Source organism: Pelecanus crispus, chromosome 6, assembly GCF_030463565.1.
Source record: "Pelecanus crispus isolate bPelCri1 chromosome 6, bPelCri1.pri, whole genome shotgun sequence".
Classification (NCBI taxonomy): domain Eukaryota; kingdom Metazoa; phylum Chordata; class Aves; order Pelecaniformes; family Pelecanidae; genus Pelecanus; species Pelecanus crispus.
Genome location: NC_134648.1, coordinates 21,613,130 through 21,683,632, shown reverse-complemented (window position 1 = coordinate 21,683,632; position 70,503 = coordinate 21,613,130). Strand labels below are relative to the sequence as shown.

Here is a 70,503-nt window from a genome sequence, read left to right as displayed (position 1 = left end):
ACCCTTGAGAGGATTCTGGAGGGTCCTGCAGCTGGCTGCCAGGGTGCAGGAAGATGAGGCTGAAGGAGAAGGTGGGAATGGCAATCTGAAGGCAAAGGCTTCTGGTGGGTTTCTAGAACTGTGGCTTGCTGTCCTCTTTATGTTCTCTAACCCTGCAATATTGCTGTGGCAGGGCCTGCGTTAAGCTTTGGTAGGCGGGAAAGATGCTGGTGCAAGGAGGTGGCTGGTATTTCCAGGTATATTAACTCATTCCTGAAATACCCATTTTTTTAAAAAAAGTTTTTTCTAGCGTAGCTGTTTTGGGGGTCTCACTGACCATGCTTTGAGTGGAAATAGGACTGTCTGAGGGCTGCTTTAGGAGGACAGGGACTGGTACATGCATGGCATGCAATGATGCTGATAGCACTGCCATCAGCCCCTGCGTGTTTCCGTACCTCTGTTTTGCATGGTCAGGACCACACCAAGAAGTGCAGTCTCCCAGTGATTTAGCAGATTGCATTTAAATATGCTGAAATTTATTGCTGCAAGATCAGTGATGGCTTGAAAGATGCCCCTGCTGTCTCTCCTGCAACAAGGATTTTTTTAAAGGAGGAATCTATGGAAAAAGGAGATGAAGCAGTAGACACAAATTTTCTTTAAGTAATGGGAGGGTTGGTTAGAGCATGGTGCTAATAACGCCAAGTTCACAGGTTCAATCCCTGCTTACTGCAGGGGGGTTGGGCTCGATGATCTCTCAAGGTCCCTTCCTACCCAAAGCATTCTATGATTCTATGCTTGCTGCTGTTCCCGTCCACAGCCCCATATTGCTTCCACATGTGCGTTGGTCTGTCTTGGGAGGGCCCTCACACTTTATGTGAGGAGGTGTAGCTTGTTTCTGAGACATGGGAGGATGGAGAGGGGCTCACATGGCCGACAAGGTGCCTCCTTCCCTCCACAATCATTCCTTCATTCCTTGTTTTCTGCCTTTGGCACGGTGCTAAACAGAGACAGCCTCGAGGCGTGGTGCCAGCAGCCCAGGCATGGCAGCTGGGCTGGTCCCGCGCCTGGGTGGGAGCCATGGGGGGAGCAGGGTGGGGAGGACCGAGGGTTGCATCCCTGGATGGCACAAGTGCTGGGAGCCACCAAAACCCCCGTGCCGGGTTTCTGCTAAATACACTCCTAGATTAAACCAGGTAAAAACCAGGCTTGTGGGAGCTGGGATAAACAGCTCGACCATGGCGATTTTCTTTTTGGTCTTTATTTCCTAGCATGCAACTGCTGTAATTCCTCTGTGTTAATTTTATCATCCTTGATTTCTGAAAGCATGTTTTTCTTTTTCTTTCTTTCCTCAGGGTTTTAGGCAGTGTTTTCCAACTATTGTGGTGGGCATTTCCCCTTCTCTCCCAGCAGCAGCTTTCATTTTTGAATGAATAGCTCAGCATTGTTCATATTGTCTTCCAAGCTTATGGGCTTTTTTCCCCCCCACCCCTTTTGTCTTTGACTAAAGCAGGCTCCTAAATGCTTATGGAGTCCTTTGGGTCACTTTGCAGAAAGTACTTTTTTCCTGTTACAGAAGGTCTCGTATTCAAAGTTCCAGGCAGGAAAACTGCTTTTGTAGTGCTCACTTTTGAGTTTCTGAAAGTGTGATTCTTGCGGGCTTTTTGCTTGGTTTTTGGCCAGGTTTCAGTTAAGATCGTGCTAAGTTCAGCTTTAAGCAGGGCTTCATACGTTCGATGGAGTTGACTTCTGTTGAAACATTTCTAACAACAAAACAAACCCTGCTACTTCTGGTTTCTGTATAGCATCGCACATGTTAAATCTGTTCTACTCTTCCAGCCCAGTGCCTGTTCCCCCCCCGCCACCAATTCCCTCCAGAAATAACAGATTATTATAGGATACGTATGCATATGTGTTTACCAGGCTTGACGTAGGTTTGCACCGAAGACATTTATCTCTTTACCTATGATGAACTTGGAAGCTGGACCCTATGGTCAGCATGGCATACACCTGCAGACCTCCCTTGGTTTGTTCAGAGTGTGATCTTCTGGCTGTGCAAAGACTTAGGTTTGCTTCCCTAATTTAAAATGAGTTGCAATAATTAATTTCTCCACTCAGATTTTTTTGGAACTAAATATCTTTTAAGTAAGAAGTAGCCTTCATTTGCATTTTTGGGTTTTCCCCCTCCCCTTTGGGCACTGAATACCAATGAAAGGCTTTGGGTTATATCAGCCCAGGTAGATGGTATTTGTGGCATAGCCGCGGTGTCTCCTAGGATGTGTCTGACTTCTCCTCTCTACTAATGGACATTGATCTTGTGGAGGGGGACAAGATCTCCTCTCCCGTTGGGTACCAGGAGCCTGCTGATCTGGCAGTGGGAGGACTACAAAGAGCAAACTGCTCGGGAACAGGATGTGAGCCACCCACAGCAAGTCACTGAGAGCTTCTCAACCAGCAGCTAATTACCATGACCTTGCAGTGTTTGCAGCTTGTGATCTGATGCTCAGGAGATAGGTTTCCTGAGTGTTAACTGTTTGAACAGTGCAATCCCAGTACTTGCCACAGCTGACCAACTGGGTTGGATGTGCTCTAATGAACATGTTCCTCAGCTATTGTGCCCCGTAAGATAGGGGGAAAAAAAAAAATTAGAAAAGGGTAGAGGGGGAGAGTGGGACGCATGTAGAGATTAATAGCCTTTTCTGTAGTCACTGTTCTCATTTGTCCTTTGAATTAGCTTTTTTTCCAGTGTAACACCAGAATTTTGCAATAAAATCCACATGTGAGAAACCAGTGGCATGTCTTCTAGTCAAAACAGCTTCCATGTCATCTGACTACTAAAATGGTCATAGAGAAATGTTTGGATTAAGCAACTAGAGGCCAAATGCATGTTGAATGAATTAGTTTCTCCCCTTTATACTGTAATGACGATGCTGTTAGAGTAACCATATGAGAGGAACATTTGTCAGAGTGTCTCTTCTGAGTTCATGTTTTTAAAACTGCAAACTCGAGTACTTTTAATCGCAGTTAAAACCTTCCTGGGTTTTTTGCGGAGATGCTTTGCCTTGGTTAGGTTTTGTGGCAGGGCAGCTGTAGTACTTGTGCTTGCTGCTGCTGATGGGTTGGTCTTGGAGCAGAGGAGGTTGTGTCCTCCTCTTTCAGCCCTTGACCTCTTTTCAAGTCGTGCCTCTCTGTGTCAGCCCCTCTGAGAAGCTTGGTGATAGGTGTGGAGAGATGTTAATTACTTTTCTTCAAAATTATGCAGTGCTTGCTTATATTGACCTGGAGTAATGCTCCAAGCATGGTAATGACTTTTATTGCCATAGGAAAAGATGCACTTTCTTTCCTTCTTTAACCTTGTTTCAGTTAAGGTTGCTCTAAGCAGCTGTTTCTTTGGCTGTTTTCAGATACCAGCCAAAAATACTGGTGTTCAGCCTTCAGAAGGCTTTATGTGTAGGTTAAATGAAGGACTAATTTATTGAAGGACCTAACCATGTCACTGCAGCATCCCTTAGGTAGGTGTAGTCATGATTACCTAAAAATGCCAAAGTTATAAGGTAAGAAGTTGTTTATGCGCCTCCTTAAAAACCTGGTTAGAATTAGAGGTGAATTTAAAAAATGTAATTTTCAGAAGGGCTTGTAATTGACAGTTGCCTGAATCGTGAATTCAGACAGTTGTCTGAATATTATTTCTGAGTGAAAACGTCATTTCCTTCTCTTTCTGCCACCAAAATTGGAGATGCCCTTCAGGTCTTGAAGACAAGACAAGTAGTAGTCATCTCTGTGCTGCAGCGGTTTTTCTCTTTGACTCTTTTTGCCTGGTGTATTAAAAACCCTCCAGGTAGGCTGGGTTGTGTTTAAATTAGCTGGTCCTCTACCTCAGTTAAGAAGCTCTCTTGGATAAATGTTTAGTGTTAGCATGGAGAGAGAACATTTCTGTAAGTAGCCTGATGCCAAGGCTATTGGTATGTTAACTGGGAAAAAAAAAATTAAAAAGAAAAAGGAAAAAAAAAAAATCCATGGACTATACAGCTTGCTTGAGCTTTCTAACCTTAGAGGTTTGGCAGGCGTGTTGTGAAAGAGACTCCTGCTTTCCTGATGGAAACCCTTTGGATTAAACTTTCTTTGAGTCGAGGGACTTTGTACATCTGGTATGGAAAAGCCTGCAAGCATACCCAGCTCACAGTGTCTGTGGAAAAACCAGCTGCTGTGTCTGCTTGTAAGTGGTTGTCCTGGAGATCTGCCTGAAAGTCTGTTTTCCATTGCTCAAGCACAGTATCAGGCTTGGCATGCTATGTCACACAAAATAATACAGATAGGGTTTGCAGTTGGCACACCTTTTAAAGAGCCTTTTATTACAACCTTGCCATAACGCATTAATTATGCTGCTGAGGTAATGACAGTGGTATACTAATATAGCTAAAATGGCTCCTATACCACCAAGGATCGCTTTGGTTGCCCTTCCAAGTTGGCATGCTGCAGAGGTACAGGGCAGTTCTGTTCTGCTGTACTCGCTCCCTTGTCATGTTTGTATTGGTATCCATGATAAAATAATCCCCTGCTATCCCTAATAGGATTGCAAAACCTGTAAGGATGAGTCGTGAGAAAACAGGCTTGGTGTTAACAATTTAGAAGCTAGATGCCTAATGCTTTCTTAATAGTTGCAGTTGCACACATGAAAATACGATTTATGTATTGATATGATATGAACACCCTGCAAAATGCATACAGTGTGAATTTTTACCTGTGTAAAACCATACTTGTAGACATAACTATTCATATTATACTTAACTCTTAAGATATCTAATGGATTGCCCTGGATTTTGGACTGAACTTGAAAAGTCACAGTGGTTGTGCTTACTGCATACTTTATAAGCTGTATGATCTGCAAATTGGGCAATCATCTCCTTTTTGGTGGGGAATGTGACCCTACCAAAGGCAAGTCTTTGGATTAATTTCAGTTGCACATTATTTTCCTTCTAAATCTAGAATTACAATTTATGAAAGTAGCAGGGAGACAGATGGCTTATTGGATGCTCTTGAGTTCTTGAGAGGATTTTTGGGACACCCTCCACAGCAAAGAGGTGAGAAGCTGTGATAAGATTAGCAAGCAAACCTCCGAACAAAACAGAAACCAAAACTAACAAAGGAAGCATCTGCTATTCAGATGAACTGATACAGGTGAGGGAGGAAAAAACAAGTCATCAGAGACCTCCAAAGGCTTGCTACTTTGGCCAGAAATCTGCAGTTTGGACATGGCAGGCATTTCATAGTCTGACGATGGTGATGCAGATGTTCCTGTGGTGCAATCCTAGGCAAAAGCAGGCTGGGTGATCAAGAGTGGCAGAAGATGCTGAGCTAGGATGTAGGAAAGCCATGTCCAGGTCTTGCTCCATCCATTTAGACGAGTTGACATGCACCTCTCCAGGGCAGCTCTGGTTCTGTTCTCCACCATGGTTTCGATGCGATGAGAAGTACAGTGGGGAGGAAGGGAACCTGGTCCCAGCATTCGCCTCCATTTTTGGCTTGTGTGGCAAGCACCGAGGGACTTGCTTGGCTTCTCTGCACCAGCATCTCCCCATGGCAGTACAGTAAGAACCCTGGTCTGCAGGACACTTAGCTTTGTGCTGAGGTGGGTTGGTTTATTTGAAAGTCTGGACAAGGCAGAGATGCTTAAGTTAGTGGTGGTGTTACTATAGAATTTGTAATGCTGGGTTAAGGATGCATCCCTGCAAACGCAGGCGCAGCAGGGCTGTTTGTTCTGGTTACTCTCCTAGTTGCCAGAAGCCCGGCTGGTACAAGGTGGGAGAACAAACGAGAGGAAGGGTTGTTTTAGCTGGATGCTAAATGTAAAAAGCAGGTATGATATGCCCACAGGCTATATTGTTGGCACATAAATCTAGTGAACAGGAGAGAGGACGGACTGCTTATCTTGCCACTGCTGTCAGCTCTCATTTTCTCACAGCTGGGGGACCATGAATGCAAGACCCCATTGATGGGATGTCCTGGTTTTAACCTTCTCAGTGAAGGGATTTGTCTGCCCCGAAGCATAACACATTTCTGCGTGTGCCTTTCCAATAGCAAAGGGTTTCAGACCCCTTTGCTGAACAGTTGCTGCCAGCCCCGGAGGTGGCTAGTGCCACGTCGCTTATCTTCACCTCTCTGTGGAGCGAGAGATGCCTGGCCCAGAGTTTTTAATTGTGATTATCACTCTCATTATTACTGTCTGTAATGTCTGTAGAGCTCAGAGTCTTTTATTTAACCAGCAACTGGTGAGAGCATCCTCATAAAATTTTAATAACCTATCATTTTAATACCATAAAAGTCTTGACTCCTTGTATTCAGAAGTGAGTAACCTGGTGTGAGAGTGCCTGGTTGCTCGTAGTGTGCACGAACGCTTGAAGCAGCTGCCGAGAGTAGGAAGTACAGGAGGGGCGCAGAGAAACAGGAAGATTTGGTCAGTCTGGTTGGAAAGTAGCTACAGCAGCGAGCAAATGCTTCCTCTTACGCGCACACGTGATTTCTGATGAGGCAAAAGGCTGACAAGGTGCCTTGGCTTGGCGGACAAGTTGAATGATCTGTGTTAAGTCCTTATGATTTCCTTTCTCGAGGCAGAAGTGGCTGAAAACCTTTGTAAGAAGAGACCTCCGCCTGATTTTTTTTTTGCTGCTAATTTGTTCTGGATGGTTGGTTGCTGTAGGGAGAAGGATTGTTGACCTCTGCTCTGTATTACTGGTGTTGCATCTGCTCCTGGTTCAAGGGAGATAGATATGTCCTCTGTGTGAAGCATTGACCTGTTTCCTGGACCTTGCTGCATTCATGCAGCTTCTGACAGAGCAACCCTAAGGTGGGGCTGATCAGCATCCTTCGTCCCATGAATGTTTCTGCTGTTAATGAGACATGTTTTTATTTTGGAGGAAGAACACACCCGAAGCCGCCCTGGCAGGTTTGCTTGTGCCAGGGTTCAACTTTGACACTTACAGAGGAACAGCTTGGAAACAGTGCCCTGGTCCTTCAACTGCCAGAGGACAAGTGCAGGAATAAAGTGGCTTAAAACCCCGTCTATTCAGCAGTATGACACAGCACCATCTTCCTATTCCTTGTGTGTGTACCGGTTTTTACAGCCTTCCAGTGTCATGCACTAATTAATAGTTTTGTAAGTGTTTGCTGTGGAAAAGCTGTGGTGTAGAGAGGCAATCCTGGCATGTCTTCCTGGAAGGTCGTCCTGTCTGGTGGCGCAAGAGTTTTGTAAGCACCATCTGCTTATTGCAGCATTTAAGATTGCAGTGGTCAATGTGGTAGGGATGTCCAGGCAGATGGAGAGGCCTGTTGCCCTCAGATTTCTTCTGTAAAGCTTGTGACCCATCCGTGAGAGCGGATGCCTTTTGTAATGGGCTGATAGTTGTGGATGCTGTATAAATTTTGTGCAACTCATTGGGGATCTCAGTCTTGGAGTCTGAGCTGCCTTTGGGTTGATGAAGGGTTGCTGCACTTGCTCTTGTCCATTTGAACACTTGCAGTTTCTGTTTCAGAGTGACACACTGTGGAGAAGACCACACATGTTGTGTCTCACTGCTTGGGGCTCTGCACCAGAGAAAACAACGTTTCCCCTCCGAATTCTTTGCCCAAGAAAGAGCAGGTGGTGGTTGTTGTCTGCAAGGACAGTTAGAAGTATCTGTGATCTCTCCTTGGTCTGCTCATATTGCAGAGCCCTGTCGGAGATGGTCTCGTAAGATGCCAGGACACAGAGGGCTTAAATGCTGGGGCCCAAACTTCTCCCAGCTTTAATGGCCAATGTACGTTAGCTCATGAGTGGAAGACCTGCCACACTGGCTCCAGCCAAGGTCCAGCTTGGCCAGTATCCCTCCCCCACTGACAACCAGAGTGGATCCTCAGGGAAGGAGAATGAGCACTGGGTTTAACAGCTGCAGATGGTCTTGTTCTCCTGCAGTTTGCATGTTACTTTGCAGACACTTTCTGTAACTTGCTCTGAGTAGCAGAACATGCCACAGCCCAATTGTGGGTCACTTGGAAGAAGTATTTCCTCCTTTTGTTTGACGTTTTTAATCTGCTGTCTCATGGTCTTTCACTGTGAACAATTGTTCTTTGTTCCTAACATGGTTTACATGACACCAGTGGCTCCTGCAGGTTGTTTTGTTTCTTGCCACTGTACACAGATGCCTTTTTTGTGATGCCCACAGCCTAGTATTTCATGACGATATACTGTCTGCCTTGACTGTGCTGCTCTGGAGTCTGCGTTTAGGCAAACGCTTTATGGATGCTTTGAAGAGGATTAGAACTGACCTTCTAATTGGAGAGACAATAGGATAATTGCAAACTTACTTGAAAAAGCATTCTGTGCTTCATTGCATTGACTTTCTTGCTGGAGGAGTTGTTGAACATACTGAAGAGAAGGAATTTGGAAACATGCCCACATGACCCCACATCTATTACTCAGCAGGCATTTTTGTTGCACATCTTGCATGCATTCTCTTGCTGAAACATTAGGCAATTTATCAGTGTTTCCATTCTGTAGCTGGACACCCCTTTGCGTTGTCTGTCTTTCCAGCTAAAAATGAAGTGAGATCAATACTTGCTAACAGCATGATCTCGGCGGTTCATCTAGAGGAAGACAGAAGTTGGCTGCTCTCTCCATTTAATCACTCAGTTAAAAGGACTTGAAAGCTGCAAATGAACTCATTTCAGTTTTCCATATGCTGTGATAAGAAAATAACCAGCCCTGTTTCCTCACAATTGGCAGAGTTGGTGTCCATACACATAAAAATCCAACACATCCAAAGCCCAACTCATAGGTTCCCGTGCAAGAGCACTACTGCTTGAGATGGCTTGATGGAAATGATAATGTATCCAGTGAATTAATTGCTGTGTTCCACAAAAGACCGTATGCTTTCCAGCAGCTTAATTTACTGTGCATGGGGAGGGCAGGTCTGTGTTGGCTGTGGGTTTTTCTGGTCTTCCCTCAGCAAAGATTTTTCTTTGCATGTCTATGGATTTTTGATTTCTGCATATAGAGGTATTACTTGGTATGGACTTTGGAAACAAAGGGGAAGCTGTGCCCACAACCATGAATGGTGAGGGCTCTTGCTCAAGGTGGCTGATGAAGGGACTGGGCTAGAAGTTAAGCCTCCAAATCTTTACTTCTGTGTCAAGCCTTGTGTATTCTCTGTGCTGGTCCATGTTGAGAGGATTGGAGATCCATCAACAGCAACAGAGTAGAAACTGGATGGTGAAACTTGTCCTGTGTGTCTTGGTTTCTCTTTCTAATGGGATTTCTTTAAAACTCTCCCCCTTGCCCATCTTCTGGTGGCTGGTGCTAGATCAGATTGAGAAGGGCCTTTATCCATGGCAAGGGCTCCCAAACAGTAAGATGACTAATTTAATTGATGATGGGTCTGAGCAGAGGAAATAGCTGCCTGCCTGGCTGAGTGCTGATGGCTCAGTGGGACTTCTCCTCTCCTCTTGCTTTTTGGGTCGTCCCGCTGTACTTGTCATGGTTTCCTGTGAGGCTTATATTCGCTCTGTGTGTGGGATTTGTTCTTCACCTGGGACCAGAGTGTGACTGATGTTACTTTAGGAATAGCAGCAGCAAAACCAGGCTGCTGTCATCTGCTCTCCGAAAAGCATTTGGTTGCTGTTTTTCCCCTATGCCACAACAGAGCACTGCAGCCTTCTCCATCTCTTGCTCCAAATGCAAATAGCTTTCTTTGGTCTTTCATGTTCCTGAAGAACCTTGTGGCGACACAACACCAAAATTCTGCTCTTCAGGTTGAGGTATGCCCTGGAGGGAGGAGGAGAACATGGACCAAAGATGGGAGATGTTATGCATTAAACAAGGTGACTTGCCATGGCATAGTTGGCATTAGTGGTCCCGGGAACTAAGCTTCCATGGGGCTTGGTGTGCCCATGTGTCCTTTCCACTGTGAGATGGAACTTGGCACAGCCTGGCTTTGCAAAGCAGAGTCAAATGCTTGGAGAGCTTTCTCCTGACCTGCCTTCCTGCTGGAGCAGAGCCTGCAAAGTGCCAGCCTTTGCCAATCTGAAGTCAAGGGGCTGGTGTCCCTCAAGGTGCATGGCGCAGGAGATGGAGAAGCCTTGCAGCAGGTTGAGAGCAGTGAGCATCTGCTGCTGTGCCGAGCGTGTTACGTACCCACATGCCAGAGAGTGTCTGTCAAGGCTTGGGTTTACAAACAGGGGAGCTCATTAGTTAGGGCAGCCACATGATGTGGCAGGGGGCCCAGGTTTGGGCAGCTGCTTGAAGGAGGAGGCAATTGCCAAAACATTCATAAATTTGACTGTGAGCAGACTCTTCCCAGTTGCCTCGTCTGCAGTGGAGATGGGGGAGCACAGCCAAGAGCTGCCATGCTCATCCCTGGGGAGGTGGCAGGGAGCAGCCTCAGGAGCCTACTGCTCCCTGACGTGCTCCTCTACGTTAATTCTTTTCATTAATTCCCGTAATAAATTTCTGCCTTCAGAAGCGTAAATGAACAGAGGTCTGCCAGAGCAATGCCAGGAGTGGTAGCTTTTTCTATTTTTGCAGGTTTTTTTGTTTTGTTTTGGGTTTTTTTTTCCTTTTGTAAGGTTCATATGAAGGAGAGTGTTCTTATAGTCTCAAGAAAAATAGCAACAAAACAATGCTAAATCCTGTCTATAAAAAAACCTCTTTATTTGCTGCACGTATGTTGCAGTGGCAATGGGGACATCTCATGCAAGCCCCTTGTTATTTTAGCTTTTTTTCTTTGCTGCTTACATAAGTTTAAGACTCTTTTTAATATTATTCCCCTATATTTAGAAATAAGGGTGTTCAGAACTATTGTGCCTTCACTCTTTGCATATCTCACAAGTGGGCTAGGAGCCGTGCTGGTACCTGGTTTTTATATGGCCCCCAACATGAGCTACACTGACCCATCTGGTTTTGAGCATTTCCCCAGATTGTTATTGTCTTGTTTTCCTTTATAAGCTTTCTCCTGTTTTCCTCCTGAAAAATAACAGTGGATGGTGGCAGGAGCAGAGTCAGAGAATTTAGAGTTAACTGCTGAGCTTGTCCTCAGACCCCTCTCATGTGTCTCGCCATGGCAGCCTGCGTTAGCAAAGATGATGTTGTGTTAGCCAGAAGAAATAAATTTTCTGCTGCATGAGGAATTGGCTAATCATTACATGCCTTGGTTTCCCCATTTAAGAATATGTTCTTTAAATCTTTAAAACTGCTTGTCTTCTCCCAAGCTTGCATCTCTGTCAAACAGGCATGAATTTTATTATAAAGTTCTCTGCACCTGTGCTGTCGTGACTCCGATGCTGCTTTCTACAGACAGGTGCAAAGTGTCTTTCTGTGCATCATTTGGGGAATAGCCTCTGTAACAAGATAGGACTTGAAGTTTTCTATTTTTTAAAAACTTTTTTTCCCCGGATATTTTTGCAGATGTTGTGGTTAAAGGCTTCTATTTTTAAAACCTGAAATCTTGGAATGTGGCTCCATAACAGTATAGTGGGATTTGGAAAAAAGATTGCTAGAATTGTGTATAAGGGATAGTGGAACAGTTAGGTCATGTTAAAGTTGTTAGACTTTCTGCTGCTGGTGCATGTGGTGGGTTTTTTTTTGTTTGTTTTGTTTGGGGTTTTTTTTTAATGAATGCAGAGCTATGAATGTTTTTCTTTTTAAAAAAACAAATAATGGGCCTTCCACCTTAGACAAATATCCCTTTTTTACAACTGTTTTTTTTTCCCAGTTAATGGCTTTTTTTTAGTGGGAGCTGCTCTGTTCTTTCCATCTGATCTCTGTGCCCACACCTCTGAATGTTTCCATTTCAGAAAGGAGGAGGATGCCGGTGCCAGCAGACAAACTTCAAAAGCTGCCATGCAGGAAAGTGTCACAGTTCTGAGGCGTTACGAATGAGCAAGGAAAAAAAAAAAAAAAAAAACCACCAAAACCCCTTCAACTTTTACTGCCATGCAAAAATAACAGAAAAACTTGCTTCTTGGTTCCGCCGGTCCTTGCCACGCTAAAATACTGGAACTGAATAATCCTGTCATCCCCTAAAAAGAATTGGAGAGATTTAGGAGCACTCAGTAGTTTTTTAAAGAAAATATGATGTTTTACCTGTCGAATACGGCAGTTTTGCTGTCACGCTCGGTGACTTAAAATGGGACTTTTGGGTGCTGTTTAGCTGCAGGATGCAGGTAAGGGCTCTCTTTCTCCATATGCCATCATATTGCTGGTGTTTTTCACACCACAGACCCAGGTGGTACCCAGTAGTCATGCTCACCCCCATCCCTAGTGCCCAACTCCACCCATCCTGGTGGAACTGAGTTTGAATTAAGCAATGTTTTTCTGTCCAAGCCTCCTAAGAGCCTATTGACAGGGAAGGGGAATGGCTTTTTTTCAAGAGCAGCTGAATGCAATGCCCTAGTTACCATGGTTTTTTAAATGGAGTACTTCAGAGGATGTACAAAAGCATCTTTAGCACTTGCAGTACAAGGAGAATGAAGGGACCTAGATTATGTCAGCACTGCAGCAGAGGCTTAAATGAGTATCATTCATTTATTGTTAGGAGATGACCCAATATGGATTGTATTTATGGAGTGGGAGGGGAGAATGGACCTGTTTCAGATGACTTTTGAGCCTTAAACGTACTTGCAGGCTTTGTGTAGGGATTGTATTGGCTCCCGCTGGGTAAACAGAGCCCTTTAGAGGGTGTTCCTGCGTCCTGCCCTTCCTGGCTAGACATGTGCTGCCAAAACGGGTTGATTCATGCCACGTCTCTCCACACAGTGTTGTATAGGATGGGGAAAAAATGAGTTGTCAGCCAGAACCTGCCCAGCTGATTTTTATTTATTTTATTGCATTTTCTTGCAAGGCTTTTAAAGGTTCCAGTTACTATATAATTTGCAGACCCGTTCCAGCCAAGCAGGTCCTCAGCTGAAGGCTGTGACCCTGCAAAGGACTGGTGAAGGTAATAGGTCATTAAGTCTGCACACAGTGGGATGCTTCTTTGGTTTTTTTCCCACCTTCCTGTAAAACAACAGGTGGTCTGTTTTAAGTGCTACCTGTGTCATGGTCCGCTGTCCCCTTCTTTTCTCCTGGCTGGGATGGCAATGAAGAACTTCCTTTTCATCTTAAAGGGCTTTGAAAGTTGGGCATTAGGGACTGCTGCTGCTGTCTGCATCTCCTTCTGGAAGGCTCTTACCTGTCTTTTAAACAATTTTGGTCCTGCTGGGAGGAATACACCATCGGCTTTGTTTTCTTCCCTTGCAAGGGTTCCTGTAGTCATTACTCAACCTGATGATGCAAACTGCTTTGAGAAGTGTCCAGAGCAGAAGCTGCTGTGGGCTTAAAGCCATCTGCAAATTTGGGAGGGGGAAGGAAGAAAACTCATGAGGAACCGGAGCTCAGAGAAGCTCAGCCTTTCCAGCAAACACTCCTTTCTAGTCCAGATGGGCCTTGGGTGAAGACTAGTGGAAATCTGTTTCATTGTAAATTCATTAGCAGCATTCCCATTCGTTTCAGTGGAGCCAGGGTTGTGTCCTCCAGCCTACCAATGCTGAAGAGGCACATCTGCCTCGCATCCGCCGCAGCCTGCTTTTAAAGGGAGCCCTTTCCCCATGAAGAGGGGGAGAAAGGCATCCATCCCTTCCTGCAGCTGTCCCAGCAAGCCACAGGCTTGTCTGCTCCTGAGGAGCTGCACCCCAGCTCCGGTGGGGTTCAGCAGGGTGGTCACCAGAGCACTCACTGGAGGAGGAGAGGGCTGCAGGCGCTTCAGGGACTGTCTGGATTTGTTCCTTTGGAGACATCATCAGCCACAAAGCCTGGATGCATCCAAGCACAGATGCACCCAAGCCCAGGCTGCGCTGGCACCAGCTGACTTCTGCATTAAGGGAGGTTGTTCTCTGTAGGAATCAGCATCCAATGCTTTTAGGTTTGCAGAGAACCTGCTGACTGGGAAAGCTTTCTTGTTTGTGGGCGAAAGTATCAAAATGATGTTCAGTGCAGGTGTACTGCACAGCTGGAGGCGAGGACAGGTGGATGCTCTCGTGGGGCAGGGTCCCTGGGGTCTGCCAGCACACCAAGGTCAGAGCGGCACCAAGTCGCCTGCAGCAACTGCAGAGCTAGCTGAGCGTGTCAGGACAAGGTGGCATTTCCTCCTTTCCCTGGCCTTCCTGGGGGTACGAATGGCAGTTTTTGATAACAAAAGGCTTCATACAGAGAGGTCTTCTCTCTGGCATGGGAGATGTGAACCTGAGTTCAGGCTTGCATGTGTCCCTTTTCTGTCCGTAGGAGGTTTAGGCTGGTTATTGTGTTCAGTTTATTTTTCTTCCTGATTTTTTTAAAATTAAATTTGATAATGCTGGTCCAACTAACAATAATAATGAAAACTAAGTAACTTGACCTACCTCTTACACAGCCATTGCTGTGCATAGGCAGTTTAATGAGAAATGAGACAAGGCAGAGCTCATTTTGCTTTCCTATGACCAAGCTGGCTCTGCAGGACTTAGGAGTAAGATGGGATAGCAGTCTGGTGTGATGTTGTGGTCTTTAGGGCAAGACCACAGGAAATTCATTGTATTCCTTTGAACAGGATGGAACATTCCACGTGATTATTTTTTGTTAAACTTTAATTCTGTACTCTCAATCCGTTATCTAATAGCAGGAAGATTCGCTAAACTAGGAACTGTATTTCATCTGCTTGGGGAGCAAAAGACTCCATCTTGGACTGTCTGGGGTGCTCTGGCTGTCCCCCCTGGTGTGGGGCATCTTGTTTAGCAGATGGTGGGGGTTGCTGTGCTGAGGGCCATGCATTGGATCACCTCTTAACTTGCATTAGGGCTGGAGGGTTTTTGTCGCAGCAGTCTGCTGCTGTTGAGAGACGTCATCTTTCTGGCTTTTCTCCAAGGTATGTTGTGGGCTGCGTAGTGCTTGCTGACACGGACCTCCCCCACACTTCCCCTCCTCTGTGTCTCTTGTACCTGAGAGGTCATTCCAGAGCAGCTTTGCACTGCATCTTCCCACTTGGTGAAATCTGTCTGTAGGGGCGGTCTGTCATTCATCTGTCCTGACTGGTAAGCTGACTCTTTCCAGAGCTCACTGGGATTTCAGAAGGAAGGAATGAAAAACTATCTTTAATGTCAGTGGCTTTGCATCAGAAGGATTGACTACTAGTTTTTCCTTCATCCTGACAGCTTTTCTCCTAGACTTTTTAGGCACGTATGCATTATAATTTAATTTCCTCTTGAATTTAACAGCTTTAAAAGGACTAAAATCAGCGGCTAGTTGGAGCTGTGATTGGGGATGCAGAAACTTTCATGCCCTTCCCTTCCAGAGCAGATAATGCTTCAGGTGCAAAGGAGAGCAGAGAGCTGTCCTGTAAAGCAATCTGTTGCGTGTTTGCAGTGAGAGTCCTGTTTCAAGCCCTGTGGGGTAATGTTTTGGGATACTCTTTTAATCTCATGTGTGACGCTCAGCTTTTAAAGAGCACAGCTGAGTCTGCTTCATTACCTTGCTGTGTTTGAGTCACATGTGCTGTGGTCCACAAGCCTGGAGAGTGGCTTTTCTGCCACTGCACTCTCCCTGATGCTTTTAACCTGGTTTCAGTGCAATACCCCTGCCTGCTTTTCCCTAATAACCTCTTGCCCTGTTTCAGCTAAATTTTTGTGGGGTAGAAACCCTACAGAGTTAATTTTCTACTTGCTGGAGAGATGCAGTCCTAAGTTAAGGGCTCACCGTGAGGGAAGACAGATGGGACCCTGGCAGCCCTGCCAGTTTCTCATATGTTGGCAGCCCGTCAAGGGTGGAAACAGTATGTCTGGTGGCTTGTCACTGGAGATCATGAAGAGGTTATTAGTGTATTGCCACAGGGTGGTAAGAGTCAGGGGACAGCAGGGAACGACTCCTTAGAAAGTTGGGCTGCAGTACTTAAGGTGTCCACAGAATAGCTCACACCCGCCCCCCGCTCTTACGTCTGGTTCAGAGGTTGTGGGGTGGTGGAGCCACCCAACGAGCCGCGGTGCGGATAGGAAGGAGAGCAAGCGGATGAGCTGTGGCGCTGCCGCGCAGAGCAGGTGACATCCTTGAGCATCCCTGGTGTGGCCAGGCGAGGAAGTCCGTGGAGCCTGGTGTTGGCTTGCTCATCACCTGCGTGGGCTCCTCACTGCTGTGTCCTGAAGTGCTGGGGGAGCATGAGCTCTCTTCTCTGAGGCTCCTGCAAGACAAAAGGCAAAGTGCTACAAACCACAACAGCTTACACTCTAAAAATACCATAAAAGGCTGTGTCCTTAGAAGCTGGGCATGGGAGCAGTTCCCACCCACATTACTGCAGCATGAGTCACTAGGCTGTTGCAACTGCTCTCCATGTGGATGCCCAGCTGAGGATGCAGTGAGGAGCAGAGGGAGGAAGGGAAACTGCTCCGTAGTGCTGTGGAAGTGATGAAGAGTTACGAAGAAGAGGATGACACGCCAGGCACACATGAACTCAACCAAACTGCCAGATGGTTTTGCTTTTGTTAGGTTTTTGCGGGGGGGAGTGGGGGGTGAATGGGATGGGGGTTTTTTGAGAACTTCCAGCAAATGCTGCTTGCTGATGATTTGAGCTTAAGGTGTTTGCAGCCAAGAGTCTTCTGAATATGCAGAAACGCACAGTTTGCTTTTAGGAAGTACGGTAATTGCCACATGAATAATATGAAGCCGGAAAACCCCTCTGACGTGGAAGTATGTTTTATTTACTCTCTTTAAGCAAAGTTTTTCTCTCCCTATCCTCCCTCCTCGTCTTCACCTTCTCTCCTCTACCCTGGAAATAGGCTGCACTTCCTTGTGACAGATGGTGTAAAAACACATCTCCCTTACATTAGGTGCTGCTCTTACCTGTCCTTTTTATCCAACATCCAGATATTAAGGAGTAAATCTGGGTTTGTTTTGGTTTCTTTCCTGAGACGCTGCCCACCTGCCCTGGCCCCAGTGATGGTACAGTTAATGTTTTCCCTTTTCCTTCCCTTCTGCTTGACGAGGTTTTGGCTATCAGGGTTTACCAGATTAAGTTTGTCAGTGGGAAATTCTATAAAAAGCTTCCTTTATTTAGACGCCAACCCAGTAATGACATCATGTGGGCATGTCTTCGAAGTTCCTCCAGGCTGAGCGGATGGAGGGAGGTGGTGGCCGTGAAGCTGAGAGCCCTGCTTCTTTCCCAGTCCGTCTCTGTGGTCCTGCTCAGTGGCTGTCCTTCAAAATAACCCCAATCCTCCTCCTCCAGGGAGAGCACAGGGAGGTCACCCAGCAGGCTGGTGCATCTCCTTTAGCAAACTTTTTAACAGTATAACATAGCTGTGGTTGTCTTCCTGCTCATCACTTTCAGGTTAGTCCTTTGAAGTGCTTTTTTTGGTGGGTATTCACACTGACTTCTCAGGGAAGCAGGAGTCTTGCACATTCAATATCTTTGATGCTACTGAATTTTGCATCGGGCCAGTTTCAAATAACTGACGGGGAGCAGGTGGACTAAAGGTACAAATGCCTGCTTGGATAGGCAGAGAGCAGGGGGAATGGGCACATATGAGATGTGCTGCTTGTTTTATGATGGAGGGAAGGCGGCAGCTGGGGGGGACAGCAGGGTGGGAGCTAGCCACCAAAGTAATGGACTGACAAAATTATTTTTTTTCTGCGTGGTTTCTTAAAAAAGTATTGTTTTGAGCATTTCTGAATGTGGGAAAGGTGTATATTTCTTAAGTGTGAGAAAGTAAAGGGTGTGACCTGGACAAGGTTTCTGGACCTTCTGGAGAAGTTATTCCTGGATTTCATTTACATCTTTGGAGGAAAAAGCATGCTGTGGTGTGCTAACCTTCACCTTGTATGTGCTCAGTCTGTTAAAATGTCAGCACAGGAATTCCCTTACCTGCCTGCAGTAATACCTGGGTGTTTTTCTACATTATCAATAAACAGAGCTTATTTAAGCAATTAAATGGTACAAAACTCTCTGCTGGGGGGCATTTAATTGACCCCCTTTATTCTGCTCATCCTACTGTTGAAGGAAACCATCAGGTTGCCATACATCATGGCTATTTTGCTGTACGCCAAACATTGATTACACCCTTTAGAAGGGGGAGGATTTTGGGCAGCAGACTGAGTAACCAATTCAGTCTGTCCATAATGCAGATTTTTCCAGTCCTGCCCAGGATTTGGGTCAGATGAGAGGCAGTTTCCAGCCCTGCGCCGATACTTGTTCTGCACTGCTGCTCTGCTTGTTGACATTATCTCCTTCCCACGTTCTCCACCTCGATACTCTGAAGTATTAAAAAATAAATGCATATTGCACAAACACTCTGCCACTCAGTATGGGTGGCCAAAATACTTTGTTCTCTTTAGAAAGTTATTTTGCAAAGTTAGGTTGTGCTAGACAGATTTGCAGGTGCCAGTTTCAAACAGTATTTTACCATCAGATGGCACAGAAAAGTGGGATCTTTGAGGCAGCAAACAAGGTCTTTTCCCAAGGTCTCTTGTTGTGTTCCCTGGTAAGAAAATCCAGTGTTCAAAATACCACCATAATTAAAAAACAAACATGTTTTTACCATTGGGAAGTGACATCTGATAATGTTTTCTCTAAAGAAGGGGTGTGGGGATCAGGTATTTTTAGCTGCAGCTATTCGCAAGTTGTTGTTCTTTTATGACCTTCTCTTAATAAAACATTTCTCTAACATTTTCTTTAAAGTTTTTGTAGTTCCAGAAGCATTTTCAGCCAAAGGCGTTTTGCTGAGGGGAGGAGAAGAGGGAGGAGCCGCCCACAGGCAGGAAAAGTACTGAAATCTATTTTCTCGTGGATTTTGGCACCTAAGAAGGCGTGATGTTAGAGTTGGGTGCCTCTCCTGAGGGACCTTTACCACGTCAGAGGCATGGCTTGTGCTTCATCTTTTCCCCCAGCTACAGAAACTCTATAAGATTGCCACTGCCTACTTCTTAAAAGCAGTTGAGAATGAGATCAAAAAACTGAATTTGGACAAGAGGTTGGAAGAGGAAAGCTTGGACAGAGGAATGATGTGCTGATAGAGATGCTGTAGTGCAGGAGTGCCCTCCCCTCAGGGAGGGCAGGTGTGAGGAATGGCAGCTTAAATTTCAGGTCTTTGTGTAGTGGTTTGGGCTGTGGCTGGCTGTCTGGACTCACTTGGGACTTAACGTGCAAATGTTGTCTCTGAGCTGGTAAGAGAGCCAAAAAATTCCCATGTAAAACCTGAAAGTCATCTTCATCAGTCCACAGGCTGCTGGGCTTCTCTTTGCCTGATGTCTACAGACTGAAAAGCCAGCACAGATCCTGGGGGTCAGATGAGCTGGTCCTGGGCCTTTGGAAACATCAAAGTGGCCATGAAAAACCTTCTGAAAGAGCAGTGGTATAAAAAGCAGGAGAGGAGAAGTGTTTTCAGGTTGGGTTGCTGATGCTATCTGTCTCTTGGTAGTTACCAGCAGAGATGGTCGGGCTTTCCAAGGTGAACTGCACAGTTAGGTGTTTCTCCATGCTTGCCTCTGACGTTGGGTGAGGAAAGCAATTAAGCTGAGTGTAAATAATAAACACACGCCATGTTAGTGCAGGCAGGAGGAAGGACAGGCAAGAGGTATCCGTGCTGCATCTGCGTCGTGCCGCTGCATCACGGTGGACAGAGGGGAAGCTGAACCTGGCTGTGGGGCTGGAGAGGTGTCTGGCTTAGAATGAGCCTGAGGAACAGACAAGGAAGGTGTTTAAGTGATTGTTTGCTTGGTTTTTTTTGTTTGTGTTTTTTTTCCCTCAATACCCAAATCAGTGCTGAGGAGTTTCTGCTAATTTGCAATAAATGAAACAAAGGAAACATTCCCTGAGCTGAGACTATTTTGCTTGCCAGCAAGTCCTTTCATGCTGTGATGCCTTTTTAATGACCACAAGCACCATCAGAAATGACAGCCCGGTCTACTGAAGGTGTCAACACTGCACACAGTCACTGCTGCAGCCTTGAGTAAAAAAAAAAAAGAGGGTTGCTCCTCCCAAAACACCAAGACCACATCCTGCAGCTCCCAGTGGGGGAGAGTGGAGCTGTGGGGGTACAGGGGTGCTTGCAAGCCCCATGCTGCTCCAGGTCTGAGCAGGACTTGCCACAGTAAAGAGGATCTTGCTGGGAAGAGGTGGTGGATCATTTAACACCAGAAACTTGCTAAAGTGGTCCCTTTTTTTTTTTTTTTCTTCTTTTTTCTGTGTTCTTGGACCGAGAATTTACTTACTTATTTATTTTGCAGCTCATGCTTTCAAAAGCTGTTCAGTCTTTGGTAGAGGCTCATGCCAAGGTGATTACTGGAGTTAAGACCTGACCTTTCCTCTTCTGGATAAGGCATCCTGGGAGCTTTCACCAGCAGATGGTGCAGGGCTGGTGCTGAGCTCCTGCAGAAGTGTGGTGTTTGCGACTCCAGATTTTCCTTTGCATCAGTTTTGGGGTACAGAGTGGCTGTCTGGGTAATGTTTGCATTGCAGGGAATCGCCACGTGTGTATGAAAGCTGTTTGGGCTTGGCAACAGCCATTGTGGGCAGATTTCAGTTAGGGGTTTGCAAGGTGTCAGCTTGGGTTGCAGTAGTTGCATATTTCATATCCTAAATAATACTTGGACTTTTGGTGCCCTTCTTGGTTTTAGGACCTGACACTTGATACTCTGGTTGCTTAAAAAAAAAAAAAAAAAAAAGAGTGACCAAGTGTGTGCACACATTCAGTGCTTTTTTGGGAACTGTAAGCTTGGCACCATGTTTTCATGTGACACCTGTGTTTAATTCTGCATCACTCATTGACAGGAGCGCTGCGGGCTTAGTGCCTGCCGTGAGAGTGTTTTCTTTGGTCGCTGAATAAAAGAGCGGCATCAGCAAGAGTGGAAGTTTCATCCGGGTGGTTTTGGGGTGAAATGTGGTGATAAGGGATCTGGCAGGAAGGAAGTGCAGTGCGTGGTGAGAGGAGAGAAACAGCAGATATGCAAAGTATGATACTCAATGATACAGCAGACACTCAGAGTGGGCAGAGTATCTTCTGGAGATGGTCTGCAGCTAGAAAACAGGGGCAGCCACTTGAAGCCAGGTCAGTGGTGCAGAGCTGGCCTCATCTCTGAAGACATGGCTGGAGCATAGTCTCCTCCACAGGACCTGTAAGGTGATGGAGGAGGTGCTGGAGTATGCAGTCCCCAGCAGGAATGGGAAGGGCAGGACCGGGCTGAGCCTGGATCCAGGCTGGATTTGCCAGATGGTCTCTGAAGTGCCTCTGTCCCAAATCACCTTCTGCTGCTTTTTATTGGGAGTGAGTGTGTAATTCTACTGAAAACCCTTCCGAAACAAGGAGGAGAGAAACAATCTGGGAAAGCAAGTGTTTTCTGATAATGGTGAGCAACACTACAAGCTTTTGTTTTCTGTCAATGGAAGGAAGTGGGAGAAACAAGTAATAGCTTTAGCGCAGCACAGGTTTTACTGCTGCAAAAGAGATTTAGTGCTCACCCTCCTGTAATGGGTCCTAGGAGAGGATCTGGTGGGGAGATATCCATAAGGAGAGGTTAGGCTGCCTGGAGCAGGTGGGAAGGGCACTGCTTTTGTTTTGCTGCAGCCATGCATCTGTCTGAAGCAGGTGCTAAAGGAAGGTCTGTGACCAGTGAGCTGAGATGAGAATCCAGGTCCGGGCTTACATGGGAGATGGGAACTGGGAAGATTAACTCCTTGGTTTGTACTCAGCCAGGCCAAGACTGAAGCAACTGTGCTTTAAATTAAAGGGTGGGCTCACAGAGGCTCCTTTCTACTCAACAGTGATGATAAAGAGTGAACCAGCTCTGATCTCTCCTCTCTGGAAGAATCCTTCCTGCTGGAGGACTTGATGTTTTGTAAAAAATAAAATGCAAAAAACTCCCACGCAATTGCTATTCTATTTTGAAGTCTTATCTGAAGGCCTGCAGGCATGTTCTAACTTCAGCATGGATCTTATTCTTTGTGTTGGCCCCACTCTTTACTTTAGAGGAAAAAAAAAAAAAGTGATTTCTTCATGCCTTTCCTATCAAAACACCCTCTACTGCCCTCAGATTCTTATTTATTGACAACTTCCCTTTTCCAAGTCTTGCACAGTGCTGAGTCCAGCTGCACTTTAGTAGGATGCATTCAGCTCTCCCAGGTTTTGATCTTGGAACAGGAAGATTCCCATTTCCCAAGCTGCTGAGGAAAAATCATAATCCTGCTTACAGATGTCTTTTGTAGCAGTGAACTAAAATTTTGTGTTAAGTGAACTGTTTTAAGTGAACTGTCTAGTTGTTGATTTGTTGGGTGAATGTTAAAGTATTTTTGAGATAAATGCATCTTTCATTTTCTTTTTTTTTTTCTTTAGCTGAGCATGTCTTCAGCTAAGTAACACTGCATCTTGAGACACAGGTGATACTTGAATTGTGTTCATTTGTTTCCTGGGGAGAACAGCATCTGCTGCTGCTTTTATGGCCAGCCTTGCATGGGTCTGCATCATACCAAATGCTTGTCTTTATATCACTGCCACAGCCTGTCATCTACTTAAACTTCTCCCTCTGCTTTTTATCTCATCCAAGAAGGCATTTTGTAATTTTTTTTTTTTTTGGTTCTTCCATGCGTACTGTCACCTTCCCCATGCAAGCTCTAGCTTTTACTGGAAACACCCTTCTCAAACATTTTCCTTAATAGATTGGAGTCTGCTGTGGTCCCCTTTGACTTACTTTTATCCTGCTTCTGTTGCTGTCCATTATTCACATCAGAAATGCCGAGGCCATGGAAAACAGTAAATGTAGGTAATAGATCCACTGTGGTTTTGAGCATTCGTTTTTCTGAAGTTCCTTGTGTTGCTTTCTCAAGCATATTTGATCGAAGGTGCTGCCTGAATGCCTCTGAAAAACTAGAAATGGAAAGATGACGTCTGGTTTGATGTCTGTGTATGTCACCTGGCTCACTCTGTTGTACATCCCATGGGTACTGGGCTCCATGGTGGCACCTGCAGGTTCGGGTCCACACCAGACCTGCTCGGGGCTCTCCATGCACCACGTGAAGCGGGACTCCAAACTTGGGTCTGGCTCAGCCAGTTCATTGTGCCACTCTTCCACCTTTGAGTCCATCATGGGGTAAAATGAGGAACGAGCCAGATGAAGTGCTCAGGCATAGCATTCTCTCCCCAGAAACCAAGCTGAATTTTTGCCTGCTCCTGATGCGATCATTGCAGGAGGTTTCCAAACCAGGGGTGGGGAAGACGCTGAGTTGGCAAACCTGAATTTCTGGTTCACGCTGTTTTGAGGTGGCCTAGGGATGCTGGGGGTGTACCTCATTACACAGTGGTATGTGCCATAAAGTATGGCAGTGCTCTGCCATCGCCCTGAGGGAGAGGTGCGTGCTGGTGGCTTGGCCTCGCTGCCGCGGGTCAGGGGAAGTGCTGCCGTTGTGGTAAAGCCCATGAGACGGCAGCGTGGTGACGTGAGCAATCCTTGCTGAGCTCTTCAGAGGCCGTTGTTTAGCTAATTAGGAAATACCCCAAGTGCTGATGGTGCACTTGCAAAGGAAAAAAGTGTTGTTGGGGGCTTTAGGGTCTATGTGGGGCTGGTGGAGGAGGGGTAAGGCTCATTTTATCCCCCCAGCACACATGCAAGGGCACAAGCTGTTTACACCTGCTGCACCGGCGACCAGCATGGCTTTGCTCTGCATCTGGGGAGACCCCACTGCAGTGATGGAGAGATGCGCACCACGCTTGCATGCTCTTGTGGTTGGTGGTACGTGCTCAGGACACAGTTTCAGGAGCACTGGTTCGGCTGCTGTTGATGGCTGGGGGCTGTTGCTGCTTGCCGCTGGTCACTGCCCAGCGTGGCACCTCACCAGCTGCCTGCTACCAGCGCTAGGGCTTTGCCAGTGACCGGGACATTCGCATCCTCTTCCATACTTAGCTCTTACCAGTGTCCAGCACCAACCTGCCCGGCTGCATTTCCACCGCTTCCCTGAGCATCATTTCATTGCACTTGTGTCTGAAGTACAGAAACTGTTACTGCAATAATATGGCTTACTCCAAAATATCAGTACCATTTCATTTTCTCTGGTTGGAAAGTTGTGTGTCTGTCTTTCAACCTCAGCAGTCTCAATGGATCCATTTTTAGCATCAGGTTTAGTTTTATGTTGACCACAGTAAAGTGGTAACAGCCAAAGACATTGTGAATTATAAGATGTATTTTGGAGCCCTGACCAAATGAGACAGGTGTTGATTTCAACACTTTAAAAAAAAAAAAAAAAAACCAACCAAAAACCCCCAAGAACCCTTGAGTTACTTTTATATTGACTCCTAAGCTGGTGAGCTGCTTTTAACAGGGTGTCCTACAAAACCATTGCTGTTTCGTAAGCTGAAGCGTTACATCTGCCTTAAGTCTTTGCCTCTGATTGGATTTTATAAACATGTTTTCCACAAAGGGAAGGGGGGAGGACTTCTCATGTGAACAATTTTCACAAAGGGAACATAACCATTAAATTTTCTTGTTTACATAAAATGTTGCTTTTGCAAAAAAAAAAAAAAAAAAAGGGCAAAAATTCCTGTGACTGTTCAGGTTGGGGTAATTTTAGGAGTTATCAACAAGCACAAACAAAGGGAAAGGTTATGTTGTAATTAAAAAACTATTGCTTTCATACTCCTTAAAAAATTTGTATATCCTAACGCTGCCCTGCATATGGTTCAAGGCCATAAAAGAGCTTTGGGAGACATTTTCTCAGTATTTTCCAGTGTTGGATCAAATACTTCTTGTTTCGTTGAAGCTTTCTATTACTGGACATGCTTGCATGGGGCTTTGGTAAAAGAAAACAAGTTAATAACAGCTTGTCGATTAGCATCCAGAGATACTATTTGACAGTAATGTAAGTCGCATGAACTGTCAGCAAAATGGTCAGGGAGTTTCCTCTGCCAAATACAAATAACTTACTGCATGTGGTTCTGTATTTGGAGGCAGTGTGAGCTGATTAAACTTACTAAAGCAGTTGAAGGAATGAGGGTGGTACTCAGAGAACCTCATTTAAAACACATATTTTCCTGGGGGATGGGCATTAGTATGGGTCAGGGTAATGGCTCAAGCTGCCTCCCCTCCTAAAAATGGGGTGCAGCCAGGGGCTCTAGCAAGGGGTGCAAGACCCACATGGTCAGCATAGGTCTCACTTTAACTCAACTTAGATATCTATAACTTATAAATCATTCACCTCAATGATTATTTTGGGCGAGTTTTCCAGAGACAAGCTGCATCTCGTCGTTAGTGGCTGTTTAGCTTCCTATCTATTTATTTCATTGGCTGTCATAGTGACTTTATATAATGGTACATTCGTTGTTTTCTTATTTGTGTTTTAAAAAAGATGCCACCCCTCTGTGCCAAGGAGAGCACAGGCTGCTGGCAGCACAATAGCTTATTTTTGATCTTTGTTCCTTTGGTTTTGGCTAGTGACCATCACTAGCCCCACAGTGCCCAGGGTGACATCGTAGGTATCAGCCAGGATGCGTGTCCTCACCCTGCTGCTTCAGACATGTGTTAGGTGTGGGTGGCCAGTAGCAAAATGGCAAAAAAAAAAAGAATTGTGAATAGCAAGAAGAGATGTAATAAGAGCTTTTAGCTTACCCAAAATTGCCATGTATAGCTAGGCACAAGAATGAGCATGGGGATGGTAAAAAGGAAGAGTAGCATGTCCCATGGTGTTGCTACATGGACTGAAAAGAATAAAATACAGTATTTGAGAGGTACGCATGTCCAAGTGGAGAATGACCATCATTGTAGCTTCCTTTAGTTTATGGTTCAAGAAACATAAACTGCTCTTCCAGTCTTAAGCAAACAGAAGCAGCTAGTTCCTAAGCTCTGTGGTTATATAGTTCCTTTCCAGGTCAGTGCATCACCTGAAAAAAGGGGATATCCCCTAACCCCCGCCTTTTCTGGCCTTTTTATAGACACTGGAGTTGGAAGAAGGAGGGAATGCAGAGAGAAAAATGTCTTCAATTCCCAAAGCCACAGGTGGACTTCTGCATTCCTCAGTTTACGTCTCTCTTTTAATGAGAAATCATTTAAATAACGATGCTTTAAAAAAAATAAATTCATGCATCTTGGAGTTTTTGTGCTGGTTTTTGTTTGGTTGGTTTTTTGCTGCTGTTGTCTGGAGAAAATGAGTTCCTGTCAAAAAGAGCTCAAAAAATGTTTGGATGCTCTTTTTATTCCCTGTGAGGTCTAAAAATAGAAGCTGGCAAAGAATTGCTTGTAGACTTGCTGTTCTGCTCTGAGTGTTTAGCTTAGGTCTAAAGCCACGTCTTCTGACATTGCAACAGCTGAGCTTTGCAGAAGCACCAAGGCTGGGCTTACTGAGCACAAGCAGGGAGGAGAGCAAATCTCTTTATCAGCCTTCTTGCTTCTATTCTCCCGTCTCTATCCTTGGGCGGAAGGCCTTAACCTGAGCACCAAGGTACAGCGCAAAAAAATGTGTGTGAAAATGAGAGCGAGACCTAAGTGCTGGGAGCACAGGAAGGATGGTGGGGAGAGTGTTGAGGTTTTATTTACTGGCAGTACTGCTGTGCACGGTGGTAGTGTTGATGTGGGGTGGATAGCATGTAAATGCAGCCTTACATAGCTTTTTAGTTATTTCTAGAACTAAAAGGCTTGGCCAATGTATTGTGGTTTCATGGTATTGCCGTAGTCTAGTGGCAAAGTATTATCATAGTTGTGACCACAGCTTGCCATTGTATTTTAAAAGCTTGGTGCAAATTGGGAGAACAAGGGGAAATGTGTGTAATCCGCATTATAATGTGTGTAAGCCACATTATAAGTTACTCAGTAATAATGTATATATAATGTAAGCTGTGTTATAGGTTACTTGATAAAGTGGCCACCTCTGAAAGGGTGTGAAGTTGTCTGTGCTTTGAAGTCTCCGAGTCGTTGTGTCCTGGTGCTGGAAGGGTGACAGTGGGGAAATTCAGCACAAGACAGCCCAGGAACATGGGGAAAAGTCCATTCACAGGTGCTTGTGAGGGGGATTGGAGGAGAGGTGGTGTTATTAAAGTGGCTGCTCATGACAAAAGTGAGCTGTGCTTCCTCTCCCAGGCGTTGGCTCACGCTTCCCCCTCCCGGCACTTGCTGGCTTCAAACAGAAGCACATGCTTTGGGGTGATGGCTTGATTTCACACTTGTGAAACCAGTGCTTTGCTTCTCTGAGTTACTTAAGGTCAGAATTAAAAACTTGTTTTAAAAAAATGGTAGGTATATGTTGGGCTCTGGTGTCCTTTGAACTGCATTGGATGTTTGGATGTATCGGGCAGGAACTGCAAATGCTGGAAGGTGGCTCAAGTGGTGCTGCTGCTGCCAGCTCCTCTGCCATGTGAGTCGGTGATGTTGTGTTACTGGTCTTAACCTGGCCGAAGTCCCATATGCTGCTTCTCCCTTTCCCCCCAGCTTATTCCTGGAGGAATGGCCTGGACCCCCCATTGCATCCCTTCTTGGTGGCAACATGTTCTTAGACCGGCTGAAGTCAGGTGTAATTCTGTGCCTTTGGCTTGGGCAGGGGGCATATTCTGCCTGCTGAGTTGCCAGTGGCACATGTCTGCTGGTACAAAGGTGTGATGGACTCTGAGATCTGCATGGGAAGCCCCTCCATCCCCTGGCACGCAACCAGGCCAGAAAATGGGCTAAAATACAGCCCTGTACTGCAAACCAGGTGCTGCGTTGTGTCTGAGCTGAGCATCCCTGGATAAATACCCCGGACAACATGATGCTGTGCAGCTGGAGGCACGGAGGCTGGTTTTCTGGTACCTGTCACATGTGTGGTTGGATAGCTGTAAAATTCCTGCCCAGCCCCAAACAAAATCCTTATAATGAGTCCTCTGTGTTAGCGCAAGTTCATGCTGGGCTGGGCTGATGCTGTGATCTGGGTGGGGAAGAAACTCATCCTGAAAAACCCACCAAATCAACAAAATCTGAGCATGACCGACACCAAAGGTTTTCCTGCAGCGCAGATGAGCATCGTTTGCTTTCTGCCATTGGTGCCCTCCTGTTACAGCCTGTTCCTTCCCCACCAGGCTGACACACTGCCTTGCCGCCCTGCTGCCGGCTCCAATGGGACCTGCCTTTCCTCTGTGTGCAAAGACCCCCTGTGCTGGTAAAGGAGGGTGCCTCCACCGTGCCAGAACTGGATAACTTACCAACTTCTTATTTCCTTTGCAGTGAGCCCGGGGGAAGAGAGAGCCCGTCTGCGGATTGCCTCCCACCTTGCCTTTTCTCCCAGTTGCTCATGGTGAGCTCTCATGTGCCAGAGGAGCAGAGGGGAGAGCTGCCACACTGAGCTGGGGCAGCACAAGTGAGGCCAAAGGGCATTTGACCGGTGGGCTGTGGTGGCCTGGGGTCCTCACCACCCTGCAGCAGAGGCAACCAACTCCTGCCAGGTAGATGCCCGCAGGGGAGAGGACAACTCCAGCTGAACTGATGCATCTCAGCACCTGATACCAGGCTCAGGTAAGGGCACGATGCTTGGAGCCGGATTGCATTTCCACGCTTCCTTTTCCAAACTCACAAACCAGTTCTGCAGCAGGTGAGAATCACCCCGAGAGCTGCTGTGTGCTGTGGGTACACGTGCTAATCAATTGGCTGGATCTTATCTGCAATGACGCTGGATGCTCTGGCTTGTTGGGACATTGCTGGTGGCATCAAAGTGAGTTGCAGTGGAGATTCTCACTTGGGTGTTCCCAGTGCCTCTGCTAAGGGAGGTGAGTGTGTTTTTATCCAGCGCAGCATCCAGCTCAGTTTCAGTTGCAATGCAAGTTTACCGGGACAGGAGCTCGTCTGAATTTTCTGTAACACATCTGTGACTCATATAAAGTGATCTATGGGCAGTCATTTTCAAAGACCCTGAGACAATTAAAACATAAACCTCTTTACAATTCAGCTGGCTTAGTGCTCCTTCCACTCTTAAAAAAACCAACCAAACAAAACACCAAACTTGCTTGCGTGCTCTTGAGTTTTTGTTGTAGTCAAGAAAATAAACATGCAAACAGGATCTCCTGTGTCTTGGTTCATCCTGCTTGATAGTAATCTCATTCCTGAAGTCATAATTCACATTGCAAGTACAAGTCTGATTTCCTTTTCAGTAGCAGGGTTGTAAGCGAGTGCTGGATTTGGGCTAAGACTGGTGGTGTGCAGTCTGGTGATGTGTTGTTTTGAAGCTGGTGCCTGGCCAGGGCATTTGCAGTCTGGGTTTGTTAATGAGAGAGGAGCTGCAGATGGGGATCAGCAGAAGCCTTCAATGCAAGCACATTGAGTGTGGTGTCCATTTTGGGATTGAAATTTGGGTTTCTAGTAAAAAATACTGCAGCAGCTGTGATGCCAGAGGTGGGGATGCTGGCTGGTCTTGTACCAAGACCTGGGGAGCAGCTTGACTTCCACGTGGCGAGCTAGGTCTCGCGAAGCAGCCGGCGGCGTGTGGCTGTCACTTCCTCCTGTGACTCGTCACCTCCCGGACACGCAGTCCTGCATGCTGGTGCCTGCCTGCAACAGCCCACAGCTCCTCCTGGATGTCTTGGGAGGCCTTGAGGTTTCCTTGAACCATGGCAATGCGGTTGAGCCGTGCTCATTTTGGCTGTGCTTGGTAGGTATGTGCAGTGGTGTAAGCCCGCGACTTTGCTTTTGAAAGACTTTAAGTGCATGGGAGAAGAGCCTCTGATGACAGCTGCCCTCGGCTCGCAGCTGCTGACTGTGCCCGCCAAGTTGTACCAGGCAACCAAGATGGGAAGTTTGCTGCAAACTGATACAGTCTGCATGGTTTGAAGCATGTCGAGGTGCCTGTTTCATGCACTTAAAAAAACCCTGATAGGGTTTATTCAACTTTTCACAGCTTGCTTTAGCCGCTTTTTAAGCAGACTGTTGCACCGCTTTGCGTGGCCAGGTTTATTCCAGGGCATGCAAGCATGCAAGTCACTATTAACAACTAGTAGTAGCTTTACAAGTGAGAGCAGTGCTTTGCTGGGAAGTGGTGCAGACTGCAGGTGCGCCTCGTGAGGGTCTCACCTCTTAGCAGATGTTGTATAAGCATTTCCACTTGCATAGATGTATAAAGGAAAAATTACAGGCTTATATGGCTAAAGATATAAAACACTGTGTTAAAATGTGCTTTTAAAATAGAATGTGAAACAGAAACAGCGACTCGTTGAGTTTCAGCAGTGGTGGATATGGTTGTAGTAAGTACGTACCTTTTTGACTTTATTTCACAGTGGTGGTTTCAGTCTGATACAGGCCAGCGTGGTGTTTAAGTACAGTGTGTCAAAATCTGCCTTTTTTTTTTCTCTCTTTTCCCCTCATAACAGCAGTCTCTATTAGTGGTTAATTGGACACATTCAGGACACCAACACACCTTCACCTAAATTTCTCCTTCTTCAATGACCTTCAGCTTGCAATAGCATGCAGAAAAAAAATCATACATGTTTGCATGGGCTTGGGTGCAGCTGGACAGGTGAAAGGTACGGTACTGTGAGAGGTTACTGAAGCAAAAATGCAAATTTTACAAGCTTTGCCCTGGAGATGTAGCATGCTGAGTAGGGGTGCAGGTGGTTGAGATGACTCTGCTTGCTGAAGGTAACTGTTAAGATTTTGTAATTCAACTGTATTTGGCTGTACACCTGCATCATGCTTGCCTTTAATTTTCTCTGACTGGTGGATGCAGCAGGAACAGAGAAATAACCAAAACTTATAGTCTGTAATCTCAAGTGGCTTGAGTAGATACTTTTCTACAGTGTAAAATTTAAAAATGGCGTTCCAGAATATCCCCAAATCCAGCCCAAGGTTGAGAACATGATGCTATGCTGTACTTCCTAAAAAGAGGCGATTTTACTGATATTTTTATTTTCAAAAGCCCTTCTGCCAAGTGACACTGGACCTACAGTTCACCTTGCAGCAAAATGGAGAAGTCTAGCAATACGGTTTCATGCTAGTGCAGCCTGACAGCATAAAACCTGTGTAGAACTGGTATAAAAACATGGAAAACTTTTGCGCTTTCCTTGTAAGGGGGCAGAAAGGGCTTGGAGAGACTGAAGATTCAGCAGCTGTGGCTCAGACAGGTTTCTTGGTAGCATCACCACAGCTACTCCGTTCAAAGGCTGGAAAACTGCTTTTTGGCCAAGGTTCCAACAGCAAAACTGCTTTGCAAAGAGGGCTTGGAGAAGTGAGATCTGGAATCACGGTTGCAGTGAATTTCTGGGAGGCCATCTCAAGACCTGCTGATACGCAACCACCTGCAAACCTCTGCAGGGGCCATCAGCTGAGCCTTTGATGTCTCAGCTCCAGTCCTTAGACCACATCCATTTGCATTTTTGATGGATTAAACTCTGCGTACAGGTCTCGCATCCTGGTGGAGTTTAATGGAAGTTTGTCCTCGTTTCATGTAAATTGAACAGTGGGGAGAGGAGGACCTGGTGATGAGCAGAGGGCTGCAGATGTGGCCTTGGCAAGAGACCTCTGTGGAAAGAGGTGGCAGTGTCTGTGTCTTCTGCAGGTCTCCCACTGTCACACAGGGAGAAAACCAGGCAGAGTGATTGCTAATGAGTTTATAAGCGGGAGACGTCGCGTCGTGGTTGGGGGCAGCAGGGGACGTGTGTGCCACTGGGCTGTGGGAAACACTCGTTCCTCTTCTGGGCAGCCAGCAGAGTTGCAACGCGCAGGTTGGGTGACTGGTGGCCAGAGGGTCCCATGCTCTCGGCCATACTGGTCCTGCTGGGTACCACCCAGTGCAGGGCAGCAGGAGCTTGGCAGATCTTACTGGAAAAATAGGGGATTTGGGGGGAGGGTTATAACAGTAAATCTGATTTGTGGATAACAATTTTTGCACCAAGTCTTGCATTTTTGATGCAACACCTTCTTTTCACTGCCCGATATTTGAGATCCCAGCTGGTGAATTAATTTCAGGAAAGTTGCTATCATCCAAAACTTGGATATTTTATTTCAGGTTTGCTAATGGCCAGATAGCGTTCAGTGCGGGTAGGCAGTAATGTGCATTTCCATTAAGCATCTTTAGGCTTACTGTTGCAGGGATTTATTTTTACTTCCCTAAATTGTAAACTGGAAGCTGCAAGTTCTAGTGTGAGACGACAGATTGTGGGGTTTTTCAACTCATTCTTTTTAAAAGGAACTAGTTGGTAACTTTGTTTCCTAGTTGAATTTAAGTGTGTTTGGGGCTTTCTGTTGCTTATATCCTAGTAAATTTATCTGATACTGTTCTTGCATTGTTTACATTTTCTTACCAATCCTGTTCATAACTGCTTCATCTTGGGTGTTTGTCATGGAAAAAAAAAAAAACCAAACCTGTTTGCTGGGAAAATACAGTACTCACAGGAGAAAATTGGATGGTAGGCTTGAGAAAGTCATTTGAGTGGCGTATTACCAAAAAAAAAAAAAAGTCTTCAGTCTTATATAGGTATATGGAGAAGCATGGCAGGTACAGGCTGCACCTATTTATAGGTAGCCTATTTATATCAGGGCAGAATGATGTGTTCCGTCAAACTCTCCAGAAAATAAATGTCTCAGTAGTTTTCATACACATGAGCTGTCATTTCCCTCAAGCAAATGCTATAACTTCATGGTGTCAAACTACTCTGGAGTTCAGGTAAGTGCAGAATTAAATAACAAAAATATCCATATTCAACACAGGCTGTTACAGAGCTAAGCTATATTCTGTTCCCTCTCCAGAGTACTTTGAAAATCACGTAGTCAAGCACAGCATCACCTTTGTACTCTGAAAAGCAGCAGTATTGCAGTCAAACACTGAGGCTAGTGCAGCCACTTGCCATCTCCATCCCTCCCACTGCCATCAACCATTTTCTCTGTGAACTTTTGCACTGTTATAGTAGAAAGAGAAAACAAACATGTACATTCCAGGCATGAGATGCAGAATTGGCTCCTTTGCACCTGTCTGGTGTTTCTGACTGCAGAAAGGCTTTCGCAGAGGTGGGTGCCAAAATATATGTGGTCTTGCTGCTGTCTTCTGCTGTGTAAACCCTCCCATGTTACCAAGTCGCTCTTCCTCTGGTTTTTCTGTTACAGAGTGTGGTCAGAGACGTTCAGAATAACTTCCACTTCGTAAACATCTTGAAAAATTGCCTATTTAATTTGACGTACAGTTTATTTTTCCCTCCAGTCTGCAGAATATTTGTATTTTTAGCACCACATAAAGGACCTCACTTAAATTCTTTTGCCCCGTAACAACCAAAAAACAATGTCAGATTGGGGGAGTGAATTTGCCTTTGAGTTAAACTTTGCAGAAGGAAGGTGTGAAAAGGAGAAGACGCAGATATATTAGATGATACTATGAGACAGTTACTCAGACCTTGCTACTTTGAAAAATGAAGCTGCAATTAATGTATATTGAGCAAAATTCTTGGGAACATTTGAAGTAAGAGCTGCAGCTTGGAAAAATAAGAGAACAAAATACACTTTAATATTTCTGTCCTTGCTCTGTTTTGATTGTCAAGTCAATAATGGGGAAAGATACACCCATTCCTGCTGTGAACTTGAAGAGTTTGCTTTTTTCCGGTGTCTGTATAGGTGAGTGTAAAGCAGTGAAATGCCCATGCTGTTGGCTGATAATGTGTTGCAGAAGAGCTGCCCTGGTAGCTCCAATTATTGTGTGTGGTTTAATATTTCTATCACACTGCTGGCAACCAGGAGTGATGACTGCTTTTGAAATGAAGAGTTAGGGAAAGATGGATCTCCCAGCTGTCTCCATCCGTGCCTGAAAGACATGGTGGCAGCAAGGAGGTTGCATTAAGGAGTTGGTAAGCTGAGACAAATAATGGCTTACGGACATCTGAAGGTGCAGAGAAGTGGGCTGAGCCTTGGAAAGTGCTGATACTTTTGCTCGTCATATCTCCCCCATTTTTTCTTTTAGTTACTCTTTTTTTTTTCCCCTCAAGGAAAAATCAGTTCTTCAGATCATCCCAAGTGCAACACCTTTGGCTTCTCTGGCTCGTGTGGTGCCAAGCACTGCCACAGCTGGCTGTGCGGTGGCTCGCCGAGATGCAGCTTCAGCCAGAAGTTGGGTAGCATGTCCTATGACAAGAACCCTCCAGGTTCCTCCTGAAGGGATGTCAGGATGGCTCCTGGTGTCCATTAGAGAGCTGCAATGGCAGCTTGGAGTAAACTTATTCCTGAGCAGCTGTTGCACAATGCTTTATCTGTGGGTAGCAATGCTCCTCTTCTCTGCAAGGAGGTGGTCACCAGTGCTTTGGGAAGGGATCAGAGCACAGCAATGCAGGATCCCAGATGCTCCAGGGAGCTCCTTTCAAGCCCTGCAAGAAACCTCTGGACTGTATTATTGAAGTTGTTTAGCTTTCAGATGTTCTGGGTAAATCACTGGATCATTTGTAATGTGACATTGGGGAAAATATTTTAAGGCTGTGGTGGCTCTTAACAGTTTTTTCCCAACCCTGCTGAATCTTTTTACAGCAGGCAAAATGCAGTCTGCCTCTATAACAAGCTATTCTAAGAGGCTTCATACTCCTAAGTGTTCAAAAACTTTTCCAAACTCTAAGCCACTTACAACTGTGGACTAAAATTATTTTACCTTGCTGTTCTTGAAATGTGTAGTATCCATCTGGGACCTGTGGCGAGTCAGCAGGACTCTGAAGGACGGAGCTATGGAGGTGATAACACAGCGTGACTTCCCAGTGTTTATCCTGTTGGCACTGAGTAGGGTTTTATAATTCATAGCAGAAGTGTGGAAAACTTAAAACTATTCTAAAAAGCTTTTAAAAAAAAAAATTAAGAAAAAAGCAACCAAGCACTGGGGAAGGGGAGCAAGGGGAAGATACCAGAAAGATATATAGCTCTGGGGCTGGCTGGAATTTGTCCTTTTACAGAGCACTTAGGAATGTGGTCAGTGGGCTGGAGATGAGGCCATCCCCGTTGGCTGTCTGTCCCTACAGCTGTCCTCCATGCCCTGGGACTGCTGTGGCTGGGGCTGCACTATGGCAGCATTGCTCCCATAGCCTGAAGGTTTGGGTAACGTGGCTTGCGGTAGCTTGGCTTTAGGTGGTACTGTAGCTGTTCTGTGGTCTGAGCTGGGCTGGTTGCTGCTCCATAGAGTTTCAGAGGAGGAGGGCTTGGTAGACCTCTGCCTTCTTCCTCGCAGCCATCCCTGGGGACTGTGGTTCCCTGGGGATTTTGTCTGCACATGTTTTCTGCTCGGTGTCTTAGATGAACTTTTTTTGTTTGGCAAACAATGAGAAACTAGTTATGGCTTGAAAGAAAGGATGCTCCTTTGGGTTTGTACAAGACAACACTCAAGTTGTGTTTGATGTCTTTTGGGGGTGTGTATAGAAGGTAATCATCTAGAGGCCAATTTACTTGTTGTGTGCACACTTCAGTAGGCAAACACTTCTCTTTTTAGTTTCTCTTTTGATGATAAATCTCCCTTTGGATGCCCCTACAGAGCATCTCATGGCTTCACAGCCATAGCTGAGGGCAAGAGCGTGGTGGTTTGCCGTCATCCACACAAATGCTATGCTGTGCAGCGCCCAGCTGGGGTGCGACGTGTGCAATGCAAGGGCTCTGTGGCCAGTTTGCATGTCTCAATTTAAGAGCACGATGTCTTTTGTACAGGCATGTGTGTGCCTAAGAACAAAGGCACGGCATCTTGTCTTCCAGCAGACAAGACTCCCCCTTGCTCAAATTCAGTTGTGTCCCAGTGTAGAGCGGTGGGAGCTGGCAGTCCTGCTGTGTGGAGGCAAACTCCATGCGTGCTTTGTACAGGGGCTTTTTAACCTCAGCCTAATTTTAGCTATGGGATACAGCTAGAAGCTAAAGTTGTCAGCAAAGGTTTCTTCTATTAGCACTTTGCTAAAATATTTCCAATTTACTTATGTCCTTCCCCCTGCCCCCCCCCCCCCCCCCCCCCCCCTTTTTCTTTGCCTTACAGCTTCTGACATGAAGAAAGATATAGAGTCTTTAATAGCCCAGGAAAAAGCGGAGATTGTTGCCAAGTATGAGAAGGTACCAACCTCGTGTTTCTCCCTGACATGCTGGCTAAGGCTGAAGCTATTGTATTGATTAGGAATGTTTCAAATAAGAACTTTTGCCTCCCTATAGGCATCACCCCAGTAACCCTCATGCCATCAGGCTTCATGCTGGCTCTCCCTATCTGCTTCTGCCTGCACATCCCCTCTCACCATGTCCCCAGAGTTTCTCGCAGATCCCATGTGTGCTCAGCACAAATACTGAAATGTCCTGGGCTTCTAGTGCTTCAGTGCTCCCTTAACACCAGGATGGCTTATGCCCAAACAGCACTGGTTTCTCCGATGTACAACCCTTCCCAGCCCATAGCAGAGGCACACCAGGGACACTGGATAGGCTGAACTTGTGCGTTTTTCTCTTGCCTGTGTTGTATTTGTCTCTTTAGAGGAGGTTTTGGTCTCCTGGCTCTATGGCTTCTAGTGTGCGGGGAGGGAGGGATGCAGGCACTGGGGGTGGGATGCAGGCACTGGGGCACTCCCAGTGCTGGGGCCGGCTTACAGGTGTCCTTTCTGCTTTCAGGGCAGGCAGGAAGGAGCTCAGATTGACCCCTGGGAAGATGCAGATTTCACGCTGTATAAAGTTACAGACCGGTTTGGATTCCTGCAGTAAGTCCTCCTGTCCTCTCTGACCCGCGTGTCTGTGCAGACCATCTACCTGCACCTGCCATCTACCTGTGGAAGACCCAGTATCTTTCCTATAAGCCGCTCTGTGGCTTGGCTTGATCAATCCCAAATGCAGGAGGAAAGACTAGGATGAGCCCCTTTCCTCAACCAAACATGTTCAAACACTCTGATGCTTTGAATCTGCTGCAAGGCAAGGCTCAGAAATGGTTTCCCATCACAAGCCTGGTGTCAGAAGGTGGAGGATGGTGCTCCTGTGCCTCTGTGGAGGCCCGCGGTGTGTCGCAGAGGGAGAGGCTCTTGCGTTTGCACCTGATGATTCAGGGAGGTGTAGGAAGAGATGAGACAAGATACCTGATTGTTAGGATATCCCCATCCTAAGCAAGGCACAGATTAATTAGATGCACACCCTGTGCCTGGGGAGAATGCTTAAAAGAACTATTTTAATTCCAAATCTGAACAAAAAGTTACAATAGTAGGTGTTTTGTGTGCAGGAGGGGGGTTCGAAGCAATTGCTGTTTAGAAATCCCGCCTCCCCCTCCCCTTCACCCCCGCCCCTGCTTTAATTGCTGATCATGTATGTATTGAAGAGGAGGTTTATGCCCAGGATTTCCGGCGATGTCCAGTGCTTGATTACCCCCCAGCAGCTCCTGTAGGGTGGTGGGGTTTTGGCTGGTGCTTCCTCTGCCTCTTCCTCATCCGGGACAGCTGTAGGAAAGCCATGAAGCCCCCAGGCTGTATCTCCTCAGGTACCTGAGGTGGTCCTTGAGCTGCAGCACCCTGCACTCCTCCGCACCCTTTCTTGCCCATAGAGTAACTGGTGACCCCTTGCTTTTCCAGCGAGCAGGAGCTGCCAACCCGCACGGCCTTGGAGGATAAGGTGAGAGTTGCCAGCTCTGTCATCATGGGTACTGGATCATTATCACACCAGCTGGGGAGGGGACAGTTTTTGAGGAAACAAATGTGCAAGCGAGAGCAAAGCAGGTAGCCAGCACCCGCTGGTCACTGCTGCTCGTGCAGAGGTGGGAACTCTGCACTATGCCCAGCTGTTGGACCTTTTATTTTGGTGGGTCAGGCATCTCCTCTCCTGCACACTGCACTGAAATTGCACCTTTTAAAGCAGTTTTGGGCTTTTTCCTCTGCTTTGGCACAGCACTCAGTGCCTGCAGCTTGAAAAGGGGATTGCACATGCTGGGGAAAGCAATGGAGGTTGTAGGTAACCATCATCTCCATCCTCATCTCCCCTGAGCTGGGAGCATGTCCTCTGTTAGGATCCTGCTAACTGGGACTAAATAGCATCTCATTTCTGCCGATCTGATACAGTGATAATGATTTGAGCCTAGCTGAACCTGCAAAGATTTTTGTTTTCAAAGAATACTCCTCTTGGAAATGCTTTCTCTGTGTTAAGCCTGTGTGTCTCATCATTTTTACGAATGCTGCTTTAATTACCACAGGTTGAAATTACCAGTTCCTGCAAGCACCTGTGGATTGTTTCCATCCACAATGTGAGGTCTTTGCGTAGAAGTTTAAACTTAAAGAGAATGAAGTTTTGTGTTTTCAGGAGGTATCTTCTGGCGCTTTTTTTCTTAAATTTGTCTTGTCTTCCTCCCCCTTGCACCAGCAAAAACAGCAGGAAATCGAACGCGTGGACAAGTGGCTAAAGATGCTGAAGAAATGGGGCAAATACAGAAACAGTGACAAGGTAAGGAGAAAAGAAAGAGCATGTGTTCAGAGGGACAGGAATGGTGCATCCTTCCAATGAGTCAGGCTCTCAAAAAGTTAATAGAGAAACAAGAGATCACTGGAAAATACTGCCTAATTCTACCTGTTAGTCTTTAATATTTTAAATCTTTCCTTGAAGTTGCTAGGTTACCAGTCGAGGGAGAAGTCCTGTTCTGACTAGCATAGTTTTAAAAATGGTTTCCTAAATGCTGCTGGCATGTTTGCACTTCTGCTTCCCTGTGCAAGCAGGAGCGCAGCAGAGATGTTCTTGTGCCCAGCTGGGTCCCTGCCCTGAGAGCAGGGGGCGTTGCATGCCACAGGTCGCTTCTGTGTCTCCACCACCTGGGAATGGCATGGGAGATGTGACTGATATGGTCCAGCTGATGTTCCTCGTAATTCTTCCTGGAGGGAGAATTATTTGTCTAGGACATCAGCTACATTTTATGTTTTGCTCCTAGCTGTGCCTGTGAGAAGCCCTTTAGGTGCTTAAGTGTTAGATTGTGTGCACCCATCTCTTGAAATCAAGGATGGAGACACCAACCTCGTCTCTTGGCTTTGGTGTTCAAGAGAAACTCTGGACCAAACGCCACTGAAAATCTAAGTTGTTTTTAATAAATAATATTTGTAATATGTTCCTATCAAACTTCTTTAAACAAAACCCCTTGAACCTAATGACAGGAACCTTGCTGGGTAAGGAGAGGACCATCACACCTGACCTGCTCTGCTTACAGCACTCTGCACAGGAAGGGGGCTGAAGCCCAGCATCACCTTGTTGCCATGGCCTCTGCAGCCTTCTTGTTTGGCAGGAGTGGGGCGTTTGGCTGTATTGCTTCTAGCTCCTGCTGAGAGTCCTCAGGAGACACTTGAGCTTGGTTAAAAGGTTGCGCAGAGGATATCTGCATAGCTGCAGAGGGGGCATTGAGCAGAGCATCCCCCTTGCCCAGCCATACAAAGTGATGTCAGGTTCACCTAGCCAAAGACCAGCTGTACTCTCATCCTTTTTTAAAAAAAAAAAAAAAACAAAACAACAGAATCTTCTCTTCATTATAGCAGGGATGGGGTGGGGATGGGCTTGGGGTTTTATAATCCTTCTCTTCACTTCTAATTATTTTGTTCATTGGTGCTGCTCCACAGGCAAAAATGGAGGCTCTCCAATAGTTTTGGTTTTCCAAATTAGAAGTTAGCACTAATTGGTTAGTGGCCTTGTGGGTAAAACACCGAATTCCAGCAGAATGCAGGGAATTCCTTCGGATCCTGGAGGATGTTTGGGACGGGTAATGATGAGTGTTTTTTAGCATGCTTTGGCTTCCCTGGGTCAGCCGGTGGGGACAGACAGGATCAAGGGTGAGGGGTGTGTGGAGTGGTAGTGATCCCCATCTCTCTTTTGGGTTTACCCCAATAATTAGCAGGTGTGTTAAGCACACTGCAGCCAGCGTTGCTCAGGTGTGCTGGATAGCAAGGGGCTAGACTGGCAAGCGGGTTTTGAGGGTCTTTGGGTCAGAAAATCACAGAGCTCTTGTAATGGAATAAATGATGTTATTTATAACAGCCTGTAAATGGTTGATGACTCTTGGGCACAGACGTGGCATTGTCCCTGTGCTGGGGGACTGGAAATGGCCGTCCACCCTCCCAGCAAACAGAGAAGCAGCGCTTGGCCCCAGGCAGGGAAGGAGCAGTCTGGTGACCCCGGGAGTAGAAAGGAGCTTTGGCTTCAGTCCCATCCAGCCTAACACCCCACTGCCTTGCACCAGTGCAAGTGCAGGCAGGAAGGTCTGTGCATTGAAGCAGCCACACACCGTTAAGTGAAAAGACCCTGAGAGGCACAAAAGAAGTGCTTTAAAAAAAATAATGAAATTAGGTTGTATCCTTCACCTGGATGTGCTACCCCACACTCTTGTGTCAGGAGTGTGGAAGCTGCTCACAGATTCCTGCTGCCACGGCTAGATGCAGCTCAGATGTGGCGTTTCAAGGACCTTATGCTGGGATCACAGCCCTGCCCTTCAGATGTTTATGGTTTTTATCTAGCTAAAGTAAATGTGACAAGCCCTTGATCTGATTTTTCTAAAGTGTAGTGGGTTGGTTTTGTTCCCCCTCTGAGTACTCGGGCTGTCACATCTGCGTTGCATGTTTCCTTCAGGTTTGTTTTCAGCACTTCGATGACGTGATGGAAGCCCAAGTGTCACAAGACAGCAGCTCTGTGTTATTTTAATAAAGACAAGGATGTCATCTTTGAAAATCACCTCTTACTGAAGACAGGATTGTTCCCTTTGATGTTAATTTTGATAGACTGCACTTTATTAGAGAGGAAAAAAGTCTTGTTGCAGGAACCCCAGGCAGTTTCACAGGGAAGCTGCCCTGACTTTGACTCTGCTCGAGTGATGTAGAAACCCATCTTATTTTCCAGGCTGGAACTTGCTGGACTTCAGGGCCAACCTTTCAAGTTCCGGTTCATGTGCTGGAGCTGGCAGACAGCTGACCATATCAAGTGCCTGAAGAGGGACTCTTGGCTTATCAAGCAGGCTGTCATGTTTTGCAGCATCTTAATACCTGATCGGGGCTTAGGTTGTTGTCTCAGCTTCTGTGTTGTGAAATGTAAGCAGGAGGAGGGAGGTTGTATACCCATCCAGGGCACTGGCCCCAAAGCAACCACCCATCAGTGGGCAAGAAAGCAGCTTTTTCAGACCCCCAGCATGAGCCATTGACAGAGAGCAGCAGGTTTTGCTTTCTGTTTCGCCACCTGCTGCCAATGCGCATCCCTGCATGCTGCTGGTTGCAGCCTGGGTGTTGTGGCTGTCACAGATTATAGGAAGTAAGGCTGAAAAAAACCCTCAAGAGGAGGTCCTCTTACAGTCCCTAGCCCAGGATGGCCCAGTTACGCCTAAAAATCATTCCTAGCATAAGCTGTTTCAGGATGAGCAACAATAGGATTATCTTAAGTAGAGTGATGCCCTGGGGTTCCCTGTGCTCATCACCACATTTCATAGTAATCTGATTTAATTTTAGTAGCAACATCAACAAAAAGTGACACCAGCACAATTCCTCGCATGGATGGGGTTAGACTGATGCAATGGTGCCTTTTCCTGGCTGTACTTCCACAAGCGAAAGGGTACAAAAATAAAGGAGTCCATGCAAGGACCACACTGCTTTGCAGAGTTAAGGTAAACCTGCAAAGAAGTGCTAAATTGTGTAATTCAGGGTTCAGCACAAGGAGGCTCAGGTGGTCTGTGTCCTCTTCATTGCTGTTTTAAACTCGAGTTTAAATCCCAACCTGACTCTGCTTGGGAAGGTTAGGAAATGGTTGGTGCCATGTAAGAATATACACAATTAAGGCAGCACAGTTTTGCAGAGAAAAAAGAGGGTGTGCTGCGTGTGCTCCAATAGCGGGATAATTTATTCATTGTAGCCCTGAAATAAGTGGATTTCAGCCAGAAGTATCAGTCCTAGGAAGAGGATATGACCTTTGCATCATTTGCAAGCTGCTTCTTGCTCCTGGCCATGTGGGATGGGACCTTTAGAGAGGGATGTCTTCAGCCAGAGATGTCTGGTTGTAGGCAGAGCCTGTCTTTGTGCACAGGGGTAGCCTTGTCTCTGCTAAGGTCATGGGAGTGCAGGGCGCTTAATCCAGTGCATGCCAGCAAAGTGGTTTAGGATGAATCGGGGCTCTGTATGGACTGACACAGACCCCCGGAAGCGAATAATCTGCTAACGCTGGGGAAAGCCAGCAGACGTTTGTCATGGCAGGGTCGGCTGAAGTCAGGTCTCCTGCCTGCAAATGCCATGGGAAAGAAAGGGGGTTATGCCTAGGAACTGCAGAGTGACTTCTGCTGCTGGTTTTTGCCATTTTGGAAAGGCAGGTAGCATCTTCCTCTCCCCAAAAGGTGGCCCTGGTAATAAATGTAAATGCCCACCCACAACACATCAGCTTTAGGATTTAAATTTGTCTCTGCTTTGCTGCCAAAGCCCCGATAGCCCTGCTGGCATCCCATCTGGCATAGCCAAGGCTTCAGCTGCAGGGACAACAGCTGAGTTGGGAACAACCATTATCCATACAGAAAGAAAACCATGCACAGCAAAGTCCAGGCTACCAAGTGTCTTGCACAGCCACATCATCAATCAGCCGGGTTCGTGGTACAAAAAAGAAGTCCTCTTCTCCAGGGTGGTGGTGGTCATGGTGGTAGTGGTGGAGGCTTCACCCACCACTCCAGGTGAAGATTTTCACAGGTCAGTTCCCCTGGCACATAACTGGTGGAAGAAGTGAAGGAGTCCTTCCTCTCCAGAAGGATCACTCTGAGCCCTAAAGGAACTGAGGAAGGGGGGCTGCCCCCCACTTCAGGGTGTTGGAGATGTATGGGTATACGGAGAGGCTTGAAAGTGAATTTGCCATGCATACCCAAAATTTGGGCATTACTCCTGCAGTCTCTTCCTGGTAGACCATGCACATGGCTGAGAAGCTAACAGTGACAGTCTCCAAAATGTGAAGGTGGGCTGAAATGTGTGTATTCTGCTTTAAAAAATCACCACCACCACCACCCCAACCCTTTTTAAATTCAGTGTCTCATCTACTGCAAAAAGATGTCCTGCATTTAAAGGCAGTGATTCCACCCCTCTAATTAAAGACCTGGAGCACTTGGTTGGGTACTTCTCAGAGATCTCTGACGCAGGAAGATGGAGCTCAGGTCTGTACTTCTATAGTCTTCCCCATCCCATCTACTAGAAAGAAAGTACATGGGGAGGGGAGAGATGGGGATGGGGTGACAATGGCCTCTGTGTGGCAAGCTTTGTATGTTAAAGCCTAGAGAAGGAAGATGATCCTATAGCAAAACCCAGAGCAAGTTTTAAAACACTGTGGCTTCAGTCCTTGGCTCTGACACAGCCTTTCTACACAGCACTTTGAGCCATCGCTTGGACCACCATCATCTCCATTTGTGAAACAGGATGATGTCCATTCTTCCTGCCATGCATCGGTCTGTCTGTCAGTCTGCATGGGGCATGGTCTAGGTGCTCTCCTCCCATCTGTAAGGGCTGAGCGGTTTATAAGAGACAGAAGATGGTGACCTTGAGGGTTGTTTTTTCTTATCACATGGAGCAGGAGTTGCCATCACCTGCTGCCTTCCCTCCATCAGTTCATCCCAGCGTAAATGCTGCTTTTAATGGTAACTTCCCTGTTTTCCTTCAAGTTTCACGACAAAGCAAAATTGCTCATTTTTCCTCCATATGACTCACAGCTCTGAGGTCTTATCACTTTCATGTCTGGAGGTGGTGGGAGGAGGAAAACCCTGGGATAAATAACAGGGAGGCGTTTCAGTTCAGTTCCATCTCAGCATGTTTTGTAACTCAACTGCTCCTGCCACGCTCTGATGTGGAAAAAATCATTAGAGACATTTACTATATGCCCATGAGGGTTGCACTCATTAAAGCACAACAATATAATCTCTGGGAATTCAGAACAAAATTATTTTCTTCACATGGAGCTGAGCATCATCTTTACCTTGGCAGCTGTCAGTTGGTCTCTCCTAATCCATTGGAAATAAATAATTCTTTCTCAATTGGTGATTTTATCTGAATTAGTACATACTCCGGTTTCTTGATCCCATCTCAGCTTTTGCTTCATGAAGTAACGAGCACTTGTGGGAGCCAGGCTTTCATGGGTGCCTTACCAGTACGAGTTTGGGAATGTGGTTCATCTAACGCCATTGCTTTGTGTCTTCTGATGCTTTCATTGCATTCTTTCATCCTGATTTAAAGACTGTCAGGGAATGAGAATCTCTTGTTTGTCTCCTTGGTCTTTCAGCCGTGGGGATGAAGCTGTCTGGCATGGCATGAAGGTTTGCTGTCCTCCAGAAACACCTCCTCACATGAGCTTGGATGAGCAGGAGTGACTCCCCTGGGTGTGCAGATGGTGAAATAGAGATGTCACACTTAAAATGAGGGATGCTGTTGAATAGGATAGTGGCCTTCCATGGGCACATCTTGGTAGTAAGCTGCTTTTTAGGGGGCAGCTCTTATTTGGTGCGTGCAGAGGGAAGGGCAGGATCTTGCAGAGGATTTCTGTAGGGTATGGTCTTGGCTATGCACTGGACCTCCACAGCTGGTGCTAAGCAACACCTGGGGCAGAGCAAGTGTTTGGCAAGTGCTGAGAATGGGGTTTTAAATGTTGAATGTCCATTACACTTACAGGATCAGGATACATTACACTGACAATTTCTGTGTCAGCAGAAATACTGAAATATTTACCATAATGTGGTGGAAAAGTGTTCTAACACACATCTAGCTCTCCCAGTACTACATGGTGGTCTTGGTGTTTATTACATTGGTTATTTTATATACTTATTTTGACTGGGATAGTGGTGTTATTTCTTTCCCATCCCCTAGTCTGTCTACTTGAACCCCACCTCCTGTCTTGTCTCATACTAGCTCTTTGGGACAAGAGCCATCGTTGCTGTGTTTTGCACTCGGTAGGTGCAGTGCTGCTGTGCAGATGGTAACGAAACAAGGAGTGTGGGTCTGTGCATGGCAGGTGGGTTGACAACACAGTGCCATGGTTATGATCTTTATAACCTTGTGCATAGGCTGGTATTAAAAAGTCAAGCTGAAGTGAAAAAGCTGATGATGCAAGATGGGTCAGAAAGGAAAGGTGACAGGAGCAGGTGTTCAGCTTCGTGTAAGAGATGCAAAGGCAATGTGCCGGAAAACCTTCTGCTAGGATCTTGATGCTTCCCCGTGAATTGCAGCCCTCTCTTGCATCAGCCTGAAATGTGTGAAGCAGAACACCCTATGGAAAGAGAAGAGGGATTCTGAAGGAGGTCAGATGCATCTGTACCAGGCAATGCTGGTAGCTCCAGTTGATTGCCTGGTTGGGCACCACCCTGCTCAGCCCCGAGCTCATTCCCATGACCAGGAATCCAGCACATCTGTCCCCTCCCAAGGAATTGCCTGGTCCCAAGAGATCACCATGTCGCAACATAAATCCCTTCCATGGCTGGACCTTGGGCATGTGCAGCAGATCCTTCAGCATACCCCGGGGTCCTCAGGAACCTGGAGGAGTGCCACAATTGGCTTTGTAGTGCAGCTGCAAGGCATTTCACGGGTGGGATGAATGAAAGGGTGGAATATATTCAGAAATGAGGCTTTTTTTTTTTTTTCTGTGAAGCTTTTCATTTTAATGGGAGAAGTCAGGGATGGAACAAAAGCTCTTTTTTCTGTTTTCCATTGAAATTTAACGGTCTCTTTAGAGAGAGAGGACTTTATGACAAGAAAAAAGGGAAGAAGCATCTGTGAGATGAAGTGAACATGTGGAGACAGGAGGAGGGACACGTGCACATTTGTCCCCAGTCCCCCTCCTTGCTTGAGGGCTACCCTGCATGTTCAGGGGAGAGCCCTTGGTGTAGCCCACAGTATCCTTTGCTGCTTGTCAAGCCGTGAGAGCTGCTGTGGACATGTCCCTGTGGCTCTCATAGTAAGGGCTCTCCTCTCCAAGAAGAAATGTATTTTTTCCCAATCCCTGAAGATCCAGGTGAGAACAGCCATGCCAGGTCAGAGCAAAGGCTTCAAAGCCAAGGGTGCTGCATCTGGTCCTTGGAGAGGAGTCCAAGGGCAGGCTGGTGTACATGGAATGTGACCACTGTGAAGCACCTGAGATGTCTCCATGTATAAAGGGGATATGGTCTGTGTCCAGCTCTTCCAGTAAGGTTGAAAGCATGACATGTGGCTTGACTTCGGCTGAATAGGTGTCTTCAATGTATGCAGGTGCTCAGCTCATCCATCAGATTGGAGATGTCCTCTCTGTGCCAGCACAGGCAGAGGAAGTGATCGGTTGGGGTGTCTGCTCAGATGGCTGGTGGTCTGCAGCAGCAAACCATGGAGCAAATCTGTTCTGCTACCAGCAGGACCAGCTCCCCTTGCACACCTTTCCCTCCCCACAGATGTGCCGGCGAGTGTACAAAGGGATTCCACTTCAGGTGCGAGGCCAGGTCTGGTCACTTCTGCTGGACGTCGAGAAGATGAAGAAGGAGAACGAAGGAAAATATGAGGTATGGGCTCTTCCTGGCAAAGGCAACGGGAGCAAGGTGATGGAGAGGCTGGTTTGGTGGGGCTTCACCAGCTGGAGCAAGTCAGATGTGGGCAGATGCAAGCATCTCCATCTCCACCCTCATGGGCAGGAGGGAAATGGGGGTTCCTACGGGGATGCTTTAAGGGGTGGGAGGGGACACCCAGCCCTTGCATCCTCCCTCACAGGGTAATGGTGTGCCTAGCACCCTACGACATGGGCTGGTGGTGGGGCCTGATCCCATCTGCGAACTGCTGCAACCTCTGAGAAGGAAAGGCTTCAAATTAGCGACGACTGAAAATGCAAAGGGGATAAACTCTTTATCCATGTGTGTATATTAGGCTGGGACCTTTTAGCACATTAGCCAGCTGCTTTCCCTAATATGCTGCTTCCGTTTGTTCTGCTGGAAGCTGCGAGCAAAGATGCTGGCGGCATTACTGCATCCTTAGGGAAAGGTGCAAGGAAGAGGGAGGGGAAGTTTAGCAAAGGTACGGCTCGCAGTTCCCTGAGCTCCCTGGAGTGGTGTGGAGTAGCCAAGAGCATCCTGAAGTGGGTAGGTGCTGGATAGGGGTACCCCAAACCTCTCCATGTGCTTGAAAATTTCACTTGGGGCATTTTGGAGTGAGCAGCAAGGTCAGAAGCCTTAAACCAGCTGACAGTGGGTGGTTAGTCAAGAAACCCAATTAAGGGTGGGGTGAGGGCAGGTCTTGCAAGCTTAGGAGGTGGGATTTCTGAGCATGGGGTCCTGGCTTACAACTTAGATGTGCAGGTGGAAGTTGACTGGCAGTGCTGACAGAGCTTGGATTGAAGTGGCCTCTTTTATCTTCCATCTTCAATCTTTTTATAACCATCTTGAAAGTTTCTATTAAAAATCAAATAAAAATATTTCTTCTATTAAAAATTACTTATTTTCTCTGCAGATAAGAGAAAAGCCTGCCTTGCATTGCTTCCTACCAGAGCACTGCAAACACTCAATTTCTGTAGTGTGTGTTGAACAAGAACCCAAGCTGTGGGGCTTGCTGTATTTTGTTATATTTTATTCCAGGCATCTCAGCAACTTTACACCGCCTCTTTCCATAGGCAGTGTGTGGAAGCCCTTCATTGATAATTAACTTATTTTCCAAACTTGTGTTATGATTTAGCTTGCATCACGTACCCAGGTGAGGATCAGGGTGTTGTGGAAACAGTTATGTTTTGGAGGCAGGAGGTCGAGTGCTGCTTCCAGCAGGTGTTTCTAAAAATGCCTGCCTATTAAGCAGGGTGACGCTAATGCTCATTATAGTTAGTCAAGCATAGATGTTACTAGTGAGATGCTTCTGGGATAGAGTCACATGCAGGCACTTGGGGAAGGCGGGCTGGGTTCATGGCAATAAGCAGAGATAACAAAACTCTCCCAGCACGCAGGTTCGTATCATGCTCCCTCCCTTGAAGCTGTGCTGTGCAGGCAGGGAAGCAATCCAAACAAATGAAAGTCAGGAGGAGTTTATCTGTGTTCCAGAGGGGTCTGCAATAAACAGGAGCTTCAGGGCTAATAGGCTTTGCTGGATGCAAACCCCCTACAAGCTCATCTTAATCCTCCTCTTCTTTGGTGCCACCTGCTGCCAGTAATTGGCGCTCTCCTAATTTCCTTCAGAAGAGGCACAGTGCAGGTCCTGGATGAGGGATTTGACCTTCAAAAAGGGACCAAGCCTCAGCCCCAGCCCTGTGTCCTGGAGGGGCTGGTCCCAAGGCCACCCCATTTCTTCTTGGGGCAGGGACCATGGCACAAAAGCCTGACTTTTGCATGTGCCTTGAGTTTTGAGTGTGCCACCTGGCACGTGCTAGGTGATTTATCTTTTATACCCGCTGCTCCCTCTGCACTCGGGCTGGTGGAGGAGCTACTTTTCCAGCCAAGCAGGATACCTTGCTCCCCATGTCCATGTTGTCTCTGGAGTGATGCAATTAAAAAACCTGGTCCATTTGCTTCTGTAGTGGTTTATCTTATCCCAGCTGTCCTCCAGGTCCTCTCTGTGCAAGTCTCCAAGTCTTCCTCAAGGCCAGGGCAGCTCAGTTGTCCCTGATGCTGCAGGAGCCCAAAGGCTACTGTGGGACGTGCCACACTTCGTTTCAACATGGGCGTGATGCTTTGCCTCCCTGGGGTTTTATAGCCACAGCCAAGAGGGCTTGAGGAGACCTGAGAAGGCATTAGGAGAAACATGCTAGCCATGGGGCAGAGCAGAGGCATCCTGACTCTTACCTGCTGCTTTGTAAAAGGTCTCTGGGACGGGACCTCCAGCTTCCCAGACTCTCCTCTACTGCTGGTTTGCAGGGCTTGCAGCACTAATGAGCTCGGCAGAGCATCTGTGGAGCCCCCAAGTTACTTAAACAAGGGAAGAAAGGAGAACAACCGGTCCTGGGCTTCTTGGTTACCGTTTGCAGAATTAATAAAGCCTCCTGGGTGCATGGAGGTGACAAAGTGCTGCGCAACCTACCTGCTCTTCAGGTGCAGTGATCTTAGATCACTGCAAAGACCCCAAAGTAGGGGTTTTTACTTTGGGAGATTTCTGTGGTGTTCTGGCGGGGAAAACAGCAGGGCTTTTAAGCAGGGAAATTTGAGCTGAAGTGGCCTGGTGCATATGAATAGTCATCTTGTCTCATGTGGTCTGCCTGCTTTATAGAGGGCAAGGATGCAGAGAGCATAGGATTTACAGCTGGGAAATTATGTTGTTCATCAGATCTTCATTCAGTCATCACTTTCATCCTCCCTTGTCTTGTGCAGGTGATAATTCAAAATAGCCCCTGAACTGTTGCTCCTCCATACAGCTGCTTTCAAGGTTGGCATTAATATTCCCGAGATGCTGTGACTGCCCTGGGCATTGGCTGTGCTGGACACATATCTGGGTGCTAATGACCTTTTGATGTTCCCCAGAGTTGATGTGGCCACCTTGGGAGGTAAACAGCAGCCTGGAGGCGCCTTATATCAGTCTGACAAGCATTCGTAGGATGGCAGCTGCTGGAGCAGGTGATTAAGTATCTGTGCAGATGTGCTATTTTCTGTCTCCTGTGTGAGCAAGGATGGGTCCTGACCCTGGGCTCCAGACAAGCTGGGCTTGCTGCTCATCTCTGCTGCCCCTAACATGCCAGTGGATCTCAGGCTGCCTGAAGACAGTCACAAAATGTATTTTATTAATGCAATTAACCCTGGAGATATTAAAGAAGGAGGGCAACTGCATAATCACCGGTGGTATCTAAAGGCTGTGAGATGAGATGCTTGGCTATAGCATAATGGTCCTTGCCTGCATGCACAGGGCTGAACAGTGACTTATGAATGGGACTGCAATGGGATTCGTCCATGGAGCATCTTGAGCTTCGGACTCTGAGGGTGCAATTGGTTGAGGTGGGCTTAGCTTTGGTTTGAATTTCCTTTTTTTGCAGTGGACTTCAGTCGTTTATCTGTGTGATGCTGCCTTAAATGATTAGCCAGGAAGTGGGGGAACGTGGGGATGCTTGGTTTTGAGTTCAGCTTCTGTTCTGGACTCTGCCAGTTCCTTAAAATTTGCAGCAGTCCAAGGGAATACCCCAGAACTGCTTTTCTAGTGGAAAGTCCTTAAACCTAAGATGATTCTCTTCTGCAGGGGAAGCAGTAGTTGGAGATCACTTCATAGAGTCCATCATAACAGTTTGGACTTTATTATGACTGAGCCTCTGAAAAGCTCAGGGACTCGGTGCTTATGTGTGCCTGTTGGTTATAGAAGTGTATTGTTCTTAAGCACCAACAGAGGTCTTGATGCTTATGACAGCCAGGCCGGGTACTGCAAAGAAATGAAAAGAAATCAGAGTGGAATTTAATTGTAAAGGTTTTAGATTCTGAAAACTCGTTTCTTTCCTCTGCATTGGAAGACGGGTAAAGGCTGGGCTGGCAGCAGCTGCTGTTGTAGTGTGTGACTGTGGGGTTGTCCCCTTCTCCCTGGGCCAGCAGCACAGCCGAGGGGGCAGGGATTCATTCACCTCCAGGCTGCAGGTCGCTGCTCACTGCAAGACGGCACTGTCCCTGAGTCGCTCTGCGATAGCTCTGTGCAGCTCACAAGCTGCCACTCCTGCTGTAGGAAGCATGCCTTCTTGCTGTGTGGAGAGAGGTGTGGGCTGAGGTGGTGTCTGACTCCTTCCTCTTGTCTGCCCCTCTCCCTTCCAGCAAATGAAAGAACAAGCAAAGAGCTTTTCATCAGAAATCAAACAGATAGATTTGGACGTTAACCGCACCTTCCGAAACCACATCATGTTTCGGGATCGCTATGGAGTGAAGTGAGTATGGGAAGCTTTGCATGGCTGTATGGGCATCGGTGCCGGTGGGTCTGCGTGGGATGAGCTGGATGGGGTGGCCAGCAGCCGCCTGGTTTAGAGCAGCTCGCAGAAGAGCAAAGCCATCTCTACCTGCTCTACAAACCATCAGCACATGGTACAACCCGCAGATGTTGGGCTGCTGAAATTTGGACAAGTCTGTGCTGGACTACGTTCAGCCCCAGTTCTTGAGCCAAGCATCAGCCTATTGCAGTGCCTTTTCCCCCAAGGTGCTAGGGTTGCAGTTGCAGAGGGCTTGGTTTGGGATGGCTGGGATGATGGGGTGGGTCTCCTGGGAGCTGGGTGGGATGGGGCGTACATGGCCTCCACAACAGACAGGGTTGGAGAGGATTGACAAAGGGGCTTTGTCATTTGGATGAGTCACACCTGGCTGCCCTACACAGATATACAGTCTGTGAGGAAGCCTGCACTGTGTATCTATATGGTGATGACTCCTTTAGCAAGGAGGGAAGGGAGAAAGGAAGCTACCAATAAAATGGTGGCAGTGCTTTCCCCCAGGATGTGTAACACTTGATGCCTGGGTGGTTGCAAGTCTATTAAGAACCCACCACCACTCAAAACCTAAAGAGCGTTGTGTTGAACATAGTGTGGGTTCAACACCCCTGGAGAGACATGCACCCACCACACATGCGTGTGGTTACATGTATGTCTCTCCAGGAGACCTGCTGATTGGAGCAGGATGGCTCAGCCCCACTCCATGAGGCTGCTGGTGACTCCCCCCTGAAGGAAGAGGTCCCAACCCATGTGCCCATTAAGGTGCTTTCTGGTTCTGTGAGCCCTGCTCCTTGCAAAAGGCATAAGTACCAGCTGGCTGGGTGTTTTCAGAGCCTTTGCTCTCTGCGTACACATTGGTGTGCACACGAAGCTGGAGACCTCATGCTCAGGTGTTTTAATATCCTTCTTTCTCTCCAGGCAACAAGCACTCTTCCATGTCCTGTCAGCATACTCGGTTTATAACACCGTAAGTAGTAAGTTAGTCCAGTTAAAGTGAATAGCATTGTGCTTTATATATATAAAAAGCACATATATATATATATAAAGATTTTTAAAAAGCTTTATATATATTTATATATGTGTACACATGTATGGTTGTGTGTATGTATATATATACACACACACATTTAGCCAGTGGTAATTCTGATTTTAAGTCCTAATACTGGTTTGTACAGACAGCTGCAAGACTCACAGGCAGCACAAGACTCTTTGCACAGTTGTTTCATTCCCTTGTTCATTTTGTCACCTGGTAAATGACATCTGGCAGATGCAGTTGGGTGAATGTCAGCAAAGAACAAGGGATTGTCCTGTGGCTTTCCAGCAAGACCAGCCTCCTGGCTGAAGGTCCATCATGTTTCTGACTTCTTGTCATACACTAAATGGCATCCATGTTGAAAACACTGACTTATTACAGCAAACCAGTCATTTTTAGCTGAAGGGCATGGGCAGAATAAGCCTAAATTAGCAGCTGAACCTACTCCCTCCATCTCCTGGAGGGGACAGTTACCCCAGAAGGCACAGAAGATGCTCGGGGGGGTAATCAGGAAAGACCCTGCCTTCCCTCATACCAGATACATGCTTACCAGATTAATTTACTCTTTAATTACTTCAGTGCTCACATGGCTGAAGGAATCCAAAACAGTATTGGAACCACATGCTGTTTATCATCCCATCACCTATTCCTTGAAGTAGCTGCAGGCACCTCTTCTGTTGGGGTTTCTGTCCCTCACCCTCTAGGCTTGAGCAAGGCTGGTGGGGGGAGTGGCGTGATAGGGGGGCATTGCCTGCAAGCCCCTCACCTCCCGCTGGAGGAGCTGCTAGAGTGGGTCTGGAGGAGGGCCACGAAAATGGTCAGAAGGCTGGAACACCTCTCCCATGAAGAAAGGTTGAGAGCTGGGGGTGTTCAGCCTGGAGAAGGGAAGGCTCTGGGGAGACTTTATTGGGGCCTTTCAATATATAAAGGGGGCTTATAAGACAGACAGAAGAACTTTTTTACCAGGGCCTGTAGTGACAGGACAAGGGGCAACAGTTTTAAACTGAAGGAGGGTTGGTTTAGATTGGACATAAGGAAGACATTTTTTACAGTGAGGGTGGTGAGGTACTGGAACAGGTTGCCCAGAGAAGCTGTGGATGCCCCATCACTGGAAGTGTTCAAGGTCAGGTTGGATGGGGCTTTGTGCAACCTGATCTAGTGCAAGATGTCCCTGCCTGTGGCAGGAGGTTGGACGAGATGATCTCCAAAGGTCCCTTCCAACCCAAACCACTCTGTGAGTCAGTGACATGGTAGATGCTGTAGACATATGGGAGCTGTGAAATTGGGCATAAACGATGAAGACCTTAAAACAGGACAAACCTTGAAAGAGGAGAGCGAAGCGCTGGCAGCCTGACCTACTTGGGCAGCTTTAGCATCATGGTGGGGTCTGACAGCGTGGCAGCATGTGTGCCCCTCTTGGCTCTTGCAGGAAGTGAGCTACTGCCAAGGGATGAGCCAGATCGCAGCCATCCTCCTGATGTACTTAAACGAAGAGGATGCATTTTGGGCACTGGCACAGCTGCTGACCGACCAGCGCCATGCTATGCACGGTAAGGCTGGGGTAGGATGTGGATGGGGGCTCTTGCAACAGGAGGGAAGGTTGTTTAGGTTGGTCAGTAGAGCCTTGTTTCTCCTCACATACTTGTTTAAAACGGGTAAGGCTTAATTCTGTGCCGACGCAACCTGACTACAGAGCTGAACTTCAGTCTTGGAGGCCGACAAGTTTATCAGAGAAAAATGTGATTTATTGGCACTGAGCTTTAGTGCTCAGTAATTAACACTTTCACAGAGGTGCTATCTTCCCTCCAGAGTGTCTTGCCCTTGGCAATCAATTAACTCAAGGTTACGAGTTTTTTAAGAAGCCTCACAGAAGTACATCCAAGAGCATCATGTAACGCTCTGTTTTTAGCATGCCATGAGCTACATGCCCTTGTGTTTTTATGAAGATGTAATTCCACCAAATGTGCTGTGTTATTTTACTTCAAACACATTAAAGATCCTTTCATCTTACTGGTGGTTAGTGGTATTCTATGCACAGAGGGTTATTTTATGAGCAGAGGGCTAAGCCTTATGGCTTGATAACTTCGGACAGTCTTAAATGTTTGTCCTGCTAGATTACAGGGTGCTGCACAAGTTTGTGGTGTTCAAACATCTTCAGCTTTTCTCTGAACCTTGGTAGGCATGGACAGAAAGTGTGTTCAGAGAGGTCTTGGCCAAGCCAAGTTTCAGGTGGGCAGGCGGTGGGGAGGTAAGCAGGTCTGCTCTGTGGGGCTGAGGTGAGAAGGACCAGCTGGGGTTGATGCTGAGGGTGCTGTCACCCATGTAGAAGGGGTGAAGGACAGACTCTGGGAGGGATGCCAAGGGAGGTAGCTGGGCGTGCTGCGGTCCAGCCAACTTCAACAGGCAACACAGGGGATGAGTTTCTAGAAAATCAGGCTGCCCCCATGACTGCTCCAGAGCTTCTCTCATTATTTTTTATTTCTTTTCTCATTAAGGTTTTTTCATTCCTGGGTTCCCGAAGCTGCAGAGATTTCAAGCTCACCATGAGCAGATTTTAAGCAAACTGTTTCCCAAACTGAAGAAGCACATGGTATCATCTCTTTGCTATCAGTCTCCCCATACTGTTTAATGCTAAAGCAATAAGTGTAATGTTCTGTGAAATAGATGCACAACTGAACATATTTCTAACCACATAGGACTGCTTCAGCTGCAAAGAGGCAAGTGTTTGTTAAATGGGGTGCCTGAATCTTGCTGAGGCGAATGGTTATCATTTGCTTGCTGGTCATCATTTGTATAAGTACTACTAAAATCTAAAGGGTTCCTTAGGAAAGCCAGGCAAGAAGGCTCACAGAGCCTGCAGCAAGAAGAGCTGTTGCTTACAGCAGCAAGGCTGGGGTCTGCTGTTACACCAGCTGCAAAGCCCAAAGGGTGATGCTGGACTGTCTGGAGTCTTAATTCAATAATTATTAGCCACAAGTGCTTGCATTTAAGGGCTTTGCTGTTGCTTAAAGACAGGAGGCGCTTAAGATTTGCTGTGCATTTTGTTGCTTGGGCACATCCAGTTGGTTTTCTCTCTAGCAGATGGTACAAGCCCATTTGGTGGCTGGAGGAGCATCTGCAGGACACATCAACTGCAGTCTAACGTCTAGGCAACTGTTTTGCAACACCTGCTCCCTTCTTTTTTTCCCCTTGTCCCCCCTTGCATTTGCTGTAGACAGTTGGCATTCAGTGGCCAGACTCCTGAAGGTTTCTTATGCTCCCAAGGGGCTTGGTGACCCAGCTCCAGGAAAAGCTGTTTATATTGCCATCAGGTGCCAACAGTTCTTGCTTCATGCTGCAAATGAGCCAGCCCTGGCCATATAAGTGAAACAGAGCCAGGACAGGTTTTCACTTAATTATAGCCATGGGGGTGGGGAGACCTGGGCAGGGAGGATGGGAATAACTCTCTGAAAGCTGCTCGTGCCTCCTGGCTCCAAAAGGCTCCCCAGGCTTGCAGGTGCCCAGCACCAGCCAAAAGCAAAGACTGGAGCCAGCTGTTAATCCCATGGGCTTCTTTCTCTTCCCATCCCTGCTGCTTTGCTGGCTTTGCAGCAGAGGTCACATCGACTTTCTGCACATGCGGGGCACTGTGCATCCCAGCACTGGCCATGCCACACCATCAGCTGTGCCAGAAAAAGCAAAGCTGCGTGTGAATGCTGCGCTGGGCACCAGACAGTGATGGAAAAGTGATAGACTGGGGTGATGTTGGTGAGGTTTTTAAGAATTTTCCTTAGCCTGTCAGGCCATCCTGCTCCTGCAGCAGCCATGCCATGCAAATGACGTAGTGCTAGCAAAGCTGGCTTGACTGTGCAGGTCTGGATTTACCTGCAGGATACTTGGGGTTAATCGTTTTTGTGGTGCTCCAAGAGGCTTGAGGCTCGCATGGGAATTGCTGTGGAAACAAAAATGATACTCTGCAAAGCATGTCTTGTTTGGGTTCCTAGAAGGTTTTTGTAAATCCCTGGAGTAGATACTAGGCCAGAAAAGCTTATCCTAGAAATCCTTCTCCAAAGTTGTAGCTGAAGTCTGGCCATGGCGAGGATCAGGTTCAATGAAGAGCAAAGAGCCAAAGGGCCTTTGGCAAAGGGCCAAAGCAGGGCTTCAACGTTGGTATTTAAAGCAGGGGTTTTGTTGGGAGCAGCCAGATCCTGCACCCAGACCCCAGCATGAATAAACCAACCAACCAACCTCCCCAAAAGCCCTGTGAGTTGTTTGAACCTCCAGCAGCCAGCCTGGTGAAACGCCTGTCTCTTTTTGCTGTCTCTTCCTAGGACAAGGAGCAGATGACTACAGGGATTTACACGACCAAGTGGTTCCTGCAGTGTTTCATTGACCGGGTGAGGATACTCTGCAGGTTGTTTGCTGCTCTGCCACTTGCATGCATGGTTAATCCGCCTGTTTTTTTGAAAAAGTATCATAATTTGAAGAAGGTGTTAGTATTTTTTAAGGTGGGATATTATGCACACTCTCATAAGGCAGAAGAATTAATAAGGGAGAAGCTAAAAATAACTGCATGCCATTGATGACAAGCCAGTTCCTGCTGCCTCATCACAAGCAGTTGCTGGGAGATGGCTCAGCAGCAGCAGTATAAGCTTCAAAGTCAGGAGAGATCTTTCTCTTGCTCACTGGCACTGCTGCAAAGGCAATTAACCTCACTTTGGCTCTGGAAGCAACACAGGGAGAAGAAGAGCTGGAGGCACAAACCTGAACAAATAGCACTGCAGCATCTGCAGGCAAAGGAGCGGGCTGGGCACTGGAGACAGATGAAAGTGTGAGAAAATTACCCTGATTTGTCCAGAGCTAATTTGCCAGTCCTGAGCCAAGACTACTTTATTTTTAGGGGTAGCATTGTGCTTGCACATTTGAATGCAAGATCCAGACTTGCTAAAGTTTAGGACATCTGTGTGTCCCCAGTCTCAATTTTCTGCTGCCCCGTCTCCTGTAAAACAGCAGATGACCTCTTCCCCTTGAGAGGGAACTCACTGCTTTGCAGTCTGTCGCTAAAAGCTGTATAAAATGCAAAACCCCTTTAACTGCAGTAGCGTGGTAAAAGAGCTGCAATGGCCAGTCATGCCAAACTCTGGAGATTAAGCGCAGCGTCCTAAATTTGAACCTAAATTGTCACAGTAGGACTAGTATTAATTACTGTGTTGGTGAGATGCCTTAAATCTTTGTTGGGAGATGATGGGCTGCTCCATCATTTTGGATATCTGTTCACTCCTGTTTGCCAGATTGGGTCCAGGTACAAATGAAACCACTTGCGGAGGTTTTTCTAGCAGGCAGAAATAAGCCTATGTATAAGGAAGACCACTTCTCTAAACACGAAAAGAGTGATTTTTTTTAATGCTTAGTGAAGCACCATTGCACCTTCAGACCTATCCCATAAATAGCCCTTCATCTGTTTGGGCAATTTGGATGGATACAGGAGTGGTTTTGTGTGCCTGCAAGGCTGGAAGATGATGTTGCTAGTATGCCTGTGTGGAAAGTTTTTCCTTTTTCTGCATTCGTGGCCAGGTTTTAAGTACTTTCCTGGCCACCCAAGGGTGTTAGCTTTAAGGCAAAACCATAGATGATAAAATAAGTTTTTGTGTTACAGGTGAATCCTGGACATCCAATGTCTCACCCTGTTGTGTGTTTTGGTGTGAGGGGACATAGTGATGCCACCAACCTCTGTGTCATCATCCCATCAGTCAGTGCTAACGAGTGTGGTGCTTAATGAGCTGGTTTTTCGTTTGTGTGTTTGAAACAGACTCCCTTCACCCTCACCTTGCGACTGTGGGATATCTACATCCTTGAAGGAGAGCGGGTGCTGACAGCCATGGCTTACACCATCCTCAAACTGCACAAAAGTAAGGTCCCAGCAGAGCGTGTCTTGTATGGCAGAGGTGGCACCGTGCTGGGCCACCCTTGTGCTGCCGACCCAGAAAGCCTTGGTGGCCACTACCAGCATACTTGGTGCCCTGCGCTGGCCCCAAAAGGCACTCTCCTGTGCTGATGTTCCAGGGAGGAAATGAGATGCCACAAGGGTTGAAATTCTGCACTCAGCACACAGCAAACCCCACCTGAAATGCTTCCAGCTGCTTCTTTCTGCATGCTGTGTCCCACATCTTTTATCAACATGCTTTTAGGGGCAATACAGACAGCAACCCATCTGTCTGCAAAGCTCTGTGTGGCAGTTCAGCTGGAAAGGCTGTACAGGGAGAAATAAATCCATTAATATACTTCTAAAATGACCAAAACCTGGTTTTCTTACATAACATTAAGGCAGTGATGTTGCTACCTCGAGATCTTTGGGACTTTGAACCCCTCCACTCCCATAAGCTAGCAGCCTTGCTTTGTTGCCCTGTTAGGTCTTTAATCTGGGACAGGAGCGATGCTGATACTGCATGCTGGGAACCTTTGGGCCAGTGGGATTTATGGGACTGTGTGTGTTGGCTTCCGCAAACAGCTACCCTGCTCTTCCTTCAGTTGAATGAAGAACAGGCTACCCAGAAACATCTTCAAGTATCTATTTGTTTGCAAAGACTGGGAAACTGGCAGGCATGCGGAATTTTCAGCCTAGCTGTGAAATCATCTCCCTGAGGAATGTGTGGTGTGGATCAGCATCCCTGCCTGCATCCTGCTCCTGCCTGCATCCCATCCTTGCCTGCATCCCTGGTGTGGGTCTGCATCCCTGCCTGCTGGCTGGTGCAGGTTGGCATCCCTGGCTGGCAGTGGTGGCTGCTGGCAGTGGCTGTTCTGTCTGACACTCAAGGTCTGTCTCATGGAGCTTTTCCTCCTCCTAGAGGTATTGGTGAGAACTTCCAGAAATTGGCCCAAAATGTAGATCCTGGTCATCATAGGTCCCATCCTCACCATCGTCCTGCCATTGCTGAGCTACTGCCCAGATGTGGCACAGATACATAAATGTATCAACAACCCTGAGCAACAGTGGGAAGGTGGGAGAGAGGCAAAAACCTTCAGGCTGTCCCACCCCAGAGTGGGAACAGCAGCAGAATCCCAGATAAAACCAAAGCAATGCAACCCATGCTCACGCTACCCTGCAATTTGGCTGTGCTGCTGCCATTACTCCTTTCTACCATCCCCCAGAGCGCTTGCTGAAGATGACGCTGGAAGATTTACGGGAATTTCTGCAGGAGAAAATTGCTGCTTCCCTGCAGTATGAGGACGATGCTGTCATTGAGCAACTGCAGGTGTCGATGACTGAACTGCGCAAGATGAAATTTGACCTCCCCCCACCAGGTGGGTAGAGGGGAAGGCGGGCAGCTCAGCAGGAACGGCCAGCGGTACCCATGTGCCCTGGGGACCAGAGCATCCCTCTGGCATGGCTGGGAGCTGGGGCAGCCCAGAAGGGCTGGCACCTACAGGGTGCAGCCTCTGCCTTCCCCATGGTTGGTGCATGCCAGATGCAAAAATGAACTGATGCACAGTTTGGGTTTTATTTTGTTTTCTCTGTTCCAATGCAGCAAAGCCTGAGGAGTTCCCACGGAAACCCCTGGGACTGGAGCTCTCCCTCAACCCAGTAGCCGTGAAGGGCAATGTGGCGGCCAACAGCCAGAATGGCCGGGTGGGTGAGCATCCCCCGGACAGGGAGCCCCATCCCCACAGAGGTGCCCGGGCACCCGGAGGAACAACGGTGGTGGAAGCGAGGACTCCCACCCTCCAGGGCAGTGAAGCAGCTGAAGCGATGGACATTCACCTGCACCCTCCTGGTGGGGGGCCACTGGGAGAGGAGGGTCAGGTGGAGCCCACTAGGGATGGGCAGCCACCATCCCTTCTGAAGGCAAGCGAGACGCAGGCCCATCATCACCTCCTGCCTACGGCCCTGCCTCTGGAGCAGCCTCTTCTTGTTCCCAGCCATGCCGTGGTGGACCATGAGTTGGTGTCCCCCCCTGCCCCAGCTGAGGACAGCTCCTTGGACTCCTCTCTCCAAAACACACAGAGTCCTCCCGACTTGAGCACTGCTGAGCTTTCTGCTACGGACCATGCGGTATGGCAGCCAAATCCTGCTGCCCTGACAGCAGGAGAACAAGCATCTTCCCTCTGCAAAAAGAAAGCACTTGATACACCCTCTCATCCTCTGCCGGGTGGCTGGCAGCAGCTTTCTGGCACATTGCAGCACAACAGCTCCACTGAGAGCGAGCACAGGGAGGAGGGGGCTGAGAAGCACTGCAGAGCAGCACTCCTGGACAAAATGGACTTGAAACACTTGGCATCCAAAGCTGCATCCACAGGGGAGCTCACCAGCCTGCAGCAGAACGGGCCTGGGAGCACCACCGGCACCGGGCACTGGCCGGAGGGCTTGGGCACGCTGCCCACACACGGGCTGGTGGGTGGCAGCGTGCCTGTCTTATCCAGCAGCGAGTTGGAGGCAGCGGGGCTGGGTGAGGGCTGCCCCTTCCAGCAGGTGCTGTCCCCCACGGTGGAGGGGAACAGCCCCTACACGATTATCAAAACCACCACTCCCCTCCACCTGGCCCATGCGACGGAGCAGGACTTCTCGAACAGAAAGCAGGTGGCGTTGCCTCTGCTGGACACTGGATGTCCCCTACCTGCCACCTCCATGGCACCACCTCTTGCACTGGACCCAGAGGAGGTAGATGCCAAAAAAAGCCTCCAGAAACCATTAAACGCACTGAAAGCCCCACGACCCCCCCTGAGTCCCAAACCAAAATTACTGCCACAGGTTGCCAAATCTCGCTCAGAGAACAGTTTCCTTTCAGGCTCTCCTCCCCTGGCAAAGCTGCCCAAATCAGTGACATTTTAGTGGGGATGGGGGGAGGTGAGGGAGAGGAGGTGGGTGCTGGAGCAGCACCCTCGTCCTGTTTTCGGGACCAGTGCCTCCTTCAGCAGGGCTGTGTTGGGGTGACAGCACAGCAGCCATCGACTGTCAAGTTGTGCTTTGGTACGAGCACCTGGTGAGGAGATGGGGCAGTGGCCACTGGCACGAGGAGGCACCAGCAAATTGGGTTTGGATCTTTCCTATGGACAAATTGGAAAGTGCTTTCATTTTTTGTTCCTTGAAGCTCCCCGAGACTCATCACGTGTCGGGGGAGAGGCAGGGCTGATGAATGTGTTGCGTGTTTTCTTCTGCTCTTGCCTGCTGTGGATAGCCATGGCCATGGAAAGCAGGCGCAAGGCATAGGAGTCTGAAATGCTTTCTTTAAAATGCGCGATCAGTGCAGCCAACAGTGTTGCTTTCAAAGGCCTTTGTAGCAATAGATCTTTATTTCTTTTCCTGGACCCGCAGTTGTAGGCAGCAGCATTTTCAGGCAGGGCCATGGCATCCCAGCAGGGCACAGGCAGCCCACTGCCTACTCTATGCAATTCCACAGAGCAGTGCCTGCCTGTACCCGGCTCCTGCTGCGGTGGTGGATGGTGTCCCAGAGGGGAGGTTTAGCAGCTGGTGAGTCCCTGGGGGGAGTCTCCTTGGTGTGACCCCAGTGGAGGACCACCAGCAGGGTGATTCTTTCCAAGTTCTCAAGGTGACAAGGACAGTGATGAAGGTTGAGCCTGGTCTCTTGGGCTGAGTGGCTTTTCTGCTGGCCTTTCCCTCGCAGGTCCAGGGTGGCAAGTGGGCTCGCTGCCTTTCCATTGGCTGAACAGAAAAAGGGGCTGCTACCTTGGGAAACCTCCTGCTTTCACTAGCAAGCTGCTGGAGGTGCGATGGTGTCTAATCACGGTGCCCAAGCTGAAGCCTGCTTTTACTTTGAGCAAGTTAAGTGTCAGGGTGGAACTGGCATAGGAGTTGGGGAAGGGAGGCACATTGCCCAGAACCTAATCTCAGCCCTTCTGGTTTAGCCCACCCAGAAATCAACAACCAAGGAAGGAAATTGGGGCACAGAGGTTTGGAAGATGATACTGTAGAGCATCAATGTCACCACAGCCCACTGCTGAGGAGATAACGTGATGGGTGCCCACTTGCCTTTCATGCACCAAGTCCTGGTGGCCTGTCCGTCTCCCCATCCCAGGGTGTTGCTGCTGCACAGCCCAAACTGTTGGCTGGAGGTGTGGAGGGGACCCAGGGACAGCTCGCCCTGCTGAAAGAGCTGGTCCAAACAGCTGTTCCCAGTATCTACTTCACCCCTATAGGTGAAGGGACTTCATCAGGAAGGAAGATCAGTGGAAGCAGCAGGAAATAAACTAGTCTAGATGTGCTGTATTTGACTCTGCTGTCCAGAAGGGGTGGCTGTAGATGCCAACCTTAGGTGGGACTGCAGGTGAGATTCACATCCCTTCAATGGGGACCCTGGGCAAAAGCTCCTTTAAATTCTAAGGAGACTTTGAAAACTTTTTTTTTTATCTTACGGGCTGCTTCAGTAACATAACCTGATCTGAAGCCTATCTGGAAGCTCAGCAGAAAACATCCACTAAATTACTTTGTGGGATTTATCAGGGTTTTGTTTTTTTGTTTTTGTTTGTTTTTTTTTTCCTTGTGTGCAGAGAGAGCATCAAAGGGAGCACCCCATCTTTGTTTGTATGTAGCCAGCCAGATCACAGCACCCTCAGCTTCTATTGCAACCCCTGCTTTGTCAGAGACCCCATCTTCTGCTGAGTCTCCAACCTTGCTTGTCCTCTCTCCTTCTGCAAAGCAGAGATAACCATATTAGCTACCTCGCAGGGGTGTTGTGAGGAGTCGAGAGTTGCTCTTTGAGGAAAAGTGCTGTATGAATGTTCAGTATTTGTTTTTTGAGACACCATGGGTCCTTTCTAGGACAACGGTGCTTAAATTGGCTTTAATTCAGAGTATGTTTTTCAGTAACCGTGCAGTAGTTAAACCTATTTGTGTGTTAAAATACCTGTGCAGTATTTCAGGACAGTTATTGATTGCCTTTTGCTCTCCTCCCACTGGCCTCTGGAGCTTGCTGGGAAGCAACAAGAAGCATCTGAGGGCTGGTGGTCACCTCTTGGCTTGGTTTCTGTAGCTTGGGGGGGGTCTGTCTCTCCTTGAAGCACATATAGGACTCCTGCTAACATGTCTGAGCATTTGGCTTACATGTGCAAGAGCTGAGCCCTCTTTCCCCTCATTTTGACCGTTTTCCTCTCATTTCAGGCACACAGCCTTTGCACATCATGTTGCATGTGCACACAGGCTCCTCACCCAGCATGTGGCTGGGATGTTTTGCAGTATTCACATTTAAAACGATGGTTTGCTCTAATTTTGGAGAGCTGTCAAATGCACAGTACCCATTGAATGGTGTTTGGTGCACGGTGTTCAACAAGAATTTGGGTGGGGTTCCTCCCCTCCAAGCCCTAACAGGAGCAAGCAGCAAGGTCCTCGGTCACCTCCAGGTCTGGGGGAAGCCACCAGCTGGTTTCAGTTACCTTTGGACCAGGCAGACTCCCTGTTCCCACCAGTGTGCTTCTTGCTGGGAAGGTCTCCAAGCTCCTCACCGTGCCACCAATGCTCTTCGCCAACCTGCAGCCCCTGAAAGCTGGCAGGTTTGGGAAGAGTTGCTGGGGCAAAGTAGCCAGAGCTGGCTGGGAGCCAGCAACATGCATTGCTTTTCTTGGAGTGATGCTCTCACCTCAGCACATCAAAGCATAATCTACTAGGAGATGACCAATCCTTTCTCTTCTGCCTCTCGCTGCCCATGAAGACATGGCCATGGTGGGTCTGTGGCAGCAGGGTTGGGCAGGGCATGGCCCAGCCTCAGCTCTTTTGCTTGGAATATGAAGGGAAGGAGAAGGGTGAGTGCGGCAGCATAGCAGGACAAATAACTGGCCCAAGCCACTTGCACCCCTGCCCCAGCCTTCTACAATGGCTTCAGCCCCGAAGCAAAAGCCACTCCTACCATGAGCAAACTCAGGAAAGCAGCTCCCCCTACATCCTTGGCCTCACAGCCCTGGCACAGCTCTCACCTTGCTGTCCTCCATGTACTTTTAAAAAATCAATGTTGTGGGGGTGGGGTGGTGGGTTTTTTTTTGTTTGTTTGTTTGTAATTGAGCACTTTGAGTGGCTGTGGTGCCAGCAGGCAGTAAGAGCTACAGGGACCGGTGCTGGGGACAGGCTCTGGGTCAGGGTCACTCAGCCGTGCACTTTGGGAGCCCAGCTACCATCTGCTTTTCTTTTTAATTGCTATTCTTGTTTACAGTGTGGAACGTTTCTTCCATGATTCTTTCTAATGTATTATAATTATTACTTTAAAAAAAAAAAAATTTTTATGTCTGTGCTTTTTTTTTCTTTGGTTTCTTTTTTTTCCCACCTTTTTTTATTTGATAGGGAATTTGGGGCAGGAGGCGGGGTGGGTGAAGTCAGTCATTCTTTTTTACACTGATCCAAACAGACTGTCCAGCGTATTTGATGCTGTGTTTTCCATGGTTGAAATGATAAAAGTTAAAGAAGTTTAGCATAAAAACAGACTCCACAAGGTTTCCTACAGTGACAGATACTGCAGCAAGACTCGTTCCTTTCCACTGGCTTTTAGCTTGGTTCACCAGGTGTGCTTCAGCTGCAGTGCATCCAATGTGCTCCATCTCTGCCTTCCTCCCTGCTTTTCTACTGTAGTTAAATCCAAGCATCCCCAGCAGCAGTGGAAATAAAACTGCTCCTTTCTATGTACCACTGTCCTCTCCCGGCCTCCTGAGCCAATGGCAGCATCCTGCCCCAAGACCCTGCGCAGCCCTTCTGACTGTGGCCAGTACCCCCAGTGCAGCTTTCTTTTTAGGCTGAGATTTCAGGTTTGGAGTTTGTTTTCCTGCCCGTGGGCAGCACTGGGAGGGTTCAATGGGACAGGGAGCGGGTGGACACAGCTTCTTGCACGGTGGGTGGGTGAGTGGGTGGGTACGACTCACCATGATGCTACGTGAGTCAGAACTGAGTCATGCTTACACCAGTCACTAGGAGCATAAGGTGGTGCTGCTCGCAGCTGAAAATGGATTTTTAAAAGCCATGTGTGAGCAGCATCTCTGACACACCCCAAATTTTACAGCCAGTGCTTCCTGCGCTGAGATGGGCACAGTACTGTTAGCTTTGGGGTGTTAAATTTGGGCAGTATCATGGTTTCCCTTAAGAGGAAGCTGTCATTGGGTACTTAAGCAACATGGTTACAGTAAATGCAGGGTCGTCTGTCTCTATCAGAGCAGCACAGAGGGCACAAAGACCGGCAGCAAAATGGAGGGGCCAGGATTAGCTAAATGCCACCCTAGGATTTAAGGGCAGTGCAGGAAATGTCGCATCCCCGTGCAGCACTCAGTGGGTGCTGTAGGCTGGTATTTCTGTTTCCAGCAGTGCTCTGCCTCACCTAAAAGAGAATAAGGAACAATAAAAAGCTTCTACCTTGTTCTCCAGTGTCCTTAAGTTAGCTCATTTATATTAACTGGTTAAAACCTGGTCTGCAACCCTGTGGGGAAAAAAAGAAAGAAAAAAAAAAAAAGCCAGCACCAGGAAGCACCACAGCGGAACAGCAGTGCAGTGAGGGTGCAGCTCTCAGCACATCTCCTGCATCATAGGATCATTTAGGTTGGAAAAGACCTTTAAGATCATCCAGTCCAACCATTAACCTAACAGTACCAAGTCCACCACTAAACCAATTAAGGGTAGAGTAGCAATTTCATGTTTCCTGGCTTGGTGGCTGGATTATTTTCTAATGAAAGTGAAAACTAGGAATCATTAAGATTGGAAAGATCTCTTAAGATCATCAGTCCCAACCATCAACCCAACATCACCATGTCCACTAAACCATGTCCCAAAGTGCCATGTCTATCTGTTTTTTTTATCTGTTCCAGGGATAGTGACTCCACCACCTCTCTGGGCAGCCTGTTCCAATGCTTGACAACCCTTTACGCGAATAAATTTTTCTTAATATCCAATCTAAACCTCCCCTGGTGCAGCTTGAGCCCATTTCCTCTCATCCTATCACTTCTAACTTGGGAGAAGACCAACGCCCACCTCACTACAGCCTCCTTTCAGGTAGTTGTGGAGAGCGATAAGGTCTCCCCTCAGCCTCTTTTTCTCTAGGCTAAACAACCCCAGTTCCCTCAGCTGCTCCTCATAAGACCCGTGCTCCAGACCTTTCACCAGCTTTGTTGCCCTTCTCTGGACACGCTCCAGCACCTCAATGTCTTTCTTGTACTGAGGGGCCCAAAACTGGACACAGTATTCCAGGTGTGGCCTCACCAGCGCTGAGTACAGGGGGACAATCACCTCCCTGCTCCTGCTGGCCGCACTATTCCTGATACAAGCCAGGATGCTGTTGGCTTTCTTGGCCACCTGGGCACACTGCTGGCTCATGTTCAGCCAGCTGTCAACCAACACCCCCAAGTCCTTTTCGGCCAGGCAGCTTTCCAGCCACTCTACCCAATGTCTGTAGCCTTTCATAGGGTTCTTGCGACCCAAGTGCAGGACCCAGCACTTGGCCTTGTTGAACCTCATACAGTTGGCCTTGGCCCATCGGTCCAGCCTGTCCAGGTCCTTCTGCAGAGCCATCCTACCCTCAAGCAGATCGACACTCCCACCCAGGTTGGTGTCATCTGCAAACTTACTGAGGGCACACTCAATCCCCTCATCCAGATCATTGATGTTAAACAAGACTGGCCCCAAAACGGAGCCCTGGGGAACACCACTCGTGACCAGTCGCCAACTGGACTTAACTCCATTCACCACAACTCTCTGGGCTCAGCCACCCAGCCAGTATTTTACCCAGCGAAGAGTATGCCTGTCCAAACCATGAGCTGCCAGCTTCCTTAGGAGAATCCTGTGGGAGATGGTGTCAAAGGCTTTACAGAAGTCCAGGTAGATGACATCCACAGCCTTTCCTTCATCCACCAGGTGGGTCACCAGGTCATAGAAGGAGATCAGGTTGGTCAAGCAGGACCTGCCTTTCATGAACCCACATTGACTGGGCCTGATCCCCTGGTTGACCTGCACATGCCTTTTGAGTGCACTCAAGATGAACCGCTCCATAATCTTCCCTGGCACCGAGGTCAGGCTGACAGGCCTGTAGTTCCCCGGGTCCTCCTTCCGGCCCTTCTTGTAGATGGGAGTCACACTGGCAAGCCTCCAGTCATCAGGGACCTCCCCTGTTAACCAGGACTGCTGATAGATGATGGAGAGTGGCTTGGTAAGCTCTTGTGCCAGCTCCCTCAGTACTCTTGGGTGGATCCCATCCAGCCCCATAGACTTGTGAGCATCCAGGTGGCATAGCAGGTCATTAACTGCTTCCTCCTGGATTATGGGGGCTCCATTCTGCTCTCTGACCCTGTCTTCCAGCTCAGGCGGGCTGAATACCCTGGGGATAACTGGTCTGGCTATTAAAGACTGAGGCAAAGAAGGCATTAAGTACCTCAGTCTTTTCCTCATCCCTGGTGACAATGTTCCCCCCCACATCCAGCAAAGGATGGAGATCCTCCTTGGCTCTCTTTTTGTTGTTAATGTATTTGTAAAAACATTTTTTATTATCTTTTACAACAGTGGCCAGATTGAGTTCTAGCTGGGCTTTTGCCTTTCTATTTTCTCCCTGCATGACCTAACAAGATCCCTATACTCTTTTTGAGTTGCCTGCCCCTTCTTCCAAAGGTGGTAGACTCCTTTCTTCCCCCCTGAGTCCCAGCAGAAGCTCCCTGTTCAGCCAGGATGGTTGTCTTCCCCACCAGTTCATCTTACGGCACATGGAGACAGTATAATTTCATGCTGGATGCCAGCTCAGGGATGCTCCACCATGAGCACAGGTGGGATATCCCTGGGCTGAAGTGAAGCAAATCTCACCCCTACCATGTTTCCAGGTGCCTGCAAGCAGCCCAGCTGCACAAGGGCTTTGTTTCACCTCCCAGCCATCAGCCACAGTGATCTTTCAGGTGGCGCAGAGGAAGCAACCAGTTGGGACCCGGTTTGAACAGCTGCAGCAGTTACCTACATGACAGGCACCGCAGGGTTTAGGATATGGCATTTATCTGACTGCTGGGACAGCTTCAGCTCCATGCTGCCAGGGAGGGAGCAGAAGTGTCCAGAAGGGCAGGGTTTCCCCCAGGGAAGATGAGTTGTGCTGGATTTGAGGGATGTGGCAGGCAGTCCTGTTCCTCTCTCAAACAGCCTCAGTTTACTCGGTCATTGAAAAAAATGGAGTAAGATGTTGCTTACTGGCATCCTTGGTCCCCGCACCCCATGCATGTGCCCAGTTGTGGCCTCCTGGCTGTGGCAGGGTGCTTTCTCACCCTGCCCCTGTGGGGACAGAAGACAGACAGTGCTCCACTGCATCCCCTGACAGCATCCTTCTGGCTAATGCAGGAGACACAGCAGACCCAGCCTTGAATGGGTGCTGCACAGGGATCCCAGGTAGGGGTTTGGGGCTGGCTCATGGTGGACATGCCAAGCACCCACTGCAGAGAGTCCTCCCCAGGGGGAGGCCACCCCTAGGACTTGCCCACCACGTAAGCCTAAGACCTCCATCCCCTACCACAGAAGTGAAGGACCTCAGGGTGGGTCTCACAGTGGACACAAGCCATGCCTGGTTCCAGTCCAGGCTAAATGCCTGGCCTCCAGCTGGTGCTAGGAGCAGGTCACCAGCATGCTCTCCTGCTGCAGGAAGGTCCCAGCAGGTCACCAGCATGCTCTGCTGCTGCAGGAAGGTCCCAGCACAGGAGGTGCTGGTGTCCCCAATGTTACAGGAGTGCAGACAGCCCCTGCCACCAGTCAAGCAGCACTCCCTACCCCCTCCTACGCCCCCCAGGGCCTGGGTGCTGCTCCCAGGGGACCAAGAGCAGGACAGCTTTGTAGTCCCAAGCCCAAGCTTACTGATACTCATTTGCTGTATAACGCTGGGACCAGTGGTGAATGAACTCTGTAGAAGGTATTGAGGCTGCTGCTTAAATCCTAATGGCATTGTCAGCCAGGGACTGGTCCTCCTGCTGCCTCTCCTTCTATACTTGCATGTGCCAGTATTTCCATTAAATCTCCCCTTTCCCTGGTGGAGCCACTGCTCTCATCATGGTTTTCAGACAACTTTAACACCAGCTCTCCAGCTCCCAGGGCTGGTCCCTGCCCAGAAACCACTCCAACACGGACCCACAAGCCCCGCAAGCTGCGCTCAGCTCTGGTGCCCTGGCAGCCCCCTACTGCTCCTGTCCTTCCTGGCTCATGAAGAGCCAAACCAGCAGCACCACGAGCTGGGACAAATGGGCAGCCACATCTCTTCCTGGTGCTCGCTGACTCTCTGCTGAGCCGCAGTTGCGCTCCTCATCCTCCCTGCCCACCACCCACCACCACTAAGAGCTTGGCAACCCTGCTGCATGTCTCCACAATACATCAGTGAGTCAGCACTGAATAATTGATGCTAAGTGGAGCCTGGAGCAGAGCCAAGCCGAGGGAGGGAGCAAGGCTTTGGGCTCTGGTCCCGGGATGCAGCAGGGGGAGAGAGATAGGTGTGCTGTGTCTGGGAGCTTTGCACCCCAGCCTGTTTGGCAGAGGCAGTACAAGAGTTAGGCTGGGCCTGGGAGTCTTCCTCCTCTTTGGCCTGCTGTGCTGCTTGCCTGACGCTCGTGTGCTGCTGTGCTGCTTGTGCTCCTCACATGCTGCAAAGGGGCTGTGGCAGTGGTGGCTGGGAGTTGGGGAGCAAACTGAGGGCACACAGAGCGCAGGGCATGCAGCCCCAGCCCCAGCAGCCTTGGCTGGGGCCGGTACCTTGGCTCTGCTAAACCACAGACCCTGTGCTTGACCCACAAAGAGAGCAAGGCTCACCTGCCACAGGGCGAACAAAGCTGTGCATGGGGGCCAGCCCCATCTGCCTGTCCCAGTTCCCACCAGTTGCTGGTGGCCAGGATGTTTGCTGTCACACCATCCTCTGAGCAATGCCACCCCTTTTGTACAGCACATCGTTGGGTATAAACCAGCACATTGAGAAAATAACAGCCCAGCAGCTGAAAGAGGCAGTTCCGACCCCTTCCCAAACCATCTCCCAAATCCTACAACCTCAGCAGCCAAGGAAGCCCGCAGGGTGTGCACCAGTATCCTCCTGGTAGTGAGGCAATCACACACACCTAACAGGATGTGGGCACCATGACAGCACAGGAGATAAGCAAACCAGAGCTGAAATAACTCAGCCAACATCTCACTAGGAGACACAGCAGCTGGTCCCACCCCATAAGCATCCCTATTCACTGGCAGCAGTTACAAAGGAACCTGAGATGGGGATGGAGATGGCTTTGAAGGCACACACAAAGGCACCAGTCCGAGGGACTGGAGTCACTAAAGCCTGGCTTCTTTAGCCCTGTTCTTTCCCACAGTAAAACAGGCTCTTCCTAAGACACAGAGAAAGGTTAACAGTAAGAAACTTCCATTTTCGCTCCAAAACTAGTATGAGGTCCCGGGAGGTAGCTGCGGATAGATGGAGTGCAATACCACAAGCCCCTGCTTCCAGCCACCCCATTACAAGCCTGCGCCACTCTGGTGCCCTGGAGGCCACTTGGCCTGGCCCCATGCCAGAGCCCTGCTCCTGCGGTATCTAAGCCTGCAGCTCACTCAGGCAGGCAGTTGCTTGGGGAAGCTGGTTCTTGGGTGGCTTTGCTTACCTTTGTGGCTCCTGGTGGAGCCAAGGAGAAGTGATACAGAAATACCACTCAGGCTGGAAAGGTCTGCAGCAGTGGACTGGACTGTGGTCCGGAAGGGAAACCTGGTCTGCTCCTTACCTAATCACACTGCAAGTGAGAAGGATGAGGCCAGCATTTAGCCAGCATTTAGCATTTGCTCTGTAAAATTCAAGCCTTTCATTCAGCTACCCCC

At 47.9% G+C, this 70,503-nt stretch overlaps 1 protein-coding gene across 1 annotated transcript; it reads left to right on the top strand.

The window, feature by feature from the left end:
* The first annotated feature begins 28,201 nt into the window (after positions 1 to 28,201).
* On the top strand, positions 28,202 to 60,914 carry LOC104035262 (TBC1 domain family member 3K-like). The gene is made up of 14 exons (XM_075711927.1): positions 28,202 to 28,456; positions 35,901 to 35,974; positions 36,515 to 36,600; positions 37,456 to 37,495; positions 38,237 to 38,317; positions 46,260 to 46,367; positions 50,556 to 50,665; positions 51,635 to 51,683; positions 53,179 to 53,299; positions 54,245 to 54,339; positions 56,060 to 56,125; positions 57,538 to 57,637; positions 58,878 to 59,030; positions 59,255 to 60,914. Exons 2-14 carry the CDS (start codon positions 35,909 to 35,911, stop codon positions 60,553 to 60,555), a joined length of 2,376 nt encoding a protein of 791 aa, XP_075568042.1. The 5' UTR covers positions 28,202 to 28,456; positions 35,901 to 35,908; the 3' UTR covers positions 60,556 to 60,914.
* Positions 60,915 to 70,503: the final 9,589 nt, after the last annotated feature.

Excerpts from the sequence above, each read along its gene's own strand:
- LOC104035262 (XM_075711927.1), top strand. The coding sequence starts at position 35,909 with ATGAAGAAAGATATAGAGTCTTTAATAGCCCAGGAAAAAGCGGAGATT. Across the intron at positions 35,975-36,514 it reads TTGTTGCCAAGTATGAGAAG|GGCAGGCAGGAAGGAGCTCA; the intron begins GTACCAACCTCG and ends TTCTGCTTTCAG. Across the intron at positions 46,368-50,555 it reads AGAACGAAGGAAAATATGAG|CAAATGAAAGAACAAGCAAA; the intron begins GTATGGGCTCTT and ends TCTCCCTTCCAG.